We start from the raw sequence: 70,053 nt of genomic DNA on the forward strand, positions 1-70,053 counted from the left end.
CAGCATTGGGCTGCTCACACAGGGGAGCGGGGCGGGGGGGCTGGCATCTTTTGGATTTCCCTGGGTGGCTGATGGGCCAGAGCAGAGCTAGGCCCAGCAGAGCCTGAGAGCTGTGTCCAGCCCTCCTGCATGGCCTGCCTCCAAGTCCAGGACAAAAATTCCAGCCTCAGCAGGGTCACCCCCACCCCATGCAAGAAGGAATAGCTAAGTAAATGTCACTTTGACACAGGAACACAGTTTAAAACCCCAGGTTACCCCTCCAGTTTCTTTCTTGGGGTCCAGCTCTCCTGCGGCTCCTGCTTGCTACACTCCAGTCCCGGGGTGTCTAAAGGAGGTTAGCAGACAGACACCAGCCAGCACAGCCTCCCAAGGCCTCTGGCCTCCCTGAGCCTGGAGTTTGCTGTCAAAGGCGTTCCTAGCAACTGGGTGAGGGAGAGGGGAGCCTTCTGGCCGCAGGTCCCGTGGGCATTCTCCGTTTCTCCAAGGACATTTTCAGTTCCCATTTTTCTGGCTTGGGAGGCTCCCTTTCTCTAGCCAGAGTGCCCTCACAGTTAACTAGAGCCTCCACTGCCCCCACCCTGCCCCGTTACATGGCACCCACTCTCCCGAACTGCTCTCCAGGCTGTTTCCCACCTTCTCTCCCTTCAAACTCTGCTCACTTGTCACGAGGCAGCAATTTGCCCCCACTCCGGCCCCCCTCTTGTGATACAGCCAGGATTTACAGCAGGCATTGCTGGCTTCTTCTGGGACTGGGCAGTTAGAGTTCACTTTGCTGGGCTTCTTCCCAGGGGCACCGCTGATTGCTTGCTTGCTGGTAGAGCCTGAATTTTCATGGCTTATCTACCTTCATCCCCTTAGCCACCGTGTGTTTCACGCAGCTAGTCACAGAGGGTCCATCCTCTGCAGCATGCTCACAGCCTCGTTCTGGCCAAGGAGAACTGAGGGAGATGGCCCAGTACCTTCAGGGAAAGGCTTCTTTGCTACTAAAATGAGCTGCACTGGAGCATACCCTTTCTCTTCTTCCAGTGAATGTGGTCATGTCTGCCAGGAAATATAGGAACCATTTGCAAATACCAGGGGAAACTAGACCAATATGCTGAAGATGACAGAGTACAGAGGTGGAAAGAACTTTGGTCCTCGAAGATGCCTTTTGAGACCTTGACTTAACCCCGGAATTACTTATTATATAACCCTGGCTTTCTTATTATATGAGATGTTAAAACCCACTTTGAGTTTTTTATTCCTCACAGCTGAGGAGTATAGTTTCTCCACCCCTTCTGCCAGGTTTGGCAGGGAGAAAACATCTGATATCTTTACCCATGGACCAAATCAGGCGGCCTTTTGCCTGTTTTTGTAAATAAAGTTTTACTGGATCACAGCTACACCATTCATTTCAAATTACCATGGCTTGAGTTGTGGCAAGAGAAATGGTATGGTCTACAAATAGGAAAATACTTACTATCTGGCCCTTTACTGAAAATGTTTGCCAACTTCTAATTTAGACCCATTAGGCCAATAGAGAAGCAAAAGTTCCTCAAAAATTGCCACAGGTTACATAGATACATTAAAACATGACATTCCTGGGAAAGAAGGAGCTGAAGAGTCTTAGAATACTGCATATCTTCCACAGAGCCTGGGCCACAGAGGCTGTCCTGAGAAGGACAAGATGGGGGTATAAGCTGTGGCCAAACTCAATGATTGTGATGGTTAATTTTCTGTGTCCACTTGGCTAAGCCATGATGCCCCATTACATAGTCAAATACCAGTCTAAGTGTTGCTGTGAATGTGTTTGTTTGGGTGTGATTAACATTTAAATCAGTAGACTTTGAGTAAAACAGATTACCTTCCTCGAGAATGGCATGGGCCTCACCCAGTCAGTCAGAGGCTTTTCAGAAAAGACAGAGGTTTCCCAAGGAAGAAGCAATTCTGACTCAAGAATGTAACAGAGAACCCCTGCCTGAGGTTCCATTGTGCTGGCCTGCAGATTCTAGACTCAAAGACTGCAGTATCAACTCTTATCTGAGTTTCCAGCTTGCTGACCCGCCCAAAAGATTTGGACCTGTCAGCCCCCATAATCACGCGAGCCACTTCCCTAAAATAAATCTCAATCTCTCTCATTCTCTCTCTATACCTCTCTATCACATCTGTCTCTCGTATTTATCTATCTACCTATCTATTTCTCTGGAGAACTGTGACTCATACACTGATCATTCTAATTCTGTCCCAGCTGTAATGTCGACATCTTATTTATTATGCTGAGAGGGAGTTTCCAAAGTGAAAAGCCAGAGATGATTCCCAAATGGACATAAAATTGAAGACGTTTATTATTATAGGGCACAACCCTGCCTTAGACACACAGATCTTGAGTTCACAGTTACAAGGTTGGGGAGGAAACTTGGGAAAGCTGGCCCCTGGCACACCAAGAACTAAACAGAGGTGGCTCTGAGGGCAGGTTCAGAGGTGAGGTCAACCTAGCTGAAACATCTTTTTAAACACAAGGTTAACGGGTCAAGTCTGGCCAGCACGCCACTTCCCCGTTGAAGATGTTTCACATTCCTTAGAAGCTGCATGCTTGGAAGAAGAGGTAGGGAGGCTGTCCTTCCCTCCAGAACACAGCGGCCGCCACATTCTCTGGCTGGTGAGTCTCCCCAGAGCGCCCTGAGGATGATCTGCTTTGAAATACAAAGCCCAGGAACTGGACAAATGGCCTTTGTTTGTGCAAATGCTCTGTGCGCTCTCTCTCTCTCAAGGTTCCTTTCTTTTCCATCTGGAAAGTCTCCACTTCCTTTGGCTGTTTAATATCCTAGCTTGAGGGAAGGTCCTAATTGTTTATTATTTTGCCGCCTTGGATCTCAGTCAGTATCTGGCTATTCATAGGAATTCTGGCTCCCAAGCAACACCAGACTCTTTGTAGGGGGAAATCCTTACTTAAGACGTTATGCTTTGAGAAACTGTCTTTCCATAAACCATCCTGCCCTTGTACGCCTTCAGGCCGTGTCCAGCCAACAGTCTTGCCATTTGTTAAATGAAGCAAAATATTGAAGAGCATAAAGTCATTTTATATTATTAAAATTATAGTTACATTGAAAATGCAATTTATTCAGACGTCTTGAATTGCCATAGTCATTTTCATCTTATTTCTGAAAGGTTAGCAACTCATGGCCATTACGACATCCATTCATAATCATCAAGCTTCTGGCAGCCCCACATTGTCAGCATCCTCCAGGATCAGAGCCCAAGTAGAAGGCGGCAAGGTGTATGAAGTGTGGGTGGGTGGCGGGGGACATAGATTCTGTGGGAGGCTTGGGAAGGCAGGGAAAGCCTAAGGAAGGGAAAAGATGTCCCTTCTTTAGCCTGATTTGTACTGTTGGATGAACCAAATCATATTTATATGTATATATCTGTATATATATGTCAGGAAACTAGGGAAGAGAAGAGGTGAAGGGAAAGACCTTTGACTCGTTACAAACCAGACCTCTTGATGCTCTCTGCCTAGAGATATTCATGCCATCCTGTCCTCACATGTCTTTAGAGTAGACTTAGGGACAGTGACATCCTTTTCTCAAGACCAAGTAGAGAAAGGGCAAATATTTTTCCCCAAAAGGAAGTTTCAGGAGCAATTTTTAGCTATCTCACCTTTTAAAGCAAGCTCTCCCCCTCCAAGGAAACCCTGTGCCTAAGCACTTACGAGTTCTGTGACGTGGGATGCAAAGCTTTTCCGAAACATAACCACAAAGGACAAGTAATATGTAATATGGAAAGTGCACGCGTGCATGTGCGTATATGTGTGTGTATGTATGTGTCTGTTTAACAAGAAGTCAGTTATGTGGCATACATTATGCAAATTTATATCCATTTGGTGAGTAAATTCTCATTTTCAGGCTGCCTCTAGCATGGGCTGTAGAGTTCCATCCATTAACCCGAAGTTATTATTTATTTGCTAACAAATGGAGTCAATGAAAACCATTTCACATAGGAAAGAAGGGTAGATGGTATGCAGATTATTTGAGAAATCATTTGAAAACTGATGGCAAATCCTTCTGTATGTTAAGATCATGCAGTGGGATGACCTCACCACCCAAGGATTCCATCAAAGCAAGTGGTGCAAGAAGCATTCTGTAAGTGGCCTCTTCCTGCTGGTGGGTTTAATAAAACAGAGCCCATTAAAGGAAAGAAAAGCTGCTTGGTTTAAACTGGATCTTACAGACCTCAGTCTAGTGCAATCATCCAACTGTTTTCTAAAGAATATACATTTGAAATCATGAAGACCGAAAAACTGCTTTAAAAAGTTACTTGTTCTGAATCTTATGTCAGAGATAGTAAAGGTGGGGGGGGGGGGACCATACCAAGTCATCCAGGCAGTTAACCAGCAATTTTAATTCAAACTCTCCTTTACTGTTTTCAGAGAATGGCCTTGAAAATGATCCTCATTATTAATAGCATTTATGTTAAATCATATAAACCTATCTTTCAAGACTCAGGGAGATCTAAATTGCATCTCGACAACATGTGATTATACCCAGGCATTTTCACAACTTACCTCTCAAAACACCTGAGGAAAGAAGGTGATTTCTCAGCCTTCTTGGAACACTGCACTGTACCAAGAAGCCGCAAGCAAAAGCCGAGCCCCGCACCCTGCCCGGGGGTGGGGGGCAGCCGTATCTGGCGTGAGAAGTCACATGTGTTCTATCAGACATGGGCTCCTTTAAGTATAGCCCCTTGCAAATCAAACATAAATTCATTCTTGTGGTTCTTTCTTGACTAAAAATGTTGGATCGTGAGTGTTTCCATTTGGCTTTTTATAGATCTTACAAATCAGTCTGTATTGTTCATAAAATAATGACTTTTCTAAAGGCTTTCTGATGCAGAATGCTATAAAAAGTGGAACTGCCCAACATGAACAGGATAATGCCCTGTTCCTTAATGGACTCCCACAGGCCCCCTCTACTGGGGCGATGCACTAGGGCAAGAAGTCTTGCGGAAATTTCTGTGGGACCTCAGCTCGTCCCCTCCCGATCGTCCAAAAGAGGTAGATGTTGTTTTACCCTCATTCCTTGGTGGCACAAACATGACCCCCTGGGGCCACCAGAGTGCAAAACCAGATTCTATCCCTTTATTCACTGTGTCCCCTTGGATGGGGTATTGAACCTCCCTGAGCCTGTTTTCTTACCTGAATCTGGCAGAAAGGGGGGGGGGAATCATATACCAGATATTGATTAAACACTACCCATTCCAGACAGAGTCAAGATCTTAAGGGAACAGAAACAGTCTTAATGAGTCTCCTCCCTCAAGGAGCTCATGATAAAGAAGTGAAACCTTCAGCTTGCCAGAGGGTAGTATGTGTGAGCCAGTGAGGGACATTTTAGTTAGGGGACCAGGAAAGACCTTGAAGAGAATGTGATCTGTCAAGAAAGACCTGTCATGTGGTGGACATGTCTTGTGGGACATGTCCCACAAGGAACATGTCATGTGGACATGTGGGGGAAGAGCCTTCCAGGCTGAGGCAACAGCAAGTGAAAAGGCCCTGTGATGGGAGTGGGCCTATGCAGGAGAAAGGGTATCACCAGAGCAGAGAGAAGGGCAAGCAGGAGGAGATGAGATCAGAGAGACAATAAAGTGGTCAAGATCATCCAGGAAAAGAGTTAACAAACTATAGCCTAGGATCATATGTGACCCGCCACCTGTTTTTGTAAATAGTTTTATCAGAGCCACAGCTATGCCCTTTGGTTTACACATCGTCTATGGATGCTTTCAAACTACAACAGCAGAGTTAAGTAGTTGCAACACAGACCATTGAGCCCACTAGGCCAAAATATTTGCTATCTGGGCCTTTATATGAACTCTCATGAATCTCTGGCTTAAACAAATAGGGGTTTATTTTTTTCCATGATGAGTCTAGAGTAGGCAGTGCAAGAGCCCCATGATGGTAATAATACCCAGATCCTTTTTATCTTTATGGTCCACTAGCCTTAGCATATGGACATGTCTTATCATGATCTCAAAATAGCTGCCAGTGTTCCAGAAATTACACATGATATCCACATTTGAGACAGAAAGGGATATCTGTTCCTTCTACCAGGAAAGCAGAATTTGACTTCACCCCACCCCCAGCACATTTTTGCCTATCTCTTCACCCAGAAGTGGGTCATATGGCCCTGCTAGCTTCAGAGGAAGCTGGGAAAGCCGTGAAAAGGATCGTCGAGATTAACTTAGACAGTGGCTTTCAAATGTTTTTGACCATAGCCCACAGTGAGAAACACATTTCATATCAGCCTAATGCATGTAAACTGAAACAATAATGCAAAGAAAAGTTTCATAAGACACAACTTATACTTACTTTGTGTGCTGTACACTGATATTTTCTCTTCCATTATTTTTTAAATACAAGTCACATCATCTACTAACTTAATTTCATGACCTACTGTTGGGTTGTTGCAAGTGCCATAGGAAAAATGCGAGTGGTCACTAGGGGCTGGCATGGTGCTGGCTCTCCCTCTCTCAGGTTTTTTCCTTTTATTTTTTTTTAAAGATTTTACTTATTTATTTGAGAGAGAGAGAGAAAGAAACAGAGAACGAGCAAGGGGGAGGAGCAGAGGGAGAGGGAGAAGCAGATTCCCCACTGAGCAGGGAGCCTGATGCGGGGCTTGATCCCAAGACCCTGAGATCATGACCTGAGCCACCCCGGAGCCCCAACTTTTTTCCTTTTCTGTTCCTTTCCTTCCTTTCTCTCTTTTTTCCAAAGGAGAAAGTGGATAATGGATTGGGAACTAACGAAATCCACAACACCCACCATAAGTGAGCTGGGGACCATATACGGTTTCATTGAAAACTGAAGGAAAAGGTGATCCTCCTTCTGAAGGAACTAAGGACCCTGATGATGGACACTTGTGTTCCATGTAAAATCCAGGTGGAAATACCCATTCCCTGGGGGTGTTGAGGGGATTGTGTGGGATCCCCGATGTATTGCACTAGCACAGTGTATGGCACACAGTGGGAGTGCAAGACACATCAGGTTGCTTCCTCAAACACAATCATCATTCCAGGCTAGTCCTGGCCCCGGACATAGCATCAACTAGATAAGAGAGAACGATTCATTCTCAAGTGCTGGAAAGCCCCAGGGAAATTGTATGTTACCCTGGTGCTATGTTTATTTACCCTACTGGGCATAGAATGAATACTCAGAGGTTAAGGGCTATGTTGAATTTTCCCCACTGTTTCCAAAAAACTTTCAGAAGCATCAGTTACTGGCCTCAGCTTTGATGACCAGAACTTTGGGCTGTGCAGGAGTGGGGGTCCCTGACCACAGGGGAGCCCTGAGCTGGCCAAGGATGGGTCATTCTTCACAGATTCATGCAAAGGCAAAGTTGAAGAATCTCTGGTCATCTTTAGTCCCCTCGTTTTTGCAGGTGGGGAAATTGAGGCAATTGCAACATGGCAAGGTCATGCAGGAAACAGACGGCAGAGCCCAATCTCTTGACCCCAAATCCCCCAGCTCTGACAACAATGATTAGCACAGCCCCTCTCAAGAGGGGGCCAGGGGCCCACAAACTCAAAAATCAGGCGGATTTTACCTGCATTTTTCTAGAAGGTACATACCAGGTTCTAAAATGGCCATCTGTTTCTACAAAGATTAAGAACCACAGGTCAAATGACACTAAAATGATTTGTGTTGAGCGGGGGAGAAGAGGTCCAAAGGTCAGGACTAGGGCTGGTGATATAAAACAGAAACTGCAAACGTTTCCATTAGCCCTTTCCCCATCCCCCACCACACCCCCGCCATCCCCACACCCCAGAAACTGAACTGTCTGAGCTCCCCCAAAGGCCTGTGGGTTTCAGTCCCCTCTGCTTCGGTCGGTGCAGGCAAATCCTCATTCAGCTGGCGGTGACTGGAAGAGAAGTTTATCTCCTCTTCACCGTCGGATCCGATTTCTTAAACGCGGTGGAGCTCTGACAGGCCACGCCAATCAAACAGCAGGACCACACACAGGTGCCCCATGAGCAAAAAAGATAACGGATAACGTCCTCCCCAGCGCACACTAGTAATTTCGGCGCCCACTCAGCGGCCTTTGTTGGAAGCCCAGGGTCCTGGTCACGCAAGGGTCCCGGACTCCGCCCACACCCCGAACCCTCCAAGCAGAGTCTGGGCTGCTTCCTCCAAGGGTCTCCGGGCGCCCTCGTCATGGTGCGGCGACATGTCTCGGGTCTGACTCCCCAACCATCCCCGCCGCCCCTCGGGCACCACCCGGAGCCCACCCTTCGCGGTGTGCCGGGGGCAGGGCGGGACGGGCGGGGCGGCGCCATTGGCCTGCGCGAGGCGAGAGGCGGGGAGGAGGCGGGGAGGGGCGGGGCGGAGAGGGACAGATGGGGCGGGCCATTGGCCAGTGCTGGGCGAGGGGCGGGGAGGGGCGGGCCCTACGCGCCAAGCCCCGGGGACCTGGGGCTTTAGGCGCCGCGGACACAGCTCGGGTGCCGGCGAGGGCACAGCACGGGCAGAGGCTTCTGGACTGCGCGATGAGCGGAGGGTGAGTGATGTACAGGCAGGAGTTTGGGGGCGTCCGGGGAGCACCGTCTCCCCCCGTCCCCGAGCCCGAGACCGCCCCCAGCCGTGGACTCTGGAGCTTGGGCACCGGTGCCCCTTGGCTGCCGCGTGCAGAGTTCCCTCCCCCTGCCAGCCTGGCGCAGCCCGGGCCTCAGGCCCACTGCTGAGAGCGGGCACTGCGCCAGGCACCTTCTCCAGGGGGAAGGCACTTCAAGGGCTCAAATCTGGGCAGAATAGGTGAGAGCGGCCGCAGGCTACACCTTTGTTCACCTTGTCTCTCGTCTTAGGCATTGATCTTAGTTGGGGGGAGAGGCTCAAAGAGGCTCTGACACAACCCTCAGATTTCACAGATGGAAAACCGGCGCCGAGATAATAGCAGAAGGTAGCAGAAGGAGGGGCTTGCCTCACCACGCTATTTATAAAGGGTTTGCCTGGTTCCCAGACCTGTGCAAAGGGCAGTAGCACAATATGGCACCTACTTCTCACAGTCCTGATATTTTCATTATCCCCATTATCAGATGAGAAAACTGAGGCTTACAGAGTTATGGAATTGTCCAGTTTCACCCAGTGGTGGAGTCAGGATTTGAACTCAGACTTTGTTGTGCCAGGTCTCGTTCATTTCACCCACTGACTTCAGAGTTCACCCTGCCTGACATCCTGTCCCTCCCCAGCCCCCCATGCTCCTGACTCTCTGATTCTGGAGAGATGCTTCAGAGTTTTGACAATCTGACACAGCCTTGTGGGAGGGACGGCCCCCTCTCACACACCATCAGTGCAAGGCCAGTGCTGGCCGGTGCTTTCTTAAAACACTGTAAGGAGATCTTTAGTAACCTCACTTCATAAACAAATAAAGTTGCAGCAAATGGGCCTGGGATTCTGGAATTTGAACCCAAGCAGGTTAGACTCCAAAACCACACACTTGCACTGGCTGAAGAAACCCTTGCTAGCTTCTCTGTAGTTTTAAACTGCTCAGGGGGCAACCAAGCTTTGTTGCCAGTAGCCATGATTTAAAAAAAGAAAATTGCAATGAATTGGTAGAACTAACAGGTGAACCTGCTCCCCAGTATAATTCCTGAGCTGTGGCCACCAGGGTGGGAGGTGCTAGAGGGAGGAAGGGAGGAAGGAGAGACTGGAGGAGCGAGAGAAGAGGAAGGGGGAGGAGACAAGGGGAAGGGAAAGAAGGGAAGACAATGGAACGCATTAAACATAGGTCAAAAATTTCTAGCTGGAAGTTGTAATGGGGTGTGTTTCAGCACTTTGTCAGTGGCAAAGTGTATTTTCAGTAGTTCTTGTCATAATTCTCTGTGTGTGTGGTGCTGGTGGTTCAAGACTTGACAGGGAAGGTGAGGCTGAGGCCACAGATTAGACAGCCCCTGTGAAAGTGGGAAGGGAGGCCCTGTTTCCACCCTGAGACTCCAATGGGTGGCCTGGAGGTGGAGAACAGAGTGAAGGTCCAGGGCCCCCCGGGTCAAGGTCAGCTGGACAATGCCAGAGGACCAAGAACATGAGCAGAACTCAGCATGTCGCAGTTCAGATTCTGTCAATGCAAAGCCTCACAGGGAGACCCTGACTAGGAGGTCTTCCAGAAGGCACTCTGGACTGGGCCCTGGTTTGGAGAGTAAACTCAGCCATATGTCCTTGCTCACAGCCCCATCTCCAGAACCCCGCTATCTCTTCCGACCCCCGTTGCGACCTGTCATGGGAGCCTCGGCTTATTATGGGTGAGCTCCATGTGAGGCCCATCTGACAGCAATCAGTGATTCAGCTAATGAGGAATCTGAGGTTCAGAGAGAGAAAGGGACTTGGCCTAAGGTCACACAGCGGACAAACCAGAGCAGAGCTTTAAACCCAGATCCTTGTGAAGGCTGGGTGGTTATCTGGTCACAGAGTACACTGAAGGAAATATTTTGGAATTGTTTTAAATAAATTAAGATCAAATAGGAAGTGGCTGTACTTCCCATAGCTTTTTCTCTATTAAAGGGGAACTTACAGTTTGCTCAGTTTTCTTTTCTGGCTGCCTGACCTCCTTCCCCAGGATGCACTGCTGAGGGAAGGATTACGCACCTCTTCCGCTTGCCCCGCCTGACTCTGGGGCGGTGGGAGCAGGGAGCTCATGCAACCCCATAGCTGCAGAGCTGGGAAGAGCCCTGAAGACATTCTGGACCAGCTGCCCGTACAATCCTGGCTAAACTGAGGCCCAAGGGACAGCACAACATGCTGGAGTCACACGCCAGGTGGATGCGGCAGCAAAACCCACACCCAGACTTCTCTCTGGGAGGCCCCTTTGCCTCCTGTCTCTCACTGTGACACATTTAAGCAGAAGTTCTTAACCTGGGATCTGGGGATCCAGGGGCACATGAATAGGGGCTTCCTGAGGCCCCTGCAGTGGTATACAAATTTGGTGTGTGCATACTTGCACACTCATGCACATATGTGCATTTTCCCGGGGAGTGTGTTAACACTTTCAAGAGATTCCAAAGGGCTTTCAAGAGATTCCAAGAAAGCACCCCCAGCAACTGCACTTGACCCACAGGCCTGGTGCAGTAGACAGCAGAGGTGGGGGCAGCCAAGGAGAACCCCCGGTGCAGCCCTGTAGCTGCTGGCTCGGAGGGCTTGTGCCCCAGGCATTCAGGATCTTGGTCATTCGGAGCACCTGTTTGACCCAAAAAGCATGGCTGAGAGGATTCCTGTTTGCATGGATACCGACTTCCAGAGGCAAGAGGTGAGCCTGGTTTTGGCAGGAAGGGCCCCTCCGGCCTCTGGTGTGTATGAGAGAGGGAGCAGGAGGGGAGCCTCAGGTTGCCGTGCCTTGGAAAGCAAGAGCAGAAACCAGAAATCCTGCCGCAGGGGCCTGGGCGAGCCGCCTCCGAGCTAGGGCTGTCTGGAAGATGCGAGCAAGGCCAGCCTGCTCGGGTGTGGAGCGCCAAGCTCTTCAGAGGAAGGGCAGCAGGGTCAGGGAGGCCTGGGTGCTAAGATGGGCTCAGGGAGACCTGTGGGTGGGAGCCCAGGACCCTGAAGGTGGGGAGGACACAGCAAAGGCAAGTTGGGGTCCGTGAGTAAGCCCAGGAGAAGGCAGTGGTAGAGGTGGCTGGCGGCTCTGCAGTCACCTCTCCTGCTCTCCCTCAGCCACCATCACCTCCATCTGGACTGCGCAGAGTGTCCCCCCGGGTCCTCCTTCCTAGCTACCATGCTGAGGCAGGGAGGGGCATGGCTGAGCCCAAGGCAGATGGTGACAGAGGGAGGGGGGCGGCCGTTGGAACTGGAGAGGGGGGGAAGGACAGTCGTGTGGAGGGGCAGGGGCAGCAGCTGCTGAGTCGCTGCCTGCCATCCGCACCCCAACAACTGGCTTTCTCAGCGAACATGTGCTGCTGAGGGGCTGCCTGTGTCCAGCCAGGCCCCCTCTCAGAGGCAGCTGCTACCAGCACCAAGCCCTGCAGCTTCCTCCCTGGCTAAGGCTCCTGCCATTTGCTGGCTGACAGATGCCAGAGGGGGGCTGGGGGGTGCTTTAAGGCTCCTTGTTTTCAGTGTGTCCTGCTGCCCCCTCCCCCCAGCTGGCCTTTGGAAGTTGTGGTCATGGGCTGCCGAGCAGGGAATGTAGGCTTCTCAGGAATGCCAGGCAGTGGCCCTGCACCTGCCCTCTCTCTCTGAGCCTCCTGCCTCCTTCCAGTGGAAGCAGCCTGGCTCCGAGGCTCCCAGCTGGGCCCCACCGCTCTGTCCTCCTTTCTTTCCCTTCCCACGTCACTTTATTTACACATTTGATTTTAATCATGCCTAAAGAAGAAAATAAGCATCATAATTTTATAAAGTATTAGAGGTTACCAGATCTCACAGACATCCCCAGAACATTTAAATTTGGATATTGATGCATTTGCCATTTTGCCAAGTAAGGACAATGACCATCTATTTTCGCCATCATTGTATGAAAAGAGAGGGCATTATAAGAGGAAAAAGTAGGCAGCACAAAGTCCTGAAAGAAAAGGCTTTCAAATGCACTCAGTTTGGCTTCATGAAAACCCCACTCCCTTAGCCTTTTTCTCCTTTGCCCCTGGCCAGCAGGATTGGGCTGCAGTGGTGACCCGAAGAGCCACAAAGCTGCCTTCTTCTGTGATAACCGGCTCCATGACCACAAACAAGGGTAGGATGGGCCAAGCCTCGCAGTTGTAAAGGCTTCAGTGTCCTTTGTCCCAAATCAAAGGCCAGGGACAATGGCCAAGGCAGGCTGGGGTGCTGGCTGTCCTTAGCAGCCCCCCTGCACGGCTGGCCGAGCAGCCGCTGAAGTGGAAAGCAAGCACAGTTCACTGCCTGTTCGCTGGGGACAGGTAACCGTGGCTGGCACGTCACCCTGGGGCCCCTTGTCTGGGGACAAGGAGCCCTGGCTGCATTCTGAGTCCTCCGGTTGGAAACAGAGCCTCCTCCAGCCCCTGGGAGGAAACACTGAGGCCTGAGCTGTGTGCCCTGGGGCTGGGGGAGGGGAGCAGGCCAGGACAAAGAGGGCTGGCCTCCCAGAGCCGCAGGGCTTGGCCTGCCCAGCTGCGTCAGTCACTCTGGTTTTTGGACTGCACCTGGGTGGGAGGCCAGCTTCCGCCCATCCTTTCCCCCACTCCAGCTTCAACCAAAGTAGCCTTGCTTTAATCTGTTTGTTCATTCGGCTTCTGCCTTTACAAATAAGATTGTCTGTTTTATTAAAGGTTGAAAAGCATCCCATTAGAGATTGTCCAAGGCTCTGTCCAGTGCACAGGGAGAGTGAATGTTTAAGGGGCAGTTTCAGAAGCACCTTCTGAACTAAGGATCTCTGTTTGATTTCTTCCTGGGGGGTTCCTCTCTCTCTCTCTCTGTCTCTCTGTCCATCTGTCCCTCTGTCCCTCCCTCCCTCCCTCTCTCTCTCTCTCCCTTCCTTGCAGCTCTCTCATTCAGCAGTTCTCTCTAGGGTACCCCTCAGTCACACGTGCACCTCACTTTAGAACTCTACAAGACACAGGGATTATCAAAATGAGTGAAAAGCATCTCAAGTTCAGTCTGCTAAAGGAGGCACAAATGCACAGTGTTCAGATTTGGAGTGGAAGTCTGTGAGTGACCCCCAAGTTTAGCTCTGGAACTCAGGGAGATGGAGATGTTGTCTACTTGGAGGGGAAGGGTGGACATGTGAGAATCAGAGAGACAGATGATGAATGTCAGAAGACACAGAAATGTGTGATTCTCTCAAAGAAGAGGCTGTTTTTCCAGGGGGCCAAGGTTCCTACCCCATAAGGCTCAGACCCAGCCCAACAAGTTGGAAGAGACCCCCTTTGCTGAAGTGTCCCCTTCATTGCCTCCCTGCAGCCTTGCTCACTCATCTTCTGCACTCCCCAGGGATGGCATGCCCCATTCTCCATCTCTGCCAAGCTAAGCTATTTACCCTCTGGGTCACCTTCCCCTTTCTCCTTTCACTTGACCATCTATAATCCTAGACCATTCTTTTTTTTTTTTTTTAATTAACATATAATGTACTATTTGTTTCAGGGGTATAGGTCTGTGATTCAACGGTCTTACACAATTCACAGTGCTCACCATAGCACATACCCTCCCCCATGTCCATCACCCAGCCACCCCATTCTTCACTTTCCTCCTGACTCCTTACCCCAACTGATGCCACCCAACTCCAGCTGGAGCCGCTCAGCATGTTGGTCATGTCCTTCTAAAGAGCAGATTCTGGACACTGAAGCTCTCTGGAAAGCCAGTGCAGGGAATGTGTTACTTAGTACTGTGCTTTGCAAATAGTATTATCCAGAGTCCTAGGCAAAACCCTGGGAGGGGTTCCCCAACACCCACCTCACTGTCAACCAAGCAGCCCCCTTTAATCTGATTTGCATAAATATTCCATTTGAACAGAGAGTTCTACAGTTGAGAAAATTGGAGATCAATATTCCCATTGCACAGATGGGAAAATGAAAGCACAGAGAGGGAAAGGCAGGCAACTGAAGCCATGAGGGTCTTTAGCAGCTCCTGGCCCAGAGCTCTTTAGGAAGCATGTTAATAACTAATCACTGCATGACTTACAGATGTTCCACTTATAAGTATTCCTACTAAATAGAGCAAAATTGGCATATTCCCCACATGTTGTGGGAGAATCAAAGTATTGTAAACTGGGTCCTGTGGTGAATCAGAAGTCACACACTGGAGCCCCACCAAGGTCACCTGTCTTGCAAGTGTGCCTTGTCTGGTTACATTTTATTTTTAACTATACATTTTTTAACTGAATAATTTCCTGCATTAGTCAGGATAGTCTAGGTCATGCTGCAGTAACAAATCCCTGAGATGCCAGCAGCTTTTCCCAGCGAAGCATTATTTCTCTTTCCCAATCCATATCCACAGTGGGTTGGCACTCTGCTCCACAGAGGCACTCAGGGACCCAGGCTGACCATCTGGAAGTGGCACCAATTGGGACATGCAGCTTTTGGGGTCACCGTGGCAGAGACCAGGGTCATACCTGGCTCGAAAGCACTAGCCTGAGAGTGACACACAACCCTTCTTGCGTGTGACAGGTGAGGAGTTAGGCACATGGCCCCACGGGGGCCTGAGGAATGTGAGCTAGCACAGGTCAATGTCTCGGCCACAGTGTCCACCTTTAAACAGTGAAATGTAGCCCATACAAATCCAGATGTCTGGCTTCTCATGACACTCCAGAAGAGCTGACCCTCCAGAGAAGGAATGTGTCTGCCAAGTCCCCATGGATTCCACTGACCAGTATCTCAGTGGAGTCACTTCCCTGACCCGTGTTGACATTTACATGTTTTATTCCAGCTGTATATGCACAATTCTGGGAAAGTTGACTTTGGAGGACCCCGTGAGGCTTCTCAAATTCATCCAGTAATTTAACAGCATCTGTGCACCTCCTGCTATGTGGCAGGCTCAGGTTTGGGGCTGGAAACCGGGGGTGAGCCAGAAAAGTACTGTCCCTGGTGTGGAGGCCTGCAGCTTCAACCTCACCTCCCACTCCCCCCCCCCCCACTCCCCCAGCGTCCGATCAGCTCCCTCACACACAGGCCAGACCCTGCAGACCCAGCACAGCCAGGAGCCCAGAGCAGGTGCTAGACTGGAAAGGAGCCTCTCCTGATACGGGAGGAGGTGGCTCTTCTGGCAAGGGTGTCCTGGAGAGCTCGCAGCCGAGTATAGGACAAGGAGGAGACTGTTTTCTGGACAGCACCATGAAGACCCAGAAGGAGGACAAAGCGGAAAGCCCGTTAGGAGAAATGAGAGCAGCTCAGGGAGGCTAGAGCTCCTGGCAGGGCGTGAGGAGGGTTGGGAGAGAAGCTGGCTACAGAGGAGACAAGAGAAAAAACCACCTGCTGTTAGTTCTGGGCAAATCCAGCCCTTCCCACGATGAGCCTGCATAAAGCGAGACACAGTAGTGCCATGGGTCCACAGAAGCAGTGGTGAGTGAGAAACCCAGATACTTTTCTTGGGCTGAAACCAGCTCTGCATGGAAGTATTTAAGGAACTGTACAGAGAGGGAGCCTGGCAGATCACTTTTTCCACTGGAGCCTCAGGAGCTGAGGAACTGAAACCCGATTTTGAAATCCTGTTGCCCAAGAGCAAGGCCCCTACTCCAGGCCCCCATGGTGCCTAACCCTGTGCCCTATGGAGGTAGGGCCTCACTGTGGCTACAGCCAGCGGCCTAACCTCTCTCTAGGCCACGTTTTGCCTCAGTCTAGACCCAGGCAGAGCGGAAGTATTTATAGGATGATTCTGAGGTCACTGAGAAGCCCACCTCCCTCAGTTTGTTCCCCTTCTCTATGTTTCCCTGCTTCCAGAATCAAATGGTGGTTCAGGCCTGATGCTATCACAGAAGGCAGGCTTGTCTTATTTGTGGATGGTATCAAACAAGCAGGAAGACAGGGTGTACAGCTGGTCAGAGTCAGGGCCCAAGGGGATGGAGCGCTCTGAGGACATTAATACAATAGCCGTCGAATCTGACCTTGAACCCCCAGGAACATGTGTGTGCGTGTGCACACACACACGCATGCACAGAGGTGGGGAAGACCTGACTGAGCCAGGTTTGTGTGAACAGACGTTGGGGTTTTGTGAAGGAGCCACTCTGCGATGCAAAGGACAAGCTGTGTACCCTTTCTGGGCCATTTCCCAGTATGACTTAACCCCTCAGAGTGTTAGCGACAACTTGAGAGAAGAAAAGGAGGGACAGGGCCAAGACTGGGGGCAGGGGAGAGAAGCTCTGGCTCACTGCCCAACACACGGCATGCCTCAAGAAGGGAGTTCTTGGCTAGAGTAAGTTGGAGAGGGAGAAAGTTGAAATCTGTGCAGAAGATGGCAACAAGCTAGAGAAAGCACTAGCAGATTTCCCCCAGGAGGGTTTGAGAAGCTCCACAAAGCTTTCCAGGCTGTGAAGACACAGTTTCATGTGTGAATCAACTAACAATCCTATAGGGCAGAGGTCACCCCATTGCATAGATGAGAAAAAGAAGGCTGGAGGGTTACGTCACTGTGCAAGATTAATACAGGGAAGGGGTTAAGAGACCAGAATCTAAGATCTAAATGCTTGTGTTCAAATACTGACTTTGCCACTGATTCACTGGGAATCTTGGGCAAAGTACTCAACTTCTGTCTCTGTTTTCTCATCCATAAAATGGGAATAGGATAATACTTACCTCATACTATTGTTGTAAGGAGTAAATAAGATAATTCATAGAAAATGCTCAACATGGTCTCCCGAATGTGGTGACCACAGTACCGAGTAACCCATCACCAGGAGAGCTGGCCCAGGTGTGCTGATTCCAAAGGCAGTGATGGGGCCACCAGCCTGGGTTCGGCAGGAAAGGAGGAGAAAGGCCCAGGGTGCTGTGGGGTTTGGAGGAACAATATAGGCAGAAACCATCCCTCAGGGTGTCCCAGCTGAGGGAAGAGAGCCTATGGTCTGAAACATTTATGAGACTGATCCAGATCCTTAGGGATTATGGAGAGATTCTGGGAGGGGGGCTGATAGGGCTGGTACTGGGTGCCAGCTAGCCCCGTAGTTCTGACCTTGCCCCCCACCTGCCAAGGGAGCTTGGCTGCCCCGGGTAGGTGTGGGGCCCCATTAAGTCCTCTGAGCCTGATCCTTCAGCTGTGGCCGCCCTGTGCCAAGGAGTGGAGGGAGGAGGGGCGTGGGCGGGATGGGAGGTGGGGGGTGAGCCTGAAGACACAGGCTGGCACACCAGGGCTCTGGACACCGCACTGGCCAGCGCTTCTTCAGGCTCACCTGTCTGTCTGTCCTTCCTCCTCTTCCCAGAAGGTAACTTCCGAGTCTGTAGACAAGAGGGGAAGATGAAGGAAGACTGTCCGCCCAGTTCTCACGTCCCCATCAGCGACAGCAAGTCCATCCTGAAGTAAGGCTTTGCGTACAGGGAGGGGATCTTCTTGTGGCCACTCCTTGCCATGGACAGACTTTGGGTGGCGGGAGTCTGGGCACCTTTCATAGAGCTAATGATGTGCCTGCTCCAGGGACAGTGATGGGGGCACTTCTTTTCGAAGCCTGTCTCCTTGGAGATCAAGGATCTCTTTGGGGTGTGGGTTTGACCCCTGCCTCCTCAGGCCCACAAAGGCAGGAAAGCATGGCAATGTATGCCGTGACTCTGCACAGATGGCATTTAATTGATTCAAAAACTAGAGCAATTCTAACATTCTTATCATGTTCAACAGTTCAGGGGGGAAAAAGAAAAAAAAACTCAAAATAGGTTTGGAGTTTTTACTGAAAAAAGTGCATTTTATTGACATAATAATTTTTAGCTCTGCTTATTTTTAATTTTATTTACTATCTGTCTTACCATAAAAAATGTTTAGAATAGTTTTTCAAATTTATTTCTCAACTAAAGAAAAGTGTATTTTTTATGTTATCTTGCTTTTTGAGTCCTGGAGTCCAAATCTTTTCTAAATTTGGGCAGCTCCTATCTGCCATGTTGAAGCACAGCCAGCCTTCTAGCTTTCACTGACCTCCTTTCTGGGTCCCCCTCTCAGAGACCTGAGAAAACAAACAGCACTCCATGCACAGTGCTGTCCACACCATCATTTTCCTGGTTTAAATTTTATAATGAGGGCGCCTGGGTGGCTCAGTCATTACGCGTCTGCCTTCGGCTCAGGTCATGATCCCAGGGTCCTGGGATCAAGTCCCACATCGGGCTCCCTGCTCGGCGGGAAGCCTGCTTCTCCCTCTCGCACTCCCCCTGCTTGTGTTCCCTCTCTCGCTGTCTCTCTCTCTGTGTCAAATAAATAAATAAATAAATAAATAAATAAAAATAAAAAAATAAATTTTATAATGAGAATCATATTAAATACAACTTTGGGAAACGTCATAATCATAACCATAACATGATTGATTTCATGTATAGGTGTCCTACCAAGTTTATGTTCAGCATTTACACACTTACAGTCACGGTGAATGAAGTCACCGTGAAGTCACTTGACTCTTGCTATGTTAATGGCATCACATTCACTGAGTCACAAGTGCCTCACTTCCCCTGTCAGGTACCATCACCCCCCCATCGAGAAGCACACTCGAGCACCAGCAGCAGGTGTTGCTCGTCCATACCCTGGGGGGCTCTAGTGTCAGGGAAGGCACTGCCTGAAGAGATTCTAGAGCAGGACTGTCCGGTAGGGGAGCCATGAGCCGCGGTGGCTGCCAAGCGCATGACTTACAGCTGGAGAGGTGTAGTGACTATAAAAGACAAGTAGCAAACACTCATTACAAAATAAAATAATGAACAAGATCTCATTAGTAGTTTTTATATTGATTCCATGTGGACATGATAAAATTTTAGATAACATTGTGCGATAAAACAAAATGTATTATGAAAACTAATTTCCCCTGGTTTTTTTTTTTTTCTTTGTAATATGACTACTAGAGGATTTAAAATTACATGTGTGGCTCGCGTTTCTTATGTACGGGACTGCATGCCCCTGCAGAGCCCCGCTGGGGTGCGGGGACTCTCTTCTCTCTGCCACGCCTCCCTTTGTTCCGGGGAGAAGACATTTTGGGCATGGACTTTCAGGATCTTCTCTCACAGCTGTCAACTTCGTCTCTTGATCACACCCCCATAAAGGCGGGACGAGGAAGAAGCAGGCACCCCTTACGGCGCCCCCACAGCAGCCGCACCAGGCCCTTAGAGGAAGTAATATGGGGAAGAAAAGCAAGGGTCTTGAAAATGCTAATAATCCAACCTCAGGGGATTTATTGAGGAAGTGACTCAGAAGTAAAGCACAGGGAGATGGTCAGGACCTCTGATCTGTGATAGTGAAAGTGTGCACACACAATGTGTACAGTTCCGTGGGCCGTCTTCGAGTTTCTCTTCGCTCTCTTCCCAATCCTACACCTTCCACAAGGGCTGACATGTGAAACCTCTAGAGGACTGAAAGGCGTGTGTCTGATGGCAGGGTCTAGTCTCTAAACTGAGTGTGTGTGGCTGGCAAGGCATCTGTCATCATGTCCCAAAGCCCTGCCACGCCCCAAGATTATGATGTGTGTCTTTACCTTTTTAGGTCGGAGCTCTTAAGCTTGCTAAAAACTTACAACTGCTACCATGAGGGCAGAAGCTTTCAGCTGAGACACCGAGAGGTAAGGCCCGTTTCTCTTCTTTATTCATAGGCCACCATCTCTCCTGGTTTGCTGAAGACAGTCCTGGTTTATACCTGTTACTCCAGGGCCATTATTAAGACCATTCTCTTCACTCTCAGAAGTGTCCCGGTTTGGATAATGAATTATGAGGTTGCCCATTTTCTGAGTTAGAGACCAGGTTACCAGCAGCCAGGCCATCTCCTTGGAGGTCCTGTAAGGGGTGCTGAGGGTCAGAGCATTCCCCCCCACCCCCCGCCACAGCCAGCAAGAGTTCAGAGCAGGTAGAAATAATCACCTGTGGGTCTTCTCCTTCCACCTGGGACTTTTGCCGGGATGAACCGCCAGGACACTGGAATTTGAAACCTTCGAGACTGCACAGCCCAGTCCCTTCTCTGCCCATCCCACAGCACAAATAAGGGGCTCTGGTTTGCCCAAGGTCACAGGGCAATCGAAAAGTGAAAGCAGTCTCGGGTTTGTCAGTCAGAATAAACATTAGAGGAAAGCTTTGAAATGGAGGAGAGCTCCCCAAAGGATGCTCGCGGGGCCAGGCAGCTCAGAATGGGAGAGGCAGGCCAGGCTTGGGGAGTGGAGGACGCCAGAGAGCACCGTCCCGCCTGCAGACGCTGCTGTGCAGGAACGTGGGCTCCAGACAGCCAGACTCTTCCTAATTTTTCAAAAAGAAGTTAGATATCTGGAATTTCATGTGGAATTTCGCAAACATCAAAACACCATGCTGGCTAAACAAAACACATCCGTGGGCACAACACAGCCCAGGCCTGGCTATTGTCACGAGGCTCGGGAGCCTGGGTGGGAGGGAAGCTGCTGGTTCGTGGTCCAGGCAGCACGGGGCCTGGGAGGGCACACGTCTCCCATGCCACCTCCCCTGGGCCCGCTCAGCCCACACAGGGCCTCGGTTCCCTCCCCCTCGGCCTGGCCCCGCTCTTCATTCTGCAGAGCAGCTGACACCTGTCTCACCAGCCCGCCGCAGCCCTGCTCCTCACTGTTGCCCCCCCGGGCTCTGACACCACCCCCCTGCTATCTCTGGTTTTGCTGCTTCTTTTCTTACCTGAGTGCCTGGCTGGTTTCGGGCACTGGGCCAGGCACAGCGCGCCAACTCAACATAGGTGTTGGGTGACTAACCAGCAGGCACAGTCCCAGGGCAAGCTGAGATGCGTCCCGAGCACTGGACAGTTTTGATCTATGCTAAGTGCGGAGTTGGACCCACCTCAGTTGTTGTGCTGGAGGCGTGCGCTGGTGTCTTCTGGCTGGGCCCTGTTCCTCAGCCCTGGGCCGTTCGGTGATTGATCGAAGACTTGGCAGCTCTCAACCTGGGCTCTGTGCACCGGCAGCCTCAAGGTCACCTGGGACTGGTGAGAAATGCAAATTCTTGTCGCCCTCCTGCCCCCAGGCCTGCTGAATCAGAAACTCCTTCTGTTCCCATCTGTGTTTTAACAAGCCCTCCAGGGTACTGTGATGAAGGTCCAGTTTGAGAATTGCTACTCTAAGAGCTTGGCCTTGGCCCTTGGGATTCCCCAAGATAATCCCCTCTGTTGGAACAGTCGTGTGGGGAGTAGGGCCGGGAAGCCCCAAACCTATGCCCTGTGTTTGTGTGTGACAGGAGAGTCCAGGTGGAAAAGTGAGAGACCCCAAAAAGGGGAAGAGGTGTTCCTGACAGCCCCTGTGGTAAGAAGTTAACACCCCACAGACGGGGGGGGGTTTTCCTCTTCCTAACCTTAAAGAGGGATAAGGATCTGACTTGATCTCCCTGGAGCCAGAAAGTACCTTTCAGGAAACTTCCTCAGCCTTAACAGCCAAGGGGCACCAGCCTGAGGGAGTATGCGTCTTCGGCGGGGGGTGGGGGTGACCGCCACCACAAAGGCACTGTAGGCCTGGGCAGCACAGAGTTCTGATGCTGGAATACATGACTGATTCCTGGACACCGAGTGCCTCCGTGACCCACCCACCACCCTGTGTTCAGGCCTCTGTGGTTTCTCAGAACGCAGACCCGGGACCTCCGGGGCCTCGGGGACTCGCAGTTCAGGCACCTGCCGCAGGGTCAACCCCAGGCCAGCCTCTCATCAGGCACTGCGGGCCCTGAGGGCAGGACAGACAGGCACCAGGCACAAGGCACTTCACCCCTCTGTTCTTCACTGTAATACAAGAGCTGTGTGACATGGGAATGGCCATATTCCGGGCAAAGAGATTGAGGCTTTCAGAGTTTAAGTCTCTCCTGCAAGGTAACACTGCAGTAAGTGGAAGATGCCAGCATGGCTCCAAGGCCCGAGCACAGAAGTTTGTAAGACAGTGACCCATTACCAGCATTAAGCTTTGACCAGCCTCAGAGACGCAGGGAGCTGTTTGTCACCTCCAGTCACCGAGCTAAGGAGCCGTCCAGCTGCGGAGGGGCTCAGCACCGGCTGTGCCCTCGCAGAGCCACGTGGGGCTCCAGAAGAGACTCCGCTCCCTGCTGTCACTAGGCCTCCCCCCGAGCGACGGTGGCCTGACTGCTGCAGTTTGGGGACACCTCCTCCTCCACGGTCCTTTCCGGGATCCACAGAACGTGGGACGATGAAGTGTGTCAGGGAGCAGGGCCATGCCCTGGGGCAAGTGTTTCCCCACGAATTCTCCCCCAGCTCCCAAAGGGCGAGGGATTTCCCATACTAGCTTCCTCTATCGGAGGAGGCCCAGGCACTAGCCTCCTCTATCGGAAACTCTGCCTTGTGCTTATATTACAAAGGAGAGCACGAGCAACCTGGAGCAATCTGTGCCTTTTGAAGATAGCAAATCATTTTTTTAAAAGATTTTATTTATTTATTTGAGAGAGAGAGAGAATGAGAGATAGAAAGCACGAGAGAGAAGAGGGTCAGAGGGAGAAGCAGACTCCCTGCTGAGCAGGGAGCCCGATGCGGGACTTGATCCCGGGACTCCAGGATCATGACCTGAGCCAAAGGCAGTCGCTTAACCAACTGAGCCACCCAGGCGCCCGATAGCAAATCATTTTAACCGGGCTGTTTGGTTGCTCGAAGGAAAAACCGACCACCCAGAAATACCGGTGGGTAAATACGTCCCTGTGATGAGAAGTAGGACCCTCCTGTTGTGCACCAGCGCATGGCCCGCTAGGGGAGCTGGCCTCTCGTGCTCCCCCTGGTGGCCGTGAGCGCACATCACACCCAGTCCCCATCCTTGGTCCCGGGCTCCTGCGCAGAGTAAGAAAGGGAACGAGCATCCCCTCACTCAGGGTTTCTGCCTCTCCCAGGGTGGAGAAAGTCAGGATCCCCTTCCTTCTTATAGTGATTCCCCATCCTTCCCTGGAGGCAGGATGACGGGCAGTTGACAGACCACTGGCACCCGGGTGTACTCGGCCGTGGACGTGTTCCCTTGAGAGCTCCCAAGTGCTTCCCAGGCTGCCGCCTGGTCAGGACACTGCATCCTTTCCCTACTCCAGGGGCGAGTGAGGAGGAGACTGCTCTATAGGACCCCCATCACGGGGACTTTCTGCTAGGCTGTTCTGTCCCGTGGGAAGCTTGGAATAATGCCAGAAGCCCCTTCCCCCTGCCCTTTATTCTTTTTTTTTGGCATTTCCTGAAGGTCCCATTAGCTTCTTTCACATCAGGGGAGATGAGCAGAGGAACCCAGAGCCCTGTCTGACCTCCCAAATGCAGCCGTGTGGCTTTTGAGCTTGCAGGGGGTGGGGGGGATCGGCCAACCTCATCTTAGTTGCCTCCTTCTGACCTGATTTCACACAGCTTCGCAGAGGGGTACAGTGAGGCAAGCCCAGCCCAGTCACCGGCCAGCACCCCCTCCCAGGTCAGCCCTCCCCGCCGCTTCCTAAGGGTGTTCTGGCGAAAGGCCACCCCGCACTTATTTGCCAGCAAAGGTGAGGGATGGGCAGGTTTGAGCAGGCCAGGGACACAGCGGGTTGTGATGGATGCAGGCACTCCTCTGCGGCATTTCTACTCCATCTCCAAGGGCATGTGCCCCGTTCCTCAAACCCTGCAGGCTGTGAAGGGCAGGGGTGCTGTCTCCATTTTACAGATAAGGAGACTGAGTAAATTACTTGTCTGACACTTTTAAATGTATGGCTTATGTTCTGCCTTCCTACAAAACACACATAAAAGGGGGCCAATAAACATTTTTTTTAATGCAAAACAGTTTTAAAATAGAAAAAAATAAAGGAAAGGAAGAAGAAAGGAAGAAAATAGTTGGGTAGCCCTCAGAGCAAGGAGATGGAGGAGACCGAAGCCGGCTGTGAGCTTGGCTGTGGACCCAGCTCAGTCCTCCTCTCCCCTCTGTCTGTTCCACCCTGGCCAGGGCCGGCCAGCTCTGACCTGGCCCGAGGGAACAGGGTGATGGGTCCTCAGGCCTGATTCTTCTGAGTTCTCCGATGCCTCACCCGCCTCTCCCTCGCCCCTATTCCTCACCTCCATCTCCCTCCCTGTCAGATGGCTTCTCCGGAGCTGGGCTTGGAGGAGCCAGGGCTGGCCCAGACCTTAGGACCTGGGGATGGAGGCCCTGGCCACTGGACTTGCCTGAGAGCAGGGCAGCTGACCAATAGCCTGCACTTTGCCCCAGAGCCGAGAAGCCCCCTGGGTGGAGGGAGTAGGGACAGGGCCACCTGTCCCTGTGGTTTGGCACCCTGCCTGCGGAGCTGGTCTGGGGTCTGTCCTGGCCCTCAGCACAGGCAAAACCCTCCCAATGACACAACAGGACTTGTGAGCTGGAGCCACGGAGATACCCCAGGTGATCTAGTGACAGGATCCCCCCCCCCCGACACCCAGCAGGTACATTTGGGGAAACCGTATATTTCCTCTTGTGCTGCATGGAGCCCGGGCTCTGGGGGTGGGGCCAGGAGGCTGACCTGGGAGAGCGCAGGCCTCACTCTGAAATCCCTGTGTGGCTGAGAGCTTCGCTTCGCACCCGCCACCGACCTCACATCCTTGCCTGTGAAGCAGTCACATAGACATGGGTATAAGCCTGCGTGCGGGCTTGTAACATGCGCCCCATGATGAATGTGAGCATTTACTCATCAGAACAGCCTAGAAAGCAGGTCCCTTTAATTACCCCCATTTTACCCACGAGAAAACCAACAAACAGAAATGTTAAGTAACTTGCCCAAGGCGCTCAGCCAGCGAGGAGCAGTGTGGAACAGTGCAAGCAGGATCAGTAACACCACATGAGGCCAGAAAGGCTGTTCTCACTCTTCGGGGTGGGGGGGGGTGTGCCTCGCTATGAAATGCCCAGGCAGGCAGCCCCTGCAGAAAGGTGTTTCCCTCTTGGAGACCTGCCAGGGACAGTCCCCACCCCAGGGGAGGAGGGGGAGGAGGTGACACAGACCAGCGTACTCTGTACAGAAGGCTTTATTGGGGAGGGGTTAGAGTTCATGGATCACTGGGAGGTGCAAATAGAGAGTTCTGAGGATGCTGCTGGGGCGGGGAGCTGGGGGGGAGGCCGCGGCCCCACCGAGTTGCCTGGAAGCCCCGGAGCCCTGGTGCCAGTCCCTTGAGGGTCTCACCAGAGAGTGCCCTTGCACCCTGGCATCCCAGAGTCTCCCTCTGGGGGTCCCTCGGGCCTTGCCACTGTCCATCTGTCTGTGTAGACCCCAGGAGTCAGCAGAGAAGCCAGTCCTCCTTGGCGGGTCCCTCCTACTCGGCCGCTTTTCCTGGGACTCCCCGAAGAGCCAGTCCAGGGGGTCGGTAGTGCCGTCCCCAGGCGGTGCCCGTTGCTGACCACTGAAGCAGGTAGTAATGTCCCGTAGGGACTCAGTAGGGCAGCTCTTCTGGAAGGTCCGGGCTGGCCGGGGGCTTCTGCTGGGCTGGGCCCTGGCTGTGGCCACATCCAGCACTGAGGTGGGATGTGCCAGCTGACAAATGGACTTCACGTAGTCATCCAGGCTGGGGGAGGCCGGGGGCTCCTGCCCGGGCCCCCCGGGCAGCATCTCCTCCAGGGTCTCCTGAATTGTGGGCAGGTGGGCCACGGGAAGCAGTAGCCGGGACCTCATGGCCGTGGGCGAGGCGGGGCGGAGACCTGTTGATCGACAGAGGACCGGGGTTGAGGGTCTGCCGTTCTGTCACCCCTCTGTGTCCCCTCTCTCAGCTGAGGCTGCCCGGGGGATTCACGGGCCTGAGAGTGGAGTGAAGTCTGCAGACCCAAGCCCGGGCTCGGACTCCCGGACTCTTCCTTCCTGCTAACGCTGAAAGCCTCGTGCTTAAGAATCTATCCTTACTGTTGTTGAAGAACCTGCACAAATCAGACAACCCGGCCTAATGGGCTGGAGTCAGAGGGAACCTGGGTGTAAAACCAGCCTCTGCCGCTTCCTGGCCTGGGGACCGTTGGCGAGGTCACCTCTCCAAGCCTCCCCGACCCGTCCATAAAACAGGGTTATAAGTACCCTGCTGGAAAGGGTGTTGTAAGAAACGCATGGAATGAAATCCCTCTACGAATGCGACGCCCTCGGAGGCTACTATCCCTGCCATCGACTGCATGCCCTGGTCTCTAACCCGCAGTGAGGCCCTGTTCGTCTCAAAGATAAACAAAACCTTTCTGTCGCATCTCTAACCAGAGGGAAGTTGCTCTCCCTTACCTGTAGCTGAGGGAACCCGGGCATCACAGGGCTGCCGGGTGAGCAAGGACAGTCCTTGGGAAGGCCCAGGGAGTTCGGGGCCAAGAGTTGGGGGCCCCTTAGTCAGAGCCCCGCGTCCAGCGTTGGCGTGGCCAGGAGATGGACGGGGAGCGTGACGGTGGGGCTGCTGCCCGGCATGCAAGCCTCCCCGAGCTGTCTGGTGGACCCCGAGGCCCGGCAGCTGCTTTTATACTTCCCCGCCCGCCATCAGTCACTGTCACGCGGGCCAAAAATAGCAGTGCCCAGGAAGGCTCTCAGAGGGAAAACAACGTGGCGGGCGGGCTTGGGCCGGCCGCCAGCCCGGAGCCAGCCGGAGCCGTGGGAGGCTCCGGGGTTGTTTACCCTCCGGGGCAGGGGAGGGGCTGCCCCCGCTCCTGCCAGCTCAGCCCGGGGAGAGGCAGGGGCCTCCAGTGAGGAGGGACGTGTTCACTGGGACTCAGAATCAGAGGGCCCAGAATGGCTTCCCGACTTAATGGAAATGTGAGGCTGTGGGACCCAGATTCAAGTCCTGCCCCGGCCTGCATGCCCTTCCCCACCTGTACGGCGAGGGCCCCCCTGGAGCCTGGAGCTCCTTCTGCTCTGCCCTCAGTTTCCCCTGCTTTGACCAGAGACAGCTGCAGACTTGACAGGGCCTCCCCTCCAACCCGATGGGGCCAGGCTGAGGGACAGAGGAACAGTGGTCGGTGGCGGGGGGGGGGGCAGCTTGGGGGCACACGCGCCATCTGTGTAGGGACATGGGGCCCGAGTCACATCAGGCCAGCAGACCCCAGTGTAGCTGATCCCTGACCTCAGAGGCAGCAACTCTGCTCCTGCCCCTGGCTCCCAGTCCCAGGGCAATTCCTCCTGTCTCCTTCACTGCAAGGTCTCCAGAGACTTCCGGTGGCATGTTTGAAGGCTCAGTCTCGGCGTGTCCAGCCCCACTGCCCCTGGCCCAGTGGTGCTGTCTTCTCCTGCCCCTCGGAGCTCTAAATGATCTCCTGACTCTCGGACCCAGGACCGTGACTGCTTGATCTCCCTCCACACAGGGTCAGACGTGGGGCTGGCAGGCAGTGGGGCTCCGTGAATGAACTTGCTGAGCTGCCGGGTGGGGCGGGGGGCTCTCTCTCTCAGCGTGTTGACCTCCTTTTTTTTTTTTTAAGATTTTTTTTTTTTAATTTATTTGACAGAGAGAGACACAGTGAGAGAGAGAACCAAGCAGGGGGAGTGGGAGAGGGAGAAGCAGGCTTCCCGCAGAGCAGGGAGCCCAATGTGGGGCTTGATCCCAGGACCCTGGGATCATGACCCGAGCTGAAGGCAGGTGCTTAACGACTGAGCCACCCAGACGCCCCGCATGTTGACCTCTGACAGAGGCATCTGAGGCCAAGACAGAAAACAGAGAACCAAACCCCACTTTGGGGTTTCTTACTGCCCTTTAACTCCAGGGAATCAATCCAGTCTTAACTTTGTAGGGAGCGTTAGTTACATGTCTGTGGCTGTGTAACTTCAGTGGTCATCAAGAAGTGCTCTACTTTTATTGTTGTCATTTTCTTTTTTAACAAACAGTGCAAGGTCATTCCAGAAAGCTATGTGTATTTTTGATAACCTTGAACAGAGTGGAACTATTTTCTCTGTGGATAGCAGGGTGTTTTAAGCGATTACTAACTTACCATGATACCAGTGCTAAAGGATACCTCTGTAAGCCCTTCTGGGGATACAAAGACGTTTCCACAAGGTCCCTTATTCTCACAAGGCTTTCAAAGCCTATAAGGAGAAAGAAATGCAATTTGTAAATCTAAGGTGGTGCTCAAGATAGCAATGGGAGTATAACACCCAGTGCTCAAAATATATTTTTATATATATATACACACACACACACACACATACACATAACAACGGGAGAATGATGTTTAACGTTCATTGCCAAAAGGCTAGTATCAAAGCAGCTTAGGAGCAGGTAGCTGGAAGGATCTGGGGAAAGTGGGGCTGAGAAGATGTTCTGAGAGCAGCGTGGCCAGGCACATGCGTGGGGCAATTCGGCTGGGCGCAGAGAGCCTGGCTGTGGTCACGCATACATAAGAGCCTGGAAGAGGTCAGAAACAGAATCAAAGACCGGAGGGGTGGGAGGGGAAACTGGCTGAGGGTGCCCCTGGAGAGTTCTGTCAATTGGGACCTCAGGGCTTGGCAGGAGGGTGGTAGCTGTGACACCTGCAGACCTTGGGAGATCAAGGCTGGTTGGGGGCACAGAACGAGAGCTGTTGTAGCTATTCTGAGTGTTCATGCCAGTAGTGGAATGTGGAGGCTGGTAACGTGCAGGTGGGTGAGAAAAGCAAGACTGGCCCTCAGGAAAGAAGGCAGCTTAGAAATCGGGGTGGGCCCAGGCCACTCGAGTGGTTCCTGTGGCAGTCAGGAGCAGTGTGGGGAGAAGGGTTGGGGCTGAGACACAGCTCCAAGGAGTAGCCACCCCTGCTCTGATGGGCATGGAATCCAGTGCCCTCAGCACACTCGCAGCGGGCCCTGGTGACTGTGGGGCCCCCTCCCCAGGTGCGGGAAGGCATCCCTACCTGGCACCAGTGTCAATGTGGCCTCCTTCTCTGGAACGTTTCCTCACCCGTGTGGACGTGCTTGCTGGAGAGCAGCTGGGTTCCTGTGGGACGCCTGACTCAGCTGCTCCGTCCCAGGCCATGCCCCTGACCAGATGTGAACTGAGCGGTGGAAGGGCACGCCTCAGGCTTCCTCTGGTCAGCCCCATGGCCTCACGCCTTGGAGCACATAGAGGCTCATGTGCCTTCCCCCAGGGGAGGACAGGACCCCAAGGAGGAGAGGTGTGTTTGGGGCAAGAGTGTTCAGGGGAGTCCCCTGGGGAGGGGCTGGGCCTTAAGGGGGATGCGGGGGGGGGGATGGGCAGTGACCCCTGAGGAGGGCTGCTCTGGGGAAAGAGGCTAGCCTATGTGAGTTCCCCACAGGAAGAAGGCGCTTTGGTCATCGAGGGACTTCTCAACATTGCCTGGGGACTGAGGCGGCCTATCCGGCTCCAGATACAGGACGACAGGGAGCGAGTGCACCTCTCCTCAGCCTCCTGGACACCCGGACAGCCCGGCTGCCCCCTGTGAGTGCTGGGCTGGCTGAGGCAGGGCCAGGTGCCCTCCTTGACACCTGTTGAACTCGTGCTTACTGTTCGGGATGTCCAGGGTGTTAGCCCTGCTCCCGAACAGGGCACATGACAGCACAAGCCCGCCCTATCCTTGTCACCCCATGACTGCCTGAGCCCGTGGCCTCACCTGCCAACAGTGGTCTTTCCAGATGATGGCCGAATCATCTCACTCTTGGAGAATTTTCCAGACTCCCAACACCAGTTGTGTTTCTCATACGTTCACAGGAGCTGCCTTACCTGCAAGGAAAGGAGCTGTGGCCAGGGGGGCTCCCAACATCCTGGGCAAAACAAACATTTCTTGGCATCTCCTGTTCTACCTTAAAAATTCACACAAATTTAACCTCCTACTGCTCTACTTTCATTTTAATATCAGAATTTGTTTTTAAAAATTTATTAGAGCTTAATATCAGGTTTATTTTAATATCAGAAATATGTTTTAATCGTGATGAAACCGTTTCCTGCCTTACGGCTTAATGAACATCTGCCTCCTCCCAGCGCCTCCCCCGCCCCCAATAAAGGGCAGCAAACTGCTGAGTTTTGATCGCTTCTGCACGTAATGAATCCTTCCAAGAGGCGAAAATGCGAAACCTTTTCCCTTCAAAAATTAAAGCAAAGTTGCTGTTCTGAGGGCACTTAGGGCACCTTGACACCCCCCGTGCATCCCATACAGACTTAGAGTATAACATTTGGACGGGCTTCGTAGAAAGGCGACGAGTGGGACTCAAGGTCCCACTCCCCGGGGGGGGGAGGCAACCACAGGAGCGGTCAGACAGCAGGACCCTCAGGGGCCTCCCAGCCTGGGTTCAGCTCTTCGCCTGCCCCTCCCTGGCTCCCTCACGCTCTGGGCTACTTCCCATCACACACATCCCCTTCTCCGGCCCGGCACCAGCTTCCCTGGCTTGGACTCCGCCTGGCCCAGAGGCCCAGAGGCGGGCCCCTCGAGGTTGCCGCTGCCTGACTCTCCATCAAGCCTGACGGAAGCCCGGAGAGCCTGCTCAGCACCTGGCCGCACACACTGCCTCCCTCAGCCTGGTGCCCAGGAGTGCATGGGCACACGGCGTGTGTCCGTGTGTCTGTGCAGCAGGGACAATGCCACTCAGGTCTGCAGGGCACACTCCCTCTCCTTCCGGCAGACACCCTGGCAATCCTTCGCTTTTCTTTCAGTGTTTTACATTAACTCGGTGTGAAGTAGAGCCTTACCTCGGCCGGCCCTGCTTCTTGCCTGCGTCCCGTCCTCAGAGGCCACCAGCCTCTTCTCTGTGACTTGAGCTACTTTTTTCTGTCAGCAGCTCTTTGAGCACCTTGACTGTCTTTTCAGAAAGGAGCCACTTCTTCAGGATGGCAGGGTCCCTGCCCAGGAGCCAAGGACTCAGACAGCACCCAGGGCCAAGAGTTCCAGAGACAGCTCAGGTAAGTGGGGCCTCAAGCTACCTGGGACCCCGTCTCTCTCAGCCGGGGCAAGGGGCTTGGCTCATGACCACCATCTCTGAAGAACAGCTTTGTGTTGGGACGCCTGGCTGGCTCAGTTGGTTAAAGTGTCCAATGCTTGATTTCAGCTCAGGTCATGATCCTCAGGGTTGTGAGATCAAGCCCCAAGTTGGACTCCATGCTGGATGTGGAGCCTGCTTGGGATTCTTTCTCTCTCCCTCTCCTTCTGCCCCCCCCTTTTTCTCTCTTCCCCTCTCTAAAAAAGAAAAAGGAAAAAAGAAAAAAAGAAAAAAGAAAAGACCAGCTATGCGGAGGAGCGCAGAGTGGCTTTATTTGTCTTCAGGAGCAACACTTGCTAAATACCTCCTCAGTACAAGGCATTGTCCTCAGCTCCCCACTTACAGAAAAAGGAGGCAGAAGCTTGCAGGGGTGACATTGTTTGACGTAATTTGCCTGAGTCCCCTGCTTTCTAGAAAGGAGAGAATAGCAACAGCAAGCATGGCACCCTCCGGGGCCTGTGGGCCTCTAGGATGCATCTTCCTCACACTCTGGAGTCCAGACTGCTCATCTGTCCTCTGTATGTCCTCCCCTCACACTCAGTGGAGGCTCAGAGGACAGGGATGGGGCTGCCGAAGAGCTGCCCAGGGCGCCCGGAGACGGAGGCCCAGGCCGTGGCCATATGGCATTGTGACACAGGTGGTCCTGTCTGGGGGCCCCCTTTCCTGCCTGCGAAGTGGGCGTCACCCAAGTCCTGTCACAGAAACAGCATTCACATCACCCTCTGCCGCAGTGGGGTGTGACCACAAAGCTCCAGGGAACCAAGCCCCACGCACCGCGTGACCGCTGCAGCACGGCAGTTCTCTGGCCCCTTTGCTCCGACCCGGACTGACCTTCTCACCTGTTCCTCACTACAGAGCCCCTGGAGGAGGATGAGGAGACCCCTCAGCTGATGCGGACCAAGAGTGATGCAGCTTGTGTGATCCAGAGGAGGCCCCGGGCCCGCGCACCCGGCGAGGCCCAGAGGATCCGGCGACATCGCTTCTCCATCAATGGGCACTTTTACAACCACAAGGTGATGTTCCAGCCTGGCATCTCCCCTGGGCCCTGAAGTTGAGGCCACAGGGAGGAGGCCCCAAGCACGGGTGCAGCTCTTGGCCTTCTGAAGGCCAGGCCCCACCATAGTCTTGTCAGAGGTCACCCTCACCATGGCCCTGTGTGCTGGTGTGTCATATCTGCGTCCTCACCGATAAATGGGCTCAGGAGGAGAAATAGCTTGCCCAAAGTCACATCAAACTAACAAACAAACAAACAAAAAACCCCCACAAAACACATTCCAGCTGGTGACCCCAAAGCCTGTTGTTGGGTTTGTTTTTTTGTTTTGTTTTGTTTTTTTACCGCATACTCACTGTCAACCCATTTTCACAAGTTGCATGGATTTTTGGAAAGTAATGCCAAGTTTATGTCTAATTAGGCAATTTTCTCTGAGGTTTCCACCCGAGCTCGACAGATGGTTTCATGGGAACGTGATGTGCTGCTGGCCTTCTCCCTGGGTAGAGTAAGCCCTAGGTTGAGGTGGGTCCAGGGGCACGTGTTTCTGCGCCCCAGAGAACCCGCACTACTCCTGGTTCCCAGCACTTAGCCTTTTGTCCGAGTATGTATTGTACTGACCTGAGGAAAAGATCTCCTTCCCCAGATGACTTCAGTCCCTAAACAAACCAAACTGTAAAAGGAGAAGTTGATTGTTTCTATAAATGCAGGAGTGGCAATTTGGGTGAGGCCCTGGATGGAGTGTCCTATAACAGGGCCACATCCTGCAGCACTGGGAAATGGAAGCAGAGGTTTCCAGTTGAAGCAGCTGCCCATCTTGATAGGCGATGACTCATGGGAGGGGGAGGGGGCCTGGCAAAGGCAGCTCTCAGGGTCAGACCTGAAGAACAGTTACACAGGTTAGGCCTGCCAGGGGCCATTCAAGTGCTCTGGGGAGTACCCTGGACTTTAGGGTGAAGAGTTCAGCAAGGCAAGCAGAAGGGACCTTGCCTTACTAAGAGGACACCCTTCCCCCCGCCTTCCACTCTGGGCTAGGTTTGCAATGAATGTTCGTGGGTGACACTAGGCGATCCTAGCTAAGTGCAGGGAAACCCAGGACTATTTGAGAGTAGTTTCCCTAGAGGGTGCAGGGTTGAAGTTAAGCAGAGATTAAGAATCGTCTAGATTAGCCAAAGGACCCACGATCTGACTTGGATATTCTTTAAAACTTGTTCCAAAAGGGTTTAATCTGTAAAGTGTTCAGTAAGTATATTATTATTTTGAGGAATTATTCAAAAATTTTAAAAGAATATTTGCATGAACTTAGGTTCTTCGTATTTCTATGATCCTAAAAAAGGAAGCTTTTGATCCATGACTCAAGGTAACAAATAGTGGAGCTTATCTCCAGCGCATTTACCCCCTCCTCTAAGGGAATCACTCATCTCTAAGCACATTCAACCTTACTGTAGTCATTGCAAATGCCCCAGAGAGATGTCTGAGCACTCTGTAGCCTTTTGAATGAACAGAAATGAACAATGAGGACTTTTGTCACAGCTTTTTATCCATGGGAGGCACCCTGGCAAGAAGGGCTCCTCAGCCAGCTGGACACTCAACCCACTAGCCTGTAATCCAGTCAGAGCAGCTCTTTCTCCCAGTAACAGATTTACCTCCAGAAGGTGGGTTCATTCTTCCAGGCAAACTGACTTAACATCCAGGACGTGAACTAGTATCTTAGGCATGTTGGACAGCTGATTCCCATCTCCTGGCTGAGTAAGGGGCTCCTTCTCCCTCTTACTTGGCAGTCCACTCGGAATCAGTGTCCTGAGAAATCAGGTAACAGGTACTTGAATCACAGGCAACAAGTTAAAAAAATTATACCTAGAATTGACTTCCTGAGGTTGTTATTCTGGATTTTTATTTCTTAGAACTGTGTACTATTACTTCACTCAACCATTTTCCGAAACTATTCTGATTCACAGTGGTGTTGATGTGATTTTCAGACTCAGTAAAACTTGGTACCTGTCCCATTGCTTTGTTCTGGGCTGTTAGATTCAACTGTGTTCTACCAGAGAGAAACCATTGTGGTTAGAGATGGCAAAGCAGCCATGCGGCCTTTGTTCGTACTTGGAGCTGGTCAGCATCATCTTGAGAAAAGGCTCCAGGCAGAAGAAACACCAATAATGTCTTGTTGACAAGACCTTTCTTCTCCTTGAAAAGGCCTGACTCCTCTACTCCATATTTCTTGGGGACTGAAAGCCTAGTCTGGCTTTCTGTGTAACCCAGAGTCATTTGGCATGGTGACTAAGGGAGGAGGCAGGTCTGGCTTTGAGTCTGACTCCGGTATTTGGAGACACTGAGCAAGTCCTTCATATTCCTGAGCCCCAGTTATATCCTGGGGAAAGTAGAGCTAGGACCATAGAGGAGGAATGTGTAAATCTGAATTTAGTTTTGGAAAGTGAGGAAGAGCTCACCTCAGGGAAGTGAGAATCACAGGGAGATCTCAGTGCCACGGGGATAAAGCATGGGGTTTCCAATGGCTCTGCCCTTCCTAGATGGGTGTCCGTGACAAGCTACTTGACCTCTCCAAGACTCTGTGTCCTTTCTCAAAAGGGTACTTCAAAAAGCTGTTGGAAGGATTAAATCAAAGATTTTAGGTGAAGTGTTTAGCAGGTCTATAACCTGGCTAGTGCTCATTGAGGACTTATTAAGCCTCAGATAATGCCCTGGTTGACTATATATATGGTGTCTCACAGGCAAAGGCAAGATATCTGCAGGAGTATAATGCGCCCCCCACCCCCACAACAGTGAAGAGCTTGTGTGGTTGGACCACAGGGCACTGGGGAGAGAATCAATGTATCACATATGCAGCGAGAAGAGGAAGCAATGGTATTGTTGAGGCTGTGGGCTGCCTTCAGATACTTCTAACTAGAACTATGCCAGAAGACAGTCCTTCTCAAATTGTACTGTATGGAGAGCATCATCTGGTGGTTTCCTCAAAATGCAGATTCTGATTCAAGAGTCTGGGGCTGGGAGCCAAGACTCTGTGCTAATGCAGCTTGTCCAGAACACACTTTGAGTTGCAAGGTTTTTGAAAGGTGGTTTCTTGGGACAGCAGTGTGGAGAATGGATGGAAAGCGCTGAGATTGGAAGGGGAGAGAGGTGGGGTGCTGATGCAGTGTAAACTGAGGACCTCTACTGCTGGGAGAACAGGGAGGAGCAGACAGATTCCAGGACTTTCGGTCTTAGAATCAACAGACACTTGGCAATTTGAGCCAAAGAAAGAATGAGAAGGAGACTGGTCCCCACACCTCCTGTGAAGTACTTCCATGGGACTGGCTCTGAGGGTCAGAGAACTGGCCCTGATAGCTTCGGAGGCATCTTTCTCACAGGCCTCTGTAAGACAGGAGTTGCTAGGGCTTCCCCAAGGGCACCAGATGTGGGCGGAGCTGTGTGTGACCTGTGCTGGACAGGCACAGGTGCTTCCAGAGCCCAGGGTCACCTGTCACCCCAGACCATCGGGCTGACAGTGTGCCCAGACCCTGCATGATGTCAGCTCCATGTCCCTCTGGCCCTGCCCTGAACGGCCCACCTCCCTCTGCAGACCTCGGTGTTTACTCCTGCCTATGGGTCCGTGACCAACGTGAGGGTCAACAGCACCATGACAACCGTGCACGTGCTCACCCTGCTGCTGAACAAGTTCCGAGTAAGTCTGGCTATGAGCGGCCTTGCCCCCGGTTGCTGGCAGTTTGCTGTCTTGTTGGAGAAGCTGGCAAAGGCCAGGGAAGCTGCCTGTGGTTCCTGGGTTAGAAGGTCTAGCAAAAGTTTCCTCTACCGACGCGGCATCTCTAGGGATCTTAAGCAGAAAGAGGGGAGGATCCTTGGGGACTTGTGCATGCAGCGCTGGCAGTGTGGTTCTTGCTGGGGATCCCTTCCTGTCTTGTCTCATAAAGCCCTGGTCTGACTTCCTGTTCCTGTCTGTACAGGTGGAAAATGGCCCCAGTGAGTTTGCGCTCTACATTGTTCACGAGTCTGGGGGTAAGTGTCTGCCTCTGCTTCCGGATCATAAAGACCAAAGTCTCTGTCCATGTGGCAAGCTCACTGACCATGCTCCTTCTCTGAGGGCCACCGTGAATGCTCTGCCAGGCCCAAACCCAGGCATGCTCGATGCCCCTTCCAGAATCCCACCAAACTCACAAGGGAGGCCACTGTCTTCGACCACACTCAGTTGGGAAGGGTTGGGGGTGCACGTCAGGGGCTGTGAGCTGGAGCTGAAGCCCCTCACCCCCTGAGAACAGTTGCAGAACCCACATGTCCCTCTGTGCAGGGTTCCGCTCCATGGTAACTGAGCAGCCCGCCTCCCCGTGTCCACCCTCCCCTCTCTCCTACTCCCTGGGCTCCTGTTCCTCTCTGACCTGTCTTTGCTGAATGCCACAATCACACATCATTCGGGGCAACCTTCTCTTCAAGGTCTGGAGAAGGTTTCCGGGCCCCCTGGACATCCATTTTCTACCACATTCCCATCCTGGAACAAAGAGGGGCAATCCTACTGCCCCATGAGTTTTGTAAATGGCCTTCTTTTTCAGAGCGAACAAAATTAAAAGACTGTGAGTACCCACTGATTTCCAGAATCCTGCACGGGCCATGTGAGAAGATCGCCAGGATATTCCTGATGGAAGCCGACCTGGGCGAGGAAGTTCCCCACGATGTGAGTCTGGGCTGAGGCTCAGGGAGGCCTGCTCCTGAGGGAAGGGCTGGACGACAGCATGGGGACTCCCAAGGGCTCTGAAGATGAGCTTGGCCAGAGCCATGTGGAGTGGTGTCTCACACAGCTGTCCTGAAGGGCCCCAAGCCCAGCACAGGGATGGCTCCAGCCCTCCCTCCTCCTGTCAAGGACCACCAGCCCCAGCCGCGGGCCTAGGGGAAAAAGGAAGTTGAGTCATAAAAAACCATTGCCTGTGCCTTCCCCCTCAGGCAGGTAGAAACTTTTCCTTTGTTAGAGTGTGTTTGGCTGTCACCCACACAAGGGCCCCTTAACTAGTGCCTACCCCGGGCCTGTGGAAGGGAAATGTGGTTAAGTCCCACCACAGCCTGCGTCCTGGGCTAGGAAGGAGCATGTTGCCGAGCTCCCTTGCACGGAAAAGGCCTCTAGGGTTTGGACGCAAGGTGAAGGCCAGTGAACCTGTACCCTTCGAACCATTCACAGACTAGTGCGGCTTCATTCCAGGGTTAGAAACAATGGTGTTCCCAGCGCTCCCCTCCCTCACCCCCGAGAAGACCCAGCGTGGTTCTGCTCTCTACTGAATACTTTTCCTAATCTCCAGCTTCATCTCTCCTCCCAGGGATAATAAGCTGTGAGGCGAGAATGGGCTTTTCTGTCCTCTGTCCTAGTACAGACTGAGAGTTGGGCGTGGTGGCGAGAAGGGCAGCCATTTCCTTGGCTATAAGACATGGCTGGATCGACTGCTTGTGGAGGCCCTGAGGAAAAGAAAACACATTTTTGGCTTCTAATTTAAAGCACATTAAAATGTTCTTGGATTTTCTAGGTCGCTCAGTACATTAAATTTGAAATGCCGGTGCTGGACAGTTTTGTTGAAAAATTAAAAGAAGAGGAGGAAAGAGAAATAATCAAACTGACCATGAAGTAAGCAGCACATAAAGAGCCAGTCGTGGGTCCTGAACATCAGGGCAAGTGCATAGGGCAGAGCCCCCAGGCCGGGGCTGGGCAAGCTCTCCCCTCCTCCAGGGCACGACGCTTGGCCTGGCTCAGGGAGGCCTGCCCCCCCGGCTCCCGGTAGTGAGGGCAAGCTGGGGTGACAGCCTGCAGAAAGGGCAGGAGGCAGGGCAAACTGCCCCTCTGGCTTCAGCACCTCAGCAGCACGGGAGGGGCGCCACTGTTGAAACTGAGCTCGGGAGAGTCAGGCAGGAGCGCGGGTGGGCACTGGACCAGGGTCATGAGCACTACTGGTGACACAGCCCTGGAGGAGAAACCGAGGAGAGGGCCTGCTCAGGGCACATTCAGCCTGGTCTGGGCCTTTCCTGCTAGTGGGAATTCTCAGCCTGCCAAAAAGCAGTGGCTGTTGGAACCTTCTATGTCAGCTGGTGGTTTCAGGTGAGGGGGACGTGTTCAATGGAAAGGTGAGCAGGTGTCACCTGTGGGCTCCTGGGGAAGCTACATCAAGGCCTGGCTGGGTGAGGCTAGCCAAGTTGCACCTGCCAATGACTGGCCTGTCCCTCTGCAGAGTGAAGGATGGGGTAGGGGAAACACCTGGGGCACTCAGCTGGGGCCAGGGTCAGAGTTCCCCCTCAGGAAGGGAAGGAGGCAGTCTGCTCACCATGAGAGGGCCTGCCATCGGGGGACTGGTTTGGTTTCTGGTTTCTGGCTGAATGAGTTTTGGAAAGCCACAGCCCGCCCTCCAGTCCCCACCCCAGCCTTCCAAATCTGTGCAGTGAGGCCCCATTCGGGAAGTCAGCAGAGACTATCCCCAGTCAGAGGGGACAGTCCATCATGCAGTTGGCTGTAGGGTCTGGGAGCTGGAAGGGGACCTGGGGGTCACCTGGCCAGTCCATTTGGGATACAGAGAGGAAACCGAGGCCTGAGGCAAGGAAAGTTGCGGCACAGGTCACTGAAGAGCCTGAGCCTGAATGCAGGCTTCCCGATCCCTGCTCTGCCACCCTGTCCCCTCCAGCATGCTCCTCTCTGTACCGAAGAACCTTGGGAAGAGAAACAGCACATTCCACATTTGAAGCTTGACAGCCCTGTCTGACTGCTTCTCGAAGCCGCTGGTCTTGCAGGGTGTGGCCCTGGCTCTTCCCTCTCCTTGGCGGAGGAAAGATGGTGGCCGCTAATCAGCCTTGGGTCTACTGGCCCAGCCATCTGTGCGCTCCCTCGCTCTGTCCCCCTCTCCTTGTATCCTCCGGGGTCAGTGAGTCCTCTTGGCTGTGTCTCCCTCCAGGTTCCAAGCCCTGCGTCTGACGATGCTGCAGCGTCTGGAGCAGCTGGTGGAGGCCAAGTAGCCAGCCAGCGCTGGCCTCTTCAGAAGCCCCCCCACTGCCAGTGCACACTGAGTGCGGGGGGCCGGGCCCTGACTGGTCACACGGACTGAAAGCCACCGGCTGGGGAATCGAGCCCCTGCGCTTCTACATGTCTATCTGCCTGAGTACCACGTGCCCCATGTCCCTGGCTCTTGGCTCCTAGCTGAGTACTCACCGGGCCCAGAGCCAGGCCTGAAGAGCCACGAATTTGCTCGGTGGGGTCTATGTGTGAGGCTTGTGTGGGCAGTAAGCAGCCCTGAAGCTGGGGCACTGGCCACATTATGTGGCTGGATGGCGTGGCCGGTCCTGTTCATGCCACACCTCTCTTGCTCAGGAGAGCAGTACCTGATCACACCCATGGGGTGTGCGCCCTATCTGCTTTCCCAGTGCCTGGGCCCAGAGTTTCTGCCTGGCCATGAGCCCCTGACCTCCTCATCCATGTGAACCATGAGATCCCTGTCTGGCCTCCCCTCATGCTGCTACTCAAGACTCTGCTGGGAAAAACAGGGGCTGCCAGCAGGTATGGGATAAGCCCTGCTTCTGGCCTTCACTTCCCCATGGTATCCCTGGCCTCCAAGCCTTTGATGCCACCCTGTGAGCATTACACAGCCTAGCACCCTGGCAGCAGAGGTCAGACCTGGGATAAGACCATGAGCCTCCTATCATCTCTCTGCAGCACTGGCTTCTAACTTTTTCTTGGGACCTGAAGAATTCTTATAAGGAGCTTGCTGCAGGAAACATGGCACTTCAATCACATAGAGGAGGCGGCCCACATTGCACTGGAAGGATGCCAGCCCGTGTGCAGCAGAGTCTGTGGCTCATGCAGTGGCTTAGGAAGGCAATGCTCAGTCCCCATCACCGCTGTCCCTTGGATGCCCGTGTGCCTCTTGCTCTTTCTGGGCTTTATTCCTTCACTCTCTACACTTCCCATCAAAGGGGCACAATGAGGAGAAATGTCTATTTGAGGAGAAAAGGCTTTGAATTCCCTGCGGCCAGAACAATTTGATTTGTCAGCTGATGGAGAATTTCTGGAATGAACGGGAAGGCCTTTGCAAAACTATGCAACAGTGTACATTGGTCATGTGAAGTGTTTGTCCAAAACAGAGCAAGTTAAAGACCAAATTCTTTTCCCACTGGGGCCTGTGGATAGTGGATTTAAAGAGAACTGTAAAGTCTTCCAAATATAAGAGACAGTCCCGCTCCGTTCCATGCAATGGCTCCTTCCTGGCACCCATAGAGAGCAAAGCCTGGGAGCAGCCATGCTGTGTGGAGCCCCCGTTCTGGGTGAACTTCATGCCAGGATTTCCCCGGCCTACCTCCATTGTCACAGAGACACGCAGCGGTGCTCCAGAGAGATCCCCGGCAGTATCTGTTATCTCTGCTTTCCCTCCTTTTCCTAGTTTCCTAGGAGCTCAATAAAGGTGCACTGTATTGAACTGAAGGAGTTCGGACCAAGCCTTCTTTTTGCCTATGTGTCCACCCTGACTCCCAGCTCTAACCTCCAAAACTCTTACCCTACAACATGTGTGGCCACATTTAGCAAAAGGGCCAAAGCTGAGCCACAGCCTGCTGCTCTGGACCCGAACGTGACTCCTATTCTGAGGACTAGTGTGGGGTCTGAGGACAAAGGCAGCCAAAGGGCACAGAGGAAGAATCATTGGTGGCGGTCTGTGGGCTGCCTGGAGGATGAGCAATAGGATCACCCTGATTCACAGAATCTCAGCATCAGGAGGACCATAGGAATCTTCCAGGCAGGGGCTCAGATGGGACGGCAATAGCACCTCAGGGAGGGTAGAAAACAAATCAAACAGGCTTCCCCAGGTTGTTCTACTCCCCAACCGATATTTATAAGCTCAGGTCTAGTTCAACTGCCAATCCATTATTCGGCAGTAATTGTGCCAGGCTGGTGCTCAGTCCTTTGCCAGACAAAGACGGAGCCACGGTTCACCTCAGTAGGAGGTGTTCAGCGTTATCCTCAATTGGAGAAGCAGGCTGGATACCCGGGAGGGTCAGGGGACCAACAGAGGATAGAGCTGGTGTAGGTCCCTGGAAGGAGGCCTGGAGGCTGAGCCCAGATTGGGATAGGTGGCTTTCTAGCCTGAGAAACACCTGCCAGCTTAGGAGCAGGACGGGGCCTTGCACATGGGAAGCCATCAGATCAGGAGCCCCTCTAAAAGCACTCGCTGGTTTTGTTTTACAGTTTTTTCATGTTTAGGATTTTTTTTTTTTTTGTAATTGTTTCAATATTATTTAAGGCCTGCCTAGATAAGCATTACTTTTGAAATAGACATTATCAAAACTAACTTCTGAATATCATAGCTAAGAAAAATCACAAGTTACACAGGAAAGAGAGAAATGTACACTTCTACAGTCATCCTAGGGGTTAGTTAGCCAATCTTTTTATCAACAGTATATTTGCTTTTCAGAGGCAATTTGAAAAGCTGCTAATTCAGCTCACCATGCCACCATAATTGCAGACTTTCTCTGCTAGGCTCTGTGGTTTCCTGCTGGTTTATGTGGGAGCTCTATTTTCCTCTCTCCACAGAGCTGACAGTATTTCTCATGTGCTCCCTCACTAACTAGTATCTCAGGCAATAAAAGCATCCAAAAACAAAGTGCAGATTCCTGTGAGTGAATGTCCTCTCCTAAAACAGGACTGTCTTCCCAGGCCAGGTCTCAGGAACCAGAGAAAATAATAAACACAGGATGAAATCTACATGATTGCAAAAGAAGGACTGGACTCGGGGAAAAACAGGGTGTTTTGCCCAGAACAAATTATCAGAACCAAAAAAAAACAGCTTGTTTTTCTCATGTGATAGCCATATGCCACCTGCAGGAATGTTTACCAGAAAATGGATTAAAGGCCTTCCCTCTGTGCTCACCCAGGATACATCTGGTCCTTTAGTCCCAGGGAAACAAAGCACAAGGCTTATCCAGCCTGACCAGGTGATTTGCAGAGGATCCAGCAAGGCACAATGTGTGCCAGGGTGGGCAGGACACAGGCACCCGCAGCTGTGGAGAAGGAGCGGGATATCCTTCTCAGGTGCCCGAGTGGGCAACAGCCCCCCTGCCTCAGTCCCTCACTGTGATCAAAGCAGGAAATGCAGTCAGAGCCAAGCCGTTCTAAGTATAAAAACAGTAAATGTACACGTGCCGTGTTTTGGCCCCACAAGCTGAGACTGCCAGGAAGAAAGGCAGCTGTTGACCTGCCCCTGGACTCACAACATGCAGGGTGGGGCTCTGCTCCCTCCTGGTCACACTTTTAACAAAGATGTTTTCTGCAAACCCAGGAATGGGAATCCCCAGAGTTTCCTTTCCCAGGGAACCCAAAGGAAACAGAAAGCAAAGTCTCAGGCTTGGTGGACAGAACCATTGTTTGGGGTCCCTTTGTCGGAGATGGACCACTGCTGTTACTGCACTTGGGCCACACATGTGACCAGCCTCCCTTGCATTCTTGCCAAATGCAGCAGGGCTCCCTGCTGAGACGGGGCCTTTCCATGTCACGTGTACGCCCTTCTTCCTAGAATGAGCTCTTCAAATACAACCGGGCTCAAGGGCACACTGGTCCCTGCTGGGTGGTTTCCCAGAGAAGCCCCAGCCAACAAGGAGATGACAGCAGCTTGGTGGAGGTTATAGCAGTGAAGGTATTGATAGCAGCTCAATTCTCGATATATTTTGAAGACAGAGACACCAGAATTCAGAATTGGATTGGGTTTGGGTTTTGGGTGAAAAAAGACACAACAATGACATCCAGATTTTTGGCCTGAGCAACTAGAAAGAAGGAGTTGCTATCAACTGCTGGGATGAAGACTGTTGAAGGAACGGGGTGGGTGAATGTCAGAAGCTCCTTTGTGGCGCAGGTGAGGTTCAGGATGTCCATCACACATGCAAATGGCAGCTGAGTAAAAAATTGGATATACAGGTCTGGAGTTCAATAATATTTGCATCCCAGGGTTGGACTAGAGTTACCAAGTCAGGAGTCTGCAGTATATACTGTTGGTATTTGAAGCCATCAGACTGGAGCTGCTCTACAGGGGAATGGAGACACAGAGAACTTTAAAGAGGTCAGATGACCCAGCACCTGCCAGGCTGGTGGAGGAGGAGCTTGTAAGAGAGGAGAACCAGGAGAGATCATTATTAAAGAGAAGTGAGGGGGGTATGCTGAAAATCAGGAGACTCTGGTTCCGAAAACACCCCCCTTCCTTATCGGTAGAGTATGATTATTTCCATCTTCCAGAGGCTTTTTGGTGATAATTAAGGTGTTAAAGAAGCCCAAAATGGAGTCATTTGCCCCCGCCCCTCACCCCCCCATAGGAAACCAAGACTTAGTTTCAACCTATCCCAGGCACGTGGCCTTGTAACATCCGAAATTTCCTTAGAGCACTAATGAGTTCATCCTTATGACAAAAACTGCCTTTCCCTCCTTCCCCACCAAAATGTAACATTTTTTTTCTTTTGCTAATAACTCTTTGTCCCACCCTCCTTCCTATAAAAACCTTCCATTTTGTACAACTCCTTGGAACATCTCCATTTCCTAGATGGGATGCTGCCCATTCATGATTGCTTAACAAAGCCAATTGAGATCTTAAAAAAAAAAAAAAAAAAAAAAAAAAAAAAACCTTTTTTTAACACAGGTGACTGTATCATAACAGTTTCGGCTCTCCAGAGTACGTCTATATAATTAGTAAGTGCTCAATACTTTAGGAAGAATGAGGTGCTGCCTTTCAAAAGCCCCGACTGACTGGGCTGCAGTCAGCTGGCCCCGGAAGCCATGGCGCGCCCACAAAGGGGCCCGGCCACAGGTCTTGCGGTCCCGCGGAACTTCGGGACGCCTCCGGCGCCGCGGGCGAGCGAAACAAAAAGAAGAAACGAAGGGTTTCTTCTTTCCGGTGGGCCCAGCACCATAGAGGGTCGGCCCCCGCCACGTTCCTAGAGCGGCCGCACGGCGCCGACTGACGGCGAGGCCCGCACTTCCGGCGGCGCGAGGGGCGCCCAGCGAGCGAGCGAGCCAAGGCGGCGGGCGGCCCGCTGCGCGGTGAGTGGGCTGGGGGTGCGCGGCCAGGTGCTCGGAGGCTGCTCGGGCGCCGGTTGGCCGTCGCGGGGCGGGGCAGATCTGGGCCCCCGCTCCCCGAGCCGCCAGGAAGGCTCGGCGCCGGGCGGGGGCGGGGGGGAGGGAGCTGGGCGGGCCCGGCCTGCGAGGAGCGGCCGGCTGAGGCCTGGGGAGGGCGGAGGCCTGCACGGGAGCTCCTGCGAGTCGGGCCGCGGTGCCCACGCCGGCCGTCGCCTCCTCTCTTCAGGACTAAATAATTTGAATAGATGCTTGGGTAGCACAGGGCTGTTAGGAGCTAGCTGCAGATACTGACTCCTGTACACCTCTGACACCCCGAAGATGTCGCAGCTTTATTGTCCTCCCGATTTTATGGAGGAGAAAGCAGGTTCATTCCGGGTACGCGTGTTCGCACGACTACAGCTCCCATCGCTCAGGTCTACCGTAATACCCGCACCTGCCGAGAAATTATGCTGAGCCCGGGTCGCGGCGCTGGACTTGGTGTTGAAAGTTGTGGCTGCACATAAGTTCTGCCAACAAGAGGACAGGCTCTGGGATCGGGCTGCTAGGGGTTGGGGACCTGGCCGAAGTCCGCCTGCCTTTCCTTAGCTGTAAAATGGAGAGCATCGCGTAAAGCTGCTATGAGAATGAAGTATCATAGAACAGTGTCTGGCGTACCACTTTTTTTAGTCTATGTGCTGCCGAAGCGAGCACAGTCTGGCATACCACTAAGGCTGCCTCTCAGTATGATTTCCTCATCTGTAGTGTTCTAGGTGGATTACATAGTTTGAGTTTCCTACCAGATCTGACATACAGTATTAAAAAATAAATGTTTTTTTCAATGTGTAATTCCCGTTATAGCTGTTTTTTGAACATCAACACCACGTATATAACAAATGTCTCCTTGAAACAGATATTCTGTAAATAGATAAATATTCTGTTATTATAGTCTGCAAATATTGACTAAAGTTGATGAGCGGTGCTCTCTCGGTGATTGGTATTGTATGCAGTTTGCTCTTTCTGATACTTAACCATAATTACAACAGAGATAATTATTAAATATCCAAATAAAGTCCTCAGCACTACCAGGCCTGGAGTCTGAATTATACAAAAAGATGAAGGAAAGGCAAGAACAATGATGTAATTTGTATTTTCAGTTATTTGCTTTAGAAGCTTTTATGCAGAGACTCAGGGTAATTATTCCCATTTTAAAATCTCCCTGACACAGGATGTGGAATATAGTTTCTTTTCTTTCTTTCTTTTTTTTTTTAAGATTTTATTTTTTTATTTGCTAGAGTGAGAGTACAAGCAGGGGGAGCGGCAGGCAGAGGGAGAAAAGCAGGCTCCCCGCTGAGCAAGGAGCCCGAGGCGGGACTCGATCCCAGGACCCTGGGATCATGACCTGAGCCGACGCTTAATGGACTGAGCCACCCAGGCGTCCCTGGAAAATAGTTTCAATAATTTTATTACTTTTTCAACCTAGCTTATCCCACATTATCACCTATTTAGAGTTTGTGGCTTGTTTATGGCCATTATCTTAAATAACCTTGTAAGTAAATGAAAAATTTTTTTTAATTTTTGCAGCATTTGGGTATTTTAAAACTTCTATTTTTTGCATGTAAACTTACTTTCTCCTCCTCTTCTTGTGTTCTACTCACTACTCTTTGTTTCCACTGAGTTTCATTCCATTTTACAGTAAAAGTTCTTCTGAATTTTTTTTCTTCCCCAGAAACAATTCACTGTTTCAAGTTTTCAGAGAATTGTCCTCTTTCTTGGGTTATTAGAATCTAGGGAAAAAAAGCATCTTTTCATTTACATTTTTCTTATCCAGTATTACTGAATTGACTCACAGAAACTTGCCACTCCTTATAGGGTAGTTCTTACTTTCAAAACAATTAATGCTACAAAGTTAGAGCCAAGTTGTATCCATGCTGTGAAAGTAGAATGGCAAAACAAGTAAGGATAAACAAAAACAATTTAATAAAGTAGTATGATTTGTCAGTCTTTCTAATTCAGATGCTTTAAATAGTCACCAGTAAGTAAGTAGAATTTTAACATGGGAGTAAATATTAAAATGTAGTGATAGTCTATTACCCAAATTTTGATTGTCTTTCAGTTATTTCTTCTGTTCCCATTAGGATATTATGTTGTCTCCACCTTTTAATCCTTCGGTTATATACTCATTTGATAATGCCTAATAAAAACTTATATTTCACGTTATCACTTTTATCCTGTCCCAACAGACAAAAACTCCATAGGTAAACTTGGTCAAAATTTGGGTATATTTATTAAGTTGAAACCCTGGGAATTATTAGAATTATTTTGCAAGTATTTCCACCCCCCCAGAATTGTCTTTGTTTTCATATGTATTGGGTACATTTTTAATTTACATATGGATGCAGTTTCAGTGGGTTGAAGATTGAATTATATGGGTTAAAGTTGAATAATTATAATGAGTGATTGACTTTGGCTTTTATTTTTCTCTTCTACACAGAAAATTGAGCTGTGTAGCTCTAGGAAGTGAAACTTCAGAAGAAGAGAGCAGACTCTTAAGAATACATTTGGCTCATCACCATGCGGTTAGGAAAACCAAAGGGAAGTATTTCTCGGAGCTCAAGCCAAGGAAAAGCCTATGAGAACACACGCAAAACAGGCCGGCAGCGGCAAAAATGGGGAATGACTGTTCGATTTGACTCAAGTTTGAGTAGACTGAGAAGAAGCCTGGATGAGAAACCTTATAAATGTACTGAATGTGAAAAGAGTTTCAGTCAGAGCTCAACTCTTTTTCAACACCAGAAGATTCACACTGGAAAGAAATCCCATAAATGTGCCGATTGTGGGAAAAGTTTCTTTCAGAGCTCTAACCTCATTCAGCATCGGCGGATCCATACTGGGGAAAAACCCTATAAATGTGATGAGTGTGGAGAAAGGTTTAAACAGAGCTCAAATCTCATTCAGCACCAGAGAATTCATACTGGAGAAAAACCCTATCAGTGTGATGAGTGTGGCCGCTGTTTCAGCCAGAGTTCCCACCTTATTCAACATCAGAGAACCCACACAGGGGAGAAGCCCTACCAGTGCAGTGAATGTGGCAAATGCTTCAGCCAGAGCTCTCATCTTAGGCAGCACATGAAGGTGCACAAAGAAGAGAAACCTCGTAAAACCCGGGGCAAAAATATTAGGTCAAAAACTCACTTAGTGTCCTCCTGGAAAGCTGGCACAGGTAGGAAGTCAGTGGCTGGTCTCCGCTAAGGAAAGGGCACTGCTTCGGCCTTTAAAATAAATAAATAAATAAAAGCTATCTCTTTTAGAACTGGAGATATTTTGTAATAGAGCACTTAAATACTATATCCTTTCCTAGCATGGAGACATTGTAATGACATTGGGCTGAAAGAAACTATGAGTCCAACTGTTCTCATCTTTTTTTTTTTTTTTTTGATGTAACTTGGAGTACAAAAGACTGAAACTATGTTTTGAGAGAATATAAGACCCTTGACCTCATGTGATGCTGCTTCCTGCATCATTTTGACAAAAACAACCATGTTTTGATGACACATGTGAAAGTGCAGATATTCTGATGACTCCTCAGCTTTAGGACTTTCTGTGGAAGGAGGAATTAAAAGGGAGAAGAAATTAATCCCATTAGTTTGGAAGTTCTGCAACCGATGAGGAGATTTTATGTTTGTAAAGTTTTGTAGTATATTAACCATTGGTTTGTAAGTATGACTCAAGATCAACATATTAACATGTATTCATGTTCGAAGATTTTTAATCAACAAAGCCCCATCACTCTGTTAGCTTTTTTTTTTTCTTCCGCTTCTGCTTATGGATAGTTACTAATTAAAGGAATTGAATTTCCCTCTTTTATGCCAAATTCTTAGATTCTAGAAGCCAAAGTGAGAACTGAATTAGATCACAAGTCTCCTATTCTTAGAAGCACAGTTCTTTGAGGTGGTGTTACACTGTGTCACTTCTTTTCCAGAAGTTGGGGTGGACTTACGTTGATCCATCCCCATTTGTCTTTTGGCATTCTCTTACGCTCTGACAAACTGAGCTAGCCTTTTACATCTACATGAATAAATAATTAAACCATATACCAACACACCTCAACTTGTTAATTAGAAATCTACAATTTACTCACTTCCCTGCTTTCCCCCTTGGAGAGTTTTCGGTAACATTGCTTATCTTAAATGTTTGTCAACAGCGAAAGTCATTTAATTCAAGTGTTGGTGCATTTGTAGCTCCATGTGTAGATTTCGAAATGTAAGCTAACTTTCTCTGAGTTAATATGAATTATTTATGAAGTCTAGCATACATGTTTCTTAACTTTTATCAGAACAGTGCCAAGTGTCAGACTTTCTGATCAGCCTTCAGCTCAGGTTTTAATTTCTATGGAATGCTAACATTCTTCTGGTTTTTTTGTATCTTTTATAATCATACCAGTTCCTGCTGTATTAATGACAGTTATCCATAAAAATAAAACAAAATGGAATATTTTGCATACTACTACCCTCTGTTTATTTTGCTCCTGGAAAGTGGTTTTATTGACATAACACCTAAAATCATGGCTTTTGGAAGAATCACTTGATTTGCCTGTTTTTTATTTCCTCAAGCTTGAACTTTGCGTCCCTCCTGGCCTTGCATTTGAGTGCAAGTCATAGAAGATGGTCTCATTGACAATAGTTTCATCCAACAGAATATCCACAAAGTGTTTTGTGAGTATGAGGTGATTGCAATTATCTTTTACAAAAGACTTGATCTTTGACCACTTAGCAAGTGTCCTATTAATCACAGCCAAGTCACTTTGTAGCAGGGCATGGCTGTAGGGCCATTTTGAGGATCTGTCATCAGTTTTATAGCAGTTTTGTGTCTGGAATAACTTCTGACTGGGACCAACACCACTTTAAGAATTTGCCAATTTTGACAGCAACCCGCAACAGAAATTGTATATTGTTAGGTTTCATAAATTATGTTTTTACCTTGAATGACTTCCATATTCTGTATAGAAGTAAAGCAAATACTCCAGATTTTTATGTATTCCCAGTTTGACTGTGGTATGCATTTCTTCTCAGAGCCCTAAAACTAGGTCAGTCCATGGTAGCCTTCTGTAGTAACTAACGTGCACTGCAGCAACCTTCATCTCCTTTTATGACCGTCTTATGAGAGGAAAATACCACAGCTGCTTTAAGTTAATGAATTAAAGGATGTGTTCCCCTACTAGAGTTACAGGAGAGCTACAGGAGAATGTGAATCTGATAGGCACAGCCTCTGAATACAGTCTCCTATGAAAATATGCTGCCCCTCAATATTCTGAATTTCCATCATCACTCAGGTTTACTAAACTGAATCCTTTTATTCCTCTGGCAGGCTCCTTTCTTACACAATCTGGATGTTTTACTTGGGAAGGAAAAAAGCTCCAAGGTTGTTTTTGTTTTTTAAGTATTGCTGAAATTTCATTCACCCTACACTAATGAGTAAGGGGTGTTGTTAAATTTCTTTGCCTGCCACATTGATTTATTCAGTCATTTCGTAAGTATGGTAGAAATAAGACTGACCAAGGCAGCCCTAGTTTAAGGAACTTGGGTTAAATGAGTAGTCAAGTAGAGGAACTGAGAAACCAGGAAAGCAAGTACAGGGTGCTGTGTGAGCAAGCACAGAGACGGGACCCTCTGCCCAGTGGCTCCCAATTTCAGGGTGCTTCAGAATCCCCCGGGGGGCTTGTTAACACTTTTCTGGGCCCATTCCCAGAATTGCTGATTCATCAGGTCTGGGCTGTAGCCAGATAATTTACATTTCCAACAGGCTCCTAGGTGATGCTGATGTGCTGGTCCAGGACACACTTGAGAACCGCTGCTATAACCCATTACTGGAGGGTAGGGATGCGCTTGCATAAGATGGTGTCTACATCAGATACAGAATACTATTTCCTGCTAAAGGTGGGCAGGATTTAATGATGAAGACAGCTCTGGGGTCAGCCTACTTAGGTTTACATCTTAATTACCTCACAACTGGGCAATTTGAATAATTGCTCTTGAGTAAATTCGAGAAGATACCTATGGTTGAGTTGTGGAGGGAATTAAATGAACTAATGCAGGTAGAGAGCTTAGCATGGAGCCTGGGACATTGTTTAGAATTTACTGATTAGGGGTCGCCTGGGTGGCTCAGTTGTTAAGTGTCTGCCTTCGGCTCAGGTCATGATCCCAGAGTCCTGGGATTGAGTCCCGCATCGAGCCCCACATCGGGCTCCCTGCTCGGCGGGAATCTTGTTTCTCCCTCTCCTACTCCTCCTGCTTGTGTTCCCTCTCTCGCTGTGTCTCTCTCTGTCAAATAAAAAAAAATCTTAAAAAAAAAAAGAATTTACTGATTAGCTTCTTAGGTTGCCAGAGGCAGAGAAGCTAATATATAGAACCTAAAATTGTCAGTGACAAAAGTATTACTCCCATAAATTTAAAGGTGAGTTCTCTTACTTCAGTTGAGCCAAGACTCACAGAGAAAGGGATGCCTATAAAGGGCAAGAACCATGTAGTAAGTTTCTAAGGGAAATTTAAGAATCTATGAATTTTTTGACAGGTAATAGGAGTCCTTCTTCAAAATAGAAGTACATAGCCACAAACAGTATTTATACTCCATATTAGGGAGGCAGAGTGCTCTCATTTTGTTGTGGAAATAAAAATTCGTTGAGCACTGGCCATGTATAAAAGACTAGGAGAATAAAAGGTAAGTTACATTTTTTTTAAGTAATATTAAAACAGGTGATGACTATGGTGTGATTGCCATTCAAATTGGGAGAATTTACATCTAGTACAGGAAGGCAGGAAGGAAGGGATCGTGAAAGGGATGACATTTATTAGGTTAGGAAATGGAAACCCAAAAGGCCGTAGAGGCCAGGCAGCTAAGCCAGAGTGACCCGCGCTGTAAACTGCGTTTCAGACACTTGTTGCCATGCAGAGGTTCAGGCCCAGGCATACCAGCTCCTGATTTTCCAAGAGCAACCAAAAATCCAGATTTTAAGTCACAACCCTTGCAGTTGGCCATACTTGGACTAGAATTTTAAGGAGGTAAAGCCTCTGTGTATGATGGGGATTAGGGGGAGCAAGGAGGGGAGAGGCAGAGCTACATGACAGAGTGGAAGCTGAAAGCACAGAATGCTCAGGGAACAGCAAGTAGCTGCTTTACTGACAGTGCAGTTTCATCCAAGAGATGTGGAAGATACAGCTGGAATGGGCCTCCAGGAGAGCCTTAAATATCACCTTAGGGGTGATATTTAAGTTTGTTAAGATGAGTTGCATAAAGGTTTTAGGGCATAGGTTGGAAGGCAATGATCCCATGAAAGAGAACAACCAAGTTGCTAGAAGAAAAACCCCCAGAAGAGACCCACTTGGCTAATTGGACCTACAGGGCTTCACTTCCTGCCTTGGGCCTCAAGTCTCCTCTCCTTTCATTCCCTGCTCCACACTAAGTGACAGCAACTCCAAACTGCTCTGTAACTTTGCTTATCCTGCTTTGACCAATACCTACTCTGAGAGACCTCCGAGAAGTCAGCCTTCAGTCTTCCTTTAAACAATTGTAATGATCCACATTTCAATCTCTCTACTTCTTCCTCTTTCCTACTAGACTGTGAGCTCCTGGCTTGTAGTAGTCATTCAAGTCAAAGTTTTAATGAAGAATGACCAAGAGGGAAGTACAGAAAAGTTTAAAGAAAGAGATAAGGAGTTAGTTCCGGGGAGTCTCTAGCCTGGGGGTCAGCTACCATACCTACCCTAGCTGGAGAGTGCCACCTAGAACTTTCCTTCCTCATCTGCCATCTTTATCCCTCTTCTTCAATCTTTCTATTCTTCTGGAGGGCCTTGCTCATTGTGTAGCTCATTCTTTGGTCTTGCACAAGGTACACACTTACATTTGTCGAGTGAGTGAATGAGGAATGAATGAAAAAACAAATGTATAAAATGGCATCAACCTTTAAAGAATCAGAGATTCTCATGGTCTGACGGGACCTGGAAGGCCACTTACCTCACCTGCCCCTAAATTGGATGATTATTTTTTTAATGACCCAATTCTTCTTTTACGCACTTTGAATTGTGAAATATACATACATAGAATCTATATCATTTTAGAAGACTGCCATTTCCAACTTTTAAATGACCTAACACTCTGTGTTTTTCACCTTAAAGCCAGATGTAGAGCATTTTAAGGAACTTGCAGACTTTTAAAACACACACACACACACATTTTCTTAGTATTGGTTTTGTGGCCAAGCAATACCAGACCCTCCAAAATTAGAAAGTCTGAAAAGTTTTTGAAAGAGATTTTAAGTTGCTAATTTGGAAAGAATGTTTTCTAGATTATTTAAAAGGTAGAGATGTGGGTCAAGGAGACCACTTGCTGTCACTGAGAGTCAAGAGGACTCTTAGAAGAATCCACGAAGGAAGAAATTAAAGAGGGGTTAAAGAGGTTCTGGAGTGGGGAAGCGTAAGAGATACTGTGGTGACAGAATGGACAGGCCTGGAGACACATCAGATTTGAGGTGCAAGCAAGAGAGGAAACACAATGGTTTCCAGCCTAGGTAACGAGGAGGTTTGGGGGAGAAGTTGATGAATTTGTTTTAAGAAATGCTGATCTTGAGATGTTTGTGGTAGTATCTGGGTGAACAAGTATAACAGGAAATTGAATATGTGTATCTAAGCATGGAAGATATTCAAGAAGGAAATTAATACTTGCACCATCCTGTGCCAACATTAGATATTGTATTAGTATGCTTGGGCTGCCATATGAGATTCCAGCCTGGGTGTATTAAACTATAGATGTTTTCTCACTGTTTTGGAGGCAAGAAGCCTGTGATCAAGGTCCTGGCAGGGTTGTCTTTTGTTTTACTCTTCTTGCTTCCAGGCAGCCACCTTCTCACTGTGTTCTTTCATGACCTCTCCCTTATGCATGGAGAGAGAGATTGAGAAGAGAATGCTCCCTGGGTCTCTTCCTTTTCTTATAAGGACACTAGTCCTATTGGATTAGGGTGTCACCCTTATGACCTCATTTAACTTTAATTCCCTCCTTAAAAGCCCTTTCTACTAAAAACATTCACATTGGGGGTTAGGGCTTAAACATAACGAATTTTGGGAGGACAGAGTTCAGTTCACAACAGATATTATTCCCCTTGTCTGGATAAAGAAACAGACTGAGGGAGTTCAAGTAATTTACTCAAGGTCAAACAGGACAAAAAGGTCCATGGCCTTTTGGATGTCTCTTTTAAAAATCTTGTTACCCCATCCTAGATCATGTGAGATGAATGCATCTCTAAAGATGGCTATCAAAAATAAAAGTAACAGTTCCAACCTCCTTGACCTCAGAGAGGAGACTTGCCAGAATAGAGAATGACAGAATGAGTGTTGACTCTACTACACACAGCTTCCAGCTTTCCTGGTTCCATGCCTGGGTCTATCTTAGTGTAGACACCCATAAATTTGGATTTATTTGCCCCTTGAGAACCAAAGGGATCTAAGCCTATGTTGTGTTTTACATGTAAACCATGGTGGTTCAACACTGCTACTCCAGGGACAATTTTGCAAGTCTTGACCTATGGTTTTTCCTGAAGACTTGATAAAAATGAAAGGTGTCTGGGGAGAGGCAAAGGGCTGCCCTCTCTCTGCTCATAAGTGGAAAGAGCATGGTGACATCATCTGTAGGAAAGTATTTCAGGGACCAAAGGTCTGATCAGGTCTGGCCTTACTCTTGGTAGTAGACACAGCCTTCACGCTGAACTGAGGATAAAATAAAATGCTGTTGCTGCCCCCTATTGGCTGGGTCCCCTCACAGGCCAACAGGAGACCAGCCAGCAAAGGGACAGGATTACAGATACCAGTCCTCTTTGCTCGTTTCATTCCCTGAACCCTCCCTTATTTTCTCTGATGCTGAAAGCTGTATAGTTTATTAATGCAGGTTAAAGCCTGTATGCCCTGGAGAGTGCTCTGGAACAAAGGGGGCAAGGGTGAGTATTATTTACAATCGCTCAGATATGGAAGCAATCCAAGGATTCAGTGATGGGCTTACTTTTCATGATGTCCTCATGGCTTTTCATTTGAGGTGGAGATGGACCACATGTCATTGTCAAGGGTCTGCTTGCCCTTGCTTTGCACAGGACCCAGAAACATGTTTAGTAAGTACTCTCAAGGAGATTGTCACCACTGATGCAAACCAGCAGATTAAATCCCTAGGCTCAGAAATATCTCCACCCAATGAAGGCACTGCATGGGCAAAGAAAATAGAAAGAACTCAGTCACAAAAGTTTTCATTGTTCTAGGACATTGGGATTCTTGTATTTCCTAGAACTGTCACTGCATGGCAGCAAAGGAGATATAATAGGAACCAGACGGTAGTTGATCCACATTCAACTTGTATTTTCCCTTGAAAAAAACCATACTCAAAATGTTGAAAACTTGGGGCCACTCTTTACAGTCAGCTGGGATTCGATAAAAAGTCTTTGGGAATGCAAGCATACTTTTTAAAATTAAGCACATTTCAGTCAAATTACCTGATTGTCATTCCATTTCTGCAGTAACTTGGATATTAAATAACTCCGAAGGCACAGAGGGATAAGTAAGTCCCTTTCTTATCCTGGTAGGAGAGGAAAAGAAATCTTCTGAGGTGTTGGCTAAGCAAACCATAGCTGTTTCCTCTGCTCCTTGAAAGATCTGCCTGGGCTTGTTTTCCCCCTTTCCTTACCTGGCCTTCTCCCCTCGGTCATCATGCTTTCCCCTGCCCCTCTGCTCAGAAACACTCTTTTCAAGGATTCGCCATGCCATGAAAATTTGTGCAGCACGGGCCACTGAGAAGAAGGTTCAAAGGCAAGGCTAGACCCCATGGGGAACGGAATGCAGTTGTAGAGACTGACAACAGAGCTTGAGAGCTGGGACAGCAGTTTGCTTTCCAGAGGTTGGACTTTTGAGCATGTGCATGCATTATACTTACAGTTAAAATATAAACGTAAAGCCAATTACATTCCTGTAGCAAGGCAGTGACGGGAACAGTCTGGGGAAACAGGAGAGGGGGTCCCAGAGCAATGCCTAGGTGCTTTGTCACCTTTGCCTGGTGGGTGAGGAATCCTAAGTAGCACTGCATTTCATAAACTTACCATCTCATCTGGTACTTACTCCTCCAGTCTTTTTCCTGGTGCTTTTCTTTCTCCCACTTCCAAAAGGCTGAATTATATCACAGAGCCCATGTATGGGAACATCTTTGTGTTCAGTGGTTGGGTATACCTAGGGTGGGGGTGGAGGGGAAGAAGGGTGTTGAATTTGAGAGGTAGTGTGTGTAAGAGAAATATCTCTGAGTTGGATTGATTAGTCCTGAGTTACAGACCCAGCTCTTTTGTGGAATAGCCATGTGCCCTTAGGCAATTCATTTTCCTCTCTGGTCCTCAGTCTTTCCATCTGTCAAATGAAATCAAAAGTAAACCTGTTGTCTCAGTCATGATTCTATAGCTGGAAGCTACAAAAGCCAACTTTGGCTGACTAAAACAACACAAAGAGAAGTAAAGAAAGATGGTTACAGAAAGAATTGAACCACTAGGCAGGGCAGCCCTAGGGATCTCAGGGTCATGGGTAGATCTTTAAGAGCCTGCCATTGGAAGTTCTCAGGTCTAGCCACCATCTCCCTGCTGGCTGCGATGACAGGGCCCCGTTGGATGTGTTTTGTGAGGGGAAGGAGTAATACCATTTCTAGGGGCGCCTGGGTGGCTCAGTCGTTAAGCGTCTGCCTTGGGCTCAGGTCATGATCCCAGGGTCCTGGGATCGAGCCCCGCATCGGGCTCCCTGCTCCGCGGGAGGCCTGCTTCTCCCTCTCCCTCTGCCCCTGCTTGTGTTCCCTCTCTCGCTGTGTTTCTCTGTCAAATAAATAAAATCTTTCAAAAAAAAAAATACCATTTCTAGCAACTGGAGGGAGGGAGGGAGTTAAGAAGAGGAGAGAGAGAAAAGACACAAGAAAAGAAAAAATGAGGAAAGGAATAGGACTTATATTCTTAAAACTTATAAATTAGCTCTGAAAACAATATCCAAATTTCTAAATTAGTGATCTAATAATAGTTGAAGTAATGGGAACATTGCAAAGAGCACATGCTTTCTGATGTGACTATTTTAAAAGAAACAATAATTGATCTCTGTGTGTGTTTCCGTATTATGTTTGTATCCATTCTCACAGAAAAATACTACTAAATATTCACATTTATTGACTCAGGTCTTCTTAGGACTTCCAGTAAGTAAATCATTGTCTACTCAGAAGTAATAAGAGTAAACTTATTTAAATTTGTTTTTAACCTTGAGAAATGTTCGTCAAGACAATTTTCCCTTAAAACATCTGAAGCTAACTCAAGTACTAGTTTTAAACTTTCTTCTCTGTGGCAGAATTATTAAAGACATATTTTGTAACTTGCCCTTCAGATTGCATATTACTACACTGAACACATTATTTTGTTCTTTTCTGTTTACTTAGATAAAAAATATGTATTTGTATATTCTTATATATGTGTGTATGTATATAGACACACAAAACCCTTTTACTAACATATAGTTAGGAGGGAAAAAATTCCTTATATTAATATTCTGATACTTAACTGAAATAAAAAATTTGTTTTCATCCTATTACACTCATCTGTTTTGACATTACAACTACTGTTTTATCACATCATATCAACTCTTTTAAATATTTTATTAACTCATGGCCTTTCACTGGCTTAACTTGTTCTAATTCATTATAATTATTATTCTGATTTTTCATCCTCCTTAGTGGGACCCCTTCCCCCTGACATCTTGAAAGCATCCTGACCTTATGTTATCATTACGTCCAGACCCACTGATTTTTCTGAGCCATGGAATCAGTTTTCTCTAAGGGATCTTGGCTCCTCTTACTGGGAAATAATACTGGAGATAAAATCTGGTTATTGTGGTGCCCATGAGTCACAAAGATGGAAAAGGCATGCCTTTTAAGGCTGTGTGCTCTTTTGGCTTAAAAAGTTAGGTAGCCACAGCCTGCTTAACATATATTAGGAGGTTATATCTGCCTCTATGGCTTTCCGCTACATAGACACCAAGCTGCTGCTCACCTCTGATGTGACTCTGAAAGTGCAGTCCGTGCTCCACTTTGTGTCTTTTAGCCAGCCGACCCTGATGGGCACTGTACCAGTCATGCCAGGGGGGAGTTCACTGGGCCACAGCCCCTGCTCAGAGCTCTCTGCATAGTCAAAAAATCAACCATGAGATGAGGTACTGCATGGACGGGGATGTGTGCAAACAGAAACCCGAGCTGGCTCCAGCAGGCACTACGGGGGGGGGGGGGGGGAGGGCACCTGGATTGGGAGGGCCAGGGAAGGATTTGCCAGTAGAGTGGGAGAGGGATGGAGGAGAAGAAGGCATGCCCATGTGGAAACATCTGTGAAGGCAGAGGGGTAAAGGAACACGGGTATTCAGGGGGGTGTGCACAGCCCAGGATGAGAGCTGCTGAGAGCATTTGCTGGAGAGTAGAGGAGTTGAGGATAGCGACATAGGGAGCGCACAGATCGTGGAGACACTCGAATGCCTAGCTAGGAAGTGTGGCCTGATGTCCTGAAGGCAGTGAGGTACCATACTAGGAACAAGGCAGAATCAGATTTGCATGTTGATGGACTTTTTCTGGTAGCCGCGTAGAAGAATGTCTCAAGGATGTGGCCTGATGTATGTTTCAGACTCTTTTCAATTTCCTCTCCTTATCCGCTTTCTGATGCTGAAGGTGTGTTATTCCAAATGACACCACTTGACAATCATAAATTCTTTTACTCCCTTTCAGAGACTGAAGGGAAATTGACCGGTTTATGCCTCTCCTTTCTGGAGCTGGCCTTTTAACCCTTCAAAGCCCCATAGCCAAGGCAAAGTTTACAGATTGAATTGAAGTGCTCTCTTACCTTTTAGGAATATTATTATCTTGATAATTAACACCTCACCTGATTCCAGAAAAGATTTATGGTAGTTTTCAAAAATCTGCAGCATCAACAGAACAGTCAGGAGGACAGCTGTGCTGCCCAGCAGGCTCTAGCGGCTTCCCTCAACGTCCCACTGACATCTTCATGAACACACGGTGCGGGTAAAAACCTAGTCTCACTAAAACCTGAGTCTGATAGACAAACTACTGGCTAGCAAATGAGGCTGGATTAAGGAAACTACAGCTCAGGCTTCATTTCATAGCTCAGGCTTAGAGCAAGATGGCGGAGGAGTAGGAGACCTGGATTTCACCTGGTCTCAGGAATTCAGCTGAATAGGGATCAAACCATTCTGAACACCTACGAACTCAACAGGAGATCAAAGAAAAGAATAGCAACAACTCTCTGAACAGAAAAGCGACCACTTTCTGGCAGGTAGGACGTGCGGAGAAGTGAATCCGAGGTGATATTCGGGAGGAGAGACGGCGGGGGAGGGGGCCTCCGCCGGCCGCTTCTGGCGAGTGATAGAGCCGCGGAGCACAAAATCGGAACTTTTAGAAGTCGGCTCCGCTGAGGGACGTCGCTCCGGTGGCTAAGCGGGGGCGGGGGGGGACCCTCACGGGACAGTGTGGTCTCAGGACCCTCGGGGTCACAGAAAGACGGGGGCTGCCCGAGTGCAGCAGAGCTCCCAGGTATCAGAGCGGGGAAGCCGGCTGCAGAGACGGAGCCGAGGCGCGGGCTCTCAGCTCGGGGTTGCCATAAACCGTGATCCGTGACCCAGCTGGGCCTCTGCTCCTCCAGCAGGGACCCAACAAGCGGCAGAGCCGGGGAGACTCCCCTTCCTCCCCCGGGAGGAGCGGCGCAGGAGCGCACCACAGGGATCTACTGGGTTTGGAGACTCCACACGGGGTCGGGTGCCAGAGATAGAAATACTCGGTCACAGTCCAGGTGAGCACTGAGTGCAGCCAGAGACCGGGGACACGGGAGTGACAGCTTTTCTCTGGGGGCGCACTGAGGAGTGGGGCCCCGAGTTCTCGGCTCCTCTGGGCGGAGATTGGGAGGCCACCATTTTCACTCTCGTCCTCCAAAGCTGTACCGAGAGCTTGCAGGGAACAAAAGCTCCCCAGAGCAAACCCGAGCAGAAAGCTTAGCCCGGACCAACAAGGGCGGGGCAATTCCACCTCCTGCGAAGACATTTGGGAACCACGGCAACACGCCCCTCCCCCAGAAGATCAGCACGAACAGCCAGCAAGCCAAGACCAAGTTTACCGATCAAGGAGAACGGGAGAACTCCAGCGCTAGGGGAATACTGCACATAGAATTCATGGCTTTTTTACCATGATTCATTAGTTTTTCAAAGTTAATTTTTTTAACTTTTTTTTTAATTTTTCTTTTTCCCTTTTTCAACCAACATCTTATCAATCCCTTTTTTAAAAAAACATTTTTTATTTTTCATTTTTAGAGTCATATTTTATCCCTTCATAGTAGTTACCCTTCTTTTTGGCATATATATATATATAACTTGTTCTCTCTTTAAAATTTTGAGCTACAGTTTCTTCTAACAGATCAAAATATACCCTAAATCACTAGTGTATGGCTTTGTTCTAGTCTCCTGCCTGATCACATTCTCTCCCCCTTTTTTTTTTAAATCTTCTTCTCTCCTTTTTCAAACAACTTCTTATCTATCAATTCCTTTTATAAAATCTTTTTAAAAAAGATTTTATTTATTTATTTGAGAGAGAGAATGAGATAGAGAGAGAGAGCATGAGAGGGGGGAGGGTCCAAGGGAGAAGCAGACTCACTGCTGAGTAGGGATCCCGATGCGGGACTCAATCCCAGGACTCCAGGATCATGACCTGAGCTGAAGGCAGTCGCTCAACCAACTGAGCCACCCAGGAGCCCTCCTTTTATAAAATCTTTTATACTTTTCATCTTTACAGTCATATTCCATCCCTTCATGGTATCAAACATTATTTTGTACATATATAAGTCTTTCTTTCTTTAAAATTTTAGGAGGCACTTTCTTCTAACAGACCAAAATACACCCAAAATCTAGTGTGTGGCACTGAGCAGTGCACTAGCCTGATCATATTTGATCATATTCTGTTTTTTTTCGTTTTGTTCTGTTTTTGTTTGTTTTTATCTTTATCTTTTTCTTTTTTTTCTTTCTTTTCGCTTTCTTTTTTCTTTCTTTCCCTTTCTTTTCCCCTGGTTTCAGGTCTTTTCTGATTTGTTTAGAGTATATTTGCTGGGGACATTGTTAACCTGTTAGCATTTTGTTCTCTCATTCATCTATTCTCCTCTGGACAAAATGACAAGACGAAAAAAATCACCTCAGCAAAAAGAACAAGAGGTAGTACCATCTGCCAGGGACCTACTCAATACGGACATTAGTACGATGTCGGACCTAGAGTTCAGAATCATGATTTTAAAGATACTAGCTGGGATTGAAAAAAGCACGGAAGATATTAGAGAAAACCTTTCTGGAGAAAAAAAAGAACTAAAATCTAACCAAGTGGAAATCAAAAAGGCTATTAATGAGGTGCAATCAAAAATGGGGGCACTAACTGCTAGGATAAATGAGGCAGAAGGGAGAATCAGTGATATAAAAGACCAAATGATGGAAAATAAAGAAGCTGAGAAAAAGAGAGATAAACAACTACTGGATCACGAGGGCAGAATTCGAGAGATAAGCGATAAAATAAGACGAACCAACATTAAAATAATTGGGATCCCAGAAGAAGAAGAAAGAGAGAGAGGGGCAGAAGGTATATTGGAGCAAATTATAGCAGAGAACTTCCCTAATGTGGGGAAGGAAACAGGCATCAAAATCCAGGAGGCACAGAGAACCCCTCTCAAAATCAATAAAAATAGGTCAACACCCTGAAATCGAATAGTAAATCTTACGAGTCTCAGAGACAAAGAGAAAATCCTGAAAACAGCTCGGGAGAAGAGATATGTAACCTACAATGGTAGAAACATTAGATTGGTAACAGACCTATCCACAGAGACCTGGCAGGCCAGAAAGGACTGGCATGATATCTTCAGAGCACTAAAGGAGAAAAATATGCAGTCAAGAATACTATATCCAGCTAAGCTGTCATTGAAAATAGAAGGAGAGATAAAAAGCTCCCAGGGCAAACAAAAACTAAAGGAATTTGCAAACACAAAACCAGCCCTCTAAGAAATATTGAAAGGGGTCCCCTAAGCAAAGAGAGAGCCTAAAAGCAGCATAGACCAGAAAGGAACACAGACAATATACAGTAACAATCACCTTACAGGCAGTACAATGGCACTAAATTCATATCTTTCAATAGTTACCCTGAGTGTAAATGGGCTAAATTCCCCAAGCAAAAGACACAGGCTATCAGATTGGATTAAAAAACAAGACCCATTGGGAGCAAGATGGCAGAGGAGTAGGAGACCTGGATTTCCTCTGGTCTCAGGAATTCAGCTGGTTAGGGATCAAACCATTATGAACACCTAGGAACTCAACAGGAGATCGAAGAGAAGAACAGCGACAACCCTCTGAACAGAAAAGCGACCACTTATTGGAAGGTAGGACGTGCGGAGAAGTGAATCCGAGGTGATATTCGGGAGGATAGACGGCGGGGGAGAGGGCATCTGTCGGCCACTTCTGGCAAGTGATAGAGCAGTGGAGCACAATATCGGAACTTTTAGAAGTCAGCTCCGCTGAGGGACGTCGCTCCAGTGGCTAAGCTGGGGGTGGAACCCTCGTGGGACAGTGTGGTCTCAGGACCCTCGGGGTCACGGAAAGACCGGGGCTGCCTGAGTGCAGCAGAGCTCCCAGGTATCGGAGAGGGGAAGCCGACTGCAGAGACGGAGGCGAGGCGCGGGCTCTCAGCTCGGGGTTACCATAAACCATGATCCATGGCCCAGTTGGGCCTCTGCTCCTCCAGCAGGGACCCAACAAGCGGCAGATCCGGGGAGACTCCCCTTCCTCCCCCCGGAGGAGCGGCGCGGGAGCGCACCACAGGGATCTGCTGGGTTTGGAGACTACACATAGGGTTGGGTGCCAGAGATAGAAAGGCTCGGTCACAGGCCGGGTGAGCACGGAGTGCGGCCAGAGACCGGGGACACGGGAGTGACTGACTGCTTTTCTCTGGGGGCGCACTGAGGAGCGGGGCCCCAAGTTCTCGGGTCCTCCGGGCGGAGATTGGGAGGCCACCATTTTCACTCTGGTCCTCCAAAGCTGTACCGAGAGCTTGCAGGGAACGAAAGCTCCCAAGAGCAAACCCGAGCAGATTGCTTAGCCCAGACCAACGAGGGCAGGGCAATTCTGCCTCCAGCAAAGACATTTGGGAACCACGGCAACAGGCCCCTCCCCCAGAAGATCAGCACAAACAGCCAGCAAGCCAAGACCAAGTTTACCGATCAAGGAGAACGGGAGAACTCCAGCACTAGGGGAATACTGCACATAGAATTCATGGCTTTTTGAAGAAGATAGCAAGAGGGGAAGAATGAAGGGGAGTAAGTCAGAGGGGGAGACGAACCATGAGAGATGATGGACTCTGAAAAACAAACTGAGGGTTCCAGAGGGGAGTAGGGTGGGGGGATGGGTTGGTCTGGTGATGGATATTAAAGAGGGCACATTCTGCGTGGAGCACTGGGTGTTATGCACAAACAATGAATCATGGAACACTACATCAAGAACTAATGATGTAATATATGGTGATTAACAACAATAAAAAATTTAAAAAAAGAATTCATGGCTTTTTTACCATGACTCATTAGTTTTTCAAACTTAATTTTTTAACTGTTTTTTTGAATTTTTCTTTTTCCCTTTTTCAACCAACATCTTATCAATCCCTTTTTTAAAAAAACATTTTTTATTTTTCATTTTTAGAGTCATATTTTATCCCTTCATAGTAGTTACCCTTCTTTTTGGCATATATATATATAAGTTGTTCTCTCTTTAAAATTTTGAGCTACAGTTTCTTCTAACAGATCAAAATATACCCTAAATCACTAGTGTATGGCTTTGTTCTAGTCTCCTGCCTGATCACATTCTCTCTCTTTTTTTTTCTTTTCTTTTTTTTTAAATCTTCTTCTTTCTTTTTTCAAACAACTTCTTATCTTATCAATTCCTTTTATAAAATCTTTTATAATTTTCATCTTTACAGTCATCTTCCATCCCTTCATTGTATCAACCCTTATTTTATACATATATAAGTCTTTCTTTCTTTAAAATTTTAGGAGGCACTTTCTTCTAACAGACCAAAATAGGCCCAAAACCTAGTGTGTGGCACTGATCTATGCACTAGCCTGATCATATTTGATCATATTCTGTTTTTTTTGTATTGTTCTGTTTTTGTTTGTTTTTATCTTTATCTTTTTCTTTTTCTTTTTTTCTCTTTCTTTTTTCTTTCTTTCCCTTTCTTTTCCCCTGGTTTCAGGTCTTTTGTGATTTGTATAGAGTATATTTGCTGGGGAAGTTGTTAACCTGTTAGCATTTTGTTCTCTCATTCATCTATTCCCCTCTGGACAAAATGACAAGACGAAAAAATTCACCTCAGCAAAAAGAACATGAGGTAGTACCATCTGCGAGGGACCTACTCAATACGGACATTAGTACGATGTCGGACTTAGAGTTCAGAATCATGACTTTAAAGATATTAACTGGGCTTGAAAAAAGCGTGGAAGTTATTAGAGAAACCTTTCTGGAGAAAGAAAAGAACTAAAATCTAACCAAGTCAAAATCAAAAAGGCTATTAATGAGGTGCAATCAAAAATGGGGGCACTAAATGCTAGGATAAATGAGGCAGAAGAGAGAATCAGTGATATAGAAGACCAAATGATGGAAAATAAAGAGGCTGAGAAAAAGAGAGAGAAACAACTACTGGACCACGAGGGCAGAATTCGAGAGATAAGCGATAAAATCAGACAAACCAACATTAGAATAATTGGGATCGCAGAAGAAGAAGAAAGAGAGAGGGGGCAGAAGGTATATTGGAGCAAATTATAGCAGAGAACTTCCCTAATGTGGGGAAGGAAACAGGCATCAAAATCCAGGAGGCACAGAGAACCCCTCTCAAAATCAATAAAAATAGGTCAACACCCTGAAATCGAATAGTAAATCTTATGAGTCTCAGAGACAAAGAGAAAATCTTGAAAGCAGCTCGGGAGAAGAGATATGTAACCTACAGTGGTAGAAACATTAGATTGGCAACAGACCTATCCAGAGAGACCTGGCAGGCCAGAAAGGACCGGCATGATATCTTCAGAGCACTAAACGAGAAAAATATGCAGCCAAGAATACTATATCCAGCTATGCTGTCATTGAAAATAGGAGAGTTAAAAAGCTTCCAGGACAAACAATAACTAAAGGAATTTGCAAACACGAAACCAGCTCTCCAAGAAATATTGAAAGGGGTCCTCTAAGCAAAGAGAGAGCCTAAAAGTAACATAGACCAGAAAGGAACACAGACAATGTACAGTAACAGTCACCTTACAGGCAATACAATGGCACTAAATTCATACCTTTCTATAGTTACCCTGAATGTAAATGGGCTAAATGCCCCAATCAATAGACACAGGCTATCATATTGGATTACAAAACAAGACCCATCCATATGCTGTCTGCAAGAGACTCATTTCAGACCCAAAGACACCCCCACATTGAAAGTGAGGTGGTGGAAAACCATTTACCGTGCTCATGGACACCAAAAGAAAGCTGGGGTGGCAATCCTTCTATCAGACAAATTAGATTTTAAAACAAAGACTGCAATAAGAGATGAAGAAGGACACTATATCCTACTTAAAGGGTCTCTCCAACAAGATCTAACAATTGTAAATATCTATGCGCCTAACATGGGAGCAGCCAATTATATAAGGGCAATTAATAACAAAGGCAAAGGGGGCGCCTGGGTGGCTCAGTTGGTTAAGCGACTGCCTTCAGCTCAGGTCATGATATCAGAGTCCTGGGATCAAGCCCTGCATCAGGCTCCCTGCTCAGTGAGGAAGCCTGCTTCTCCCTCTGACCCTCTCCCTTTTTGTGTACCCTCTCTTGCTGTCTCTCTCTTTCTGTCAGTTAAATAAATAAATAAAATCTTTAAAAAAAATGCTTTGTTCTTAAAAAAAATAACAAAGGCAAAGAAACACATTGACAACAATACAATAATAGTGGGGGACCTTAACACCCCCCTCACTGAAATGGAGAGATCATCTAAGCAAAAGATCAACAAGGAAATAAAGACTTTAAATGACACACTGGACCAAATGGACTTCACAGACATATTCAGAACATTCCATTCCAAAGCAACGGAATACACATTCTTCTCTAGTGCCCATGGAACATTCTCCAGAATTGATCACATCCTAGGTCACAAATCAGGTCTCAACTGGTACCAAAAGATTGCATTATTCCCTGCCTATTTTCAGACCACAATGCTTTGAAACTAGAACTCAATCAAAAGAGGAAAGTCAGAAAGAACTCAAATACATGGAAGCTAAAGAGCATCCTACTAAAGAATGAATGGGTCAACCAGGAAATTAAAGAAGAATTTTAAAAATTCATGGAAACCGATGAAAATGAAAACACAACTGTTCAAAATCTTTGGGATACAGCAAAGGCAGTCCTAAGAGGAAAGTAAATAGCAATACAAGCCTTTCTCAAGAGACAAGAAAGGTCTCAAATACACAACCTAACCCTACATCCAAAGGAGCTAGAGAAAAAACAGCAAATAAAGCCTACACCCAGCAGGAGAAGAGAGATAGTAAAGATCAGAGCAGAAATCAATGAAATAGAAACCAAAAGAACAGTAGAACAGATCAACGAAACTAGGAGCTGGTTCTTGAAAGAATTAACAAGATCGATAAACCCCTGGCCAGACTTATCAAAAAAAAGAGAACTGACCCAAATCAACAAAATCATGAATGAAAGAGGAGAGATCACCACCAACACCAAAGAAATACAAACAATTATAAGAACATATTATGAGCAACTCTATGCTAGCAAATTAGATAACCTGGAAGAAATGGGTGCATTCCTAGAGATGTATCAACTACCAAAATTGAGCCAGGAAGAAATAGAAAACCTGAACAGACCTATAACCACTAAGGAAATTGAAGCAGTCATCAAAAATCTCCCAACAAACAAAAGCCCAGGGCCAGATGGCTTCCCAGGGGAATTCTATCAGACATTTCAAGAAGAATTAATACCTATTCTCCTGAAACTGATCCAAAAAATAGAAATGGAAGGAAAGCTTCCCAACTCATTTTATGAGGCCACCATTACCTTGATCCCAAAAGCAGACAAAGACCCCATCAAAAAGGAGAATTACAGATCAATATCCTTGATGAACATGGATGCAAAAATTCTCACCAAAATACTAGCTAATAGGATCCAACAGTACATTAAAAGGATTATTCACCATGACCAAGTGGTATTTATCCCTGGCCTGCAAGGTTGGTTGAACATCCACAAATCAATCAACGTGATACAATACATTAACAAACGAAAGTACAAGAACCATATGATCCTCTCAATAGATGCAGAAAAAGCTTTTGACAAACTACAGCATCGTTTCTTGATCAAAACTCTTCAGAGTATAGGGATAGAGGGTACATACCTCAATATCATAAAAGCCATCTATGAAAAACCTACAGCCAATATCATTCTCAATGGGGAAAACTGAGAGCTTTCCGCCTAAGGTCAGGAACGCGGCAGGGATGTCCACTATCACCACTGCTATTCAACATAGTATTAGAAGTCCTAGCCACAGCAATTAGACAACAAAAAGAAATCAAAGGCATCCAAATTGGCAAAGAGGAAGTCAAACTCTCACTCTTTGCAGGTGATATGATACTTTATGTGGAAAACCCAAAAGACTCCACCCCAAAACTGCTAGAACTCATACAGGAATTGAGCAAAGTGGCAGGATATAAAAGCAATGCACAGAAATCAGTGGCATTCCTATACACCAACAACAAGACAGAAGAGAGACAAATCAAGGAGTCGACCCCATTTACAATTGCACCCAAAACCATAAGATACCTAGGAATAAACTTAACCAAAGAGGCAAAGGATCTGTACTCAGAAAACTATAAAATACCCATGAAAGAAATTGAGGAAGACACAAAGAAATGGAAAAATGTTCCATGCTCATGGATTGGAAGAACCAACATTGTGAAGATGTCAATGCTACCTAGAGCAATCTACACATTCAATGCAATCCCCATCAAAATACCAACCACTTTTTTCAAAGAAATGGAACAAATAATCCTAAAATTTGTATGGAACCAGAAGAGACCCCGAATAGCCAGAGGAGTGTTCAAAAGAAAAGCAAAGCTGGTGGCATCACAATTCCGGACTTCTAGCTCTATTACAAAGCTGTCACCATCAAGACAGTATGGTACTGGCACCAAACAGACACATAGATCAATGGAACAGAATAGAAAGCCCAGAAATCGACCCCCAACTCTATGGTCAACTCATTTTGACAAAGCAGGAAAGAATGTCCAATGGAAAAAAGACAGTCTCTTCAACAAATGGTGTTGAGAAAATTGGACAGCCACATGCAGAAGAATGAAACTGGACCATTTCCTTACACCACACACAAAAATAGACTCCAAATGTTTGAAAGACCTAAACATGAGACAGGAGTCCATCAAAATCCTAAAGGAGAACACAGGCAGCAACCTCTTCGACCTCAGCCACAGCAACTTCTTCCTAGAAACATCGCCAAAGGCAACGAAAGCAAGGGCAAAAATGAACTATTGGCATGTCATCAAGATAAAAAGCTTTTGCACAGCAAAAGAAACAGTCCACAAAACCAGGAGACAACCGACAGAATGGGAGAAGATATTTGCAAATGACATATCAGATAAAGGGCTAGTATCCAAAATCTATAAAGAACTTATCAAACGCAACACCCAAAGAACAAATAATCCAATGAAGAAATGGGCAGAAGATATGAACAGACATTTTTCCAAAGAAGACATCCAAATGGCCAACAGACACAAGAAGAAGTGCTAAATATCGCTCAGCATCAGGGAAATCCAAATCAAAACCTCAATGAGATACCACCTCACGCCAGTCAGAATGGCTAAAATTAACAACTCAGGAAATGACAGATGTTGGCGGGGATGCGGAGAAAGGGGAACCCTCCTACACTGTTGGTGGGAATGCAAGCTGGTGCAACCCCTCTGGAAAACAGTATGGAGGTTCCTCAAACAGTTGAAAATAGAGCTACCATACAATCCAGCAATTGTACTACTGGGTATTTACCACAAAGATACAAATGTAGGGATCCGAAGGGGTACGTGCACCCCAACGTTTATAGCAGCAATGTCCACAATAGCCAAACTGTGGAAAGAGTCAAGATGTCCATCGACAGATAAATGGATAAAGAAGAAGTGGTGTATATACACAATGGGATATTATGCAGCCATCAAAAGGAATGAGATCTTGCCATTTGCAACGACATGGATGGAACTGGAGGGTGTTATGCTTAGTGAAATAAGTCAATCAGAGAAAGACATGTATCATATGACCTCACTGATAGGAGGAATTCTTAATCTCAGGAAACAAACTGAGTGTTGCTGGAGTGGTGGGGGGGTGGGAGGGATGGGGTGGCTGGGTGATAGACATTGGGGAGGGTATGTGCTACGGTGAGCACTGTGAATTGTGCAAGACTGTTGAATCACAGATCTGTACCTCAGAAACAAATAATGAATATATGTTAAGAAAAAAAAAAAGAAGAAGATAGGAGGGGAAGAATGAAGGGGAGTAAATAAGAGGGGGAGATGAACCATGAGAGACGATGGACTCTGAGAAACAAACTGAGGGTTCTAGAGCAGAGGGGGGTGGGAGGATGGGTTAGCCTGGTGATGGGTATTAGGGAGGGCACTTTCTGTGTGGAGCACTGGGTGTTATGCACAAACAATGAATCATGGAACACGACATCAAAAACTAATGATGTAATGTATGGTGATTAACATAACAAAAATTAAAGAAAAAAGTAAAGAAGAATAAAACAACAACAAAAAACATAGTAACCTTTATCTGTCAGGTATGATGTAAATATTTTTCTTTCAATCTATCATTTGTACCTTATTTTTTATATATATTTATATATAAATATAAAATATATTTTGCTATATAGAATCTTAATAATCTTTTATGTAGTTGAATAAGAACCTTATAGTTTCATTCTTTTCTAATAAGTAACTTTATGGCTTCAGTTAATATTTAACTCTATGGCACAGTTATATGATAGACTATTATGCAGCTGTTTATTAAAGGAAGTCACAGTTGTCTCATACCTAAACAACTTTACTTCAAAATTCTTGCTTGGGCAAAGGAGAAACCACATGTGGTATTGACTTTTTCACTTTTCAGGTAAAACCCATCAGCAAATAATATCACACCAAGATTTTAGAGGGGGTATGCAGATGACCAGCTTTGGGCATAGATAATCTCATTAAAAACACAACATGCCCAGTCACTGGGTAAGGGGAAGAGAGTGGCCAGTTTCACTAGTAGAAAAATTTAGCTGTAGCTGCAATTGTTCAGAGGCAGGAAAAATAAACCTTAGCTACTGGGTCAAGGGACAAGCTTTACACAATATGTCCTTAATGGGTGTATTTACATTCGTCCTTTAGACCATGACCTGAACTTTCCTGGACATACAGCAAGAAAGGTTTATCATCATCTGGAAGACCCAGCAAAGGTGGTTGTTGAAGGAATAT

The 70,053-nt window shown here is 48.5% G+C and overlaps 3 protein-coding genes and 1 long non-coding RNA gene across 9 annotated transcripts; 2 read left to right on the forward strand and 2 right to left on the reverse strand.

The window, feature by feature from the left end:
• The first annotated feature begins 8,435 nt into the window (after positions 1–8,435).
• Positions 8,436–40,796, forward strand: RASSF4 (Ras association domain family member 4). Of its 6 annotated transcripts, none has more exons than XM_028098564.2 (11): positions 8,436–8,522; positions 17,802–17,898; positions 20,045–20,120; positions 29,682–29,824; positions 31,188–31,279; positions 32,212–32,369; positions 35,925–36,026; positions 36,307–36,358; positions 36,907–37,028; positions 37,867–37,964; positions 39,277–39,425. In XM_028098564.2, exons 2-11 carry the CDS (start codon positions 17,837–17,839, stop codon positions 39,335–39,337), a joined length of 966 nt encoding a protein of 321 aa, XP_027954365.1. In that variant the 5' UTR covers positions 8,436–8,522; positions 17,802–17,836; the 3' UTR covers positions 39,338–39,425. The 6 variants fall into 6 exon arrangements, with proteins under 6 accessions (XP_027954365.1, XP_027954367.1, XP_027954366.1 ...); XM_028098565.2 differs by having other exon boundaries at positions 8,443–8,522; positions 17,805–17,898; XM_028098566.2 differs by lacking the exon at positions 17,802–17,898 and having other exon boundaries at positions 8,442–8,522.
• DEPP1 (DEPP autophagy regulator 1) lies at positions 25,440–26,944 on the reverse strand. Its single transcript, XM_028098567.2, has 2 exons — positions 26,701–26,944; positions 25,440–26,144 (listed from the first exon to the last, which is right to left on the reverse strand). Exon 2 carries the CDS (start codon positions 26,116–26,118, stop codon positions 25,492–25,494), a length of 627 nt encoding a protein of 208 aa, XP_027954368.1. The 5' UTR covers positions 26,119–26,144; positions 26,701–26,944; the 3' UTR covers positions 25,440–25,491.
• LOC148162158 (uncharacterized) lies at positions 28,156–30,105 on the reverse strand. Its single transcript, XR_015767134.1, has 3 exons — positions 29,997–30,105; positions 29,280–29,420; positions 28,156–28,479 (listed from the first exon to the last, which is right to left on the reverse strand). It is a non-coding gene; the product is annotated as an uncharacterized LOC148162158 (long non-coding RNA).
• A 3,329-nt stretch (positions 40,797–44,125) lies between the features above and the next one.
• Positions 44,126–48,908, forward strand: ZNF22 (zinc finger protein 22). The gene is made up of 2 exons (XM_028098972.2): positions 44,126–44,390; positions 46,897–48,908. Exon 2 carries the CDS (start codon positions 46,977–46,979, stop codon positions 47,652–47,654), a length of 678 nt encoding a protein of 225 aa, XP_027954773.1. The 5' UTR covers positions 44,126–44,390; positions 46,897–46,976; the 3' UTR covers positions 47,655–48,908.
• Positions 48,909–70,053: the final 21,145 nt, after the last annotated feature.

The sequence above is a fragment of the Eumetopias jubatus genome, unplaced genomic scaffold, assembly GCF_037043125.1.
Source record: "Eumetopias jubatus isolate StellerSeaLion01/CBP00866 unplaced genomic scaffold, mEumJub1_p1.0 scaffold_17, whole genome shotgun sequence".
NCBI lineage: Eukaryota > Metazoa > Chordata > Mammalia > Carnivora > Otariidae > Eumetopias > Eumetopias jubatus.

Bases quoted from the DNA above. Each gene is read 5' to 3' on its own strand.
- DEPP1 (XM_028098567.2), bottom strand. From the start codon at position 26,118: ATGAGGTCCCGGCTACTGCTTCCCGTGGCCCACCTGCCCACAATTCAG.
- ZNF22 (XM_028098972.2), top strand. From the start codon at position 46,977: ATGCGGTTAGGAAAACCAAAGGGAAGTATTTCTCGGAGCTCAAGCCAA.
- RASSF4 (XM_028098561.2), top strand. From the start codon at position 29,295: ATGTGGCCTCCTTCTCTGGAACGTTTCCTCACCCGTGTGGACGTGCTT. The intron at 31,280-32,211 runs GTAAGTGGGGCC...TCCTCACTACAG, and splicing joins GAGTTCCAGAGACAGCTCAG to AGCCCCTGGAGGAGGATGAG. The intron at 36,027-36,306 runs GTAAGTCTGGCT...CTGTCTGTACAG, and splicing joins TGCTGCTGAACAAGTTCCGA to GTGGAAAATGGCCCCAGTGA.